General features: G+C 44.1%; 2 protein-coding genes across 4 annotated transcripts; one reads left to right on the top strand and one right to left on the bottom strand.

Annotated features, from left to right (window-relative positions):
• Window positions 1–3,020: 3,020 nt before the first annotated feature.
• Window positions 3,021–25,022, top strand: LOC101421787 (cytochrome P450 4F2-like). Of its 2 annotated transcripts, none has more exons than XM_071213601.1 (13): window positions 3,021–3,186; window positions 3,609–3,807; window positions 5,821–5,965; window positions 8,339–8,392; window positions 8,483–8,610; window positions 10,452–10,573; window positions 11,375–11,645; window positions 12,383–12,449; window positions 12,643–12,772; window positions 23,803–23,936; window positions 24,031–24,095; window positions 24,260–24,342; window positions 24,759–25,022. In XM_071213601.1, the coding sequence occupies exons 2-13, from the start codon at window positions 3,610–3,612 to the stop codon at window positions 24,955–24,957; spliced, it is 1,596 nt and encodes a 531-aa protein (XP_071069702.1). In that variant the 5' UTR covers window positions 3,021–3,186; window position 3,609; the 3' UTR covers window positions 24,958–25,022. The 2 variants fall into 2 exon arrangements, with proteins under 2 accessions (XP_071069702.1, XP_058148528.1); XM_058292545.1 differs by having other exon boundaries at window positions 3,021–3,166.
• Window positions 25,023–34,915: 9,893 nt separating this feature from the next.
• LOC101422231 (cytochrome P450 4F2-like) lies at window positions 34,916–53,593 on the bottom strand. Of its 2 annotated transcripts, none has more exons than XM_058292575.2 (13): window positions 53,400–53,593; window positions 52,805–53,003; window positions 50,744–50,888; window positions 49,561–49,614; window positions 49,343–49,470; window positions 47,418–47,539; window positions 46,380–46,650; window positions 45,817–45,883; window positions 45,494–45,623; window positions 35,974–36,107; window positions 35,823–35,887; window positions 35,574–35,656; window positions 34,916–35,158 (listed from the first exon to the last, which is right to left on the bottom strand). In XM_058292575.2, exons 1-13 carry the CDS (start codon window positions 53,576–53,578, stop codon window positions 34,969–34,971), a joined length of 1,767 nt encoding a protein of 588 aa, XP_058148558.2. In that variant the 5' UTR covers window positions 53,579–53,593; the 3' UTR covers window positions 34,916–34,968. The 2 variants fall into 2 exon arrangements, with proteins under 2 accessions (XP_058148558.2, XP_071069694.1); XM_071213593.1 differs by having other exon boundaries at window positions 52,805–53,033.
• Window positions 53,594–72,089: the final 18,496 nt, after the last annotated feature.

Genomic DNA, 72,089 nt, shown 5'->3' on the forward strand with positions numbered 1-72,089 from the left:
GGTGCAACGGCAAGAACCAGGAAGGAAGGAGGGCCCAAGAGTGGGCTCCTGATACTAATGGCTATGCTTTTGAGCCTATACACTTGCAATAAGAATAAGCCTAGAGTAGCACTGTGCCTGGGAGTTTCTCAAATGTTACTCAAATGTGGCCACTCTCACAGCCAAACTCAGCATGTAGATGCAGTGCATTCCCCCCAGCGTGGGACATGACACCCGGGGATGATCCTCCCTGGCACCGAGGGATCACTACCACATACCAGAAGATGCAACTAGAAAATGACTTTGAATTAAAGGTTCAATACGGATCAGCAGAATATCCCTGTCTACATATAATCACATGACTTCAAAATGCTGTTTAACCTAATGTAAGGGGGAAACGGAAAGGAGAAATGAGAATATAAGGCTATGAGTCTCTAAAAAAGAGTCTGGAGGTTGTCAGAAGGAATGCCCTTATGCACAACTGAGCAGAGTCTGAGAGACAGATAAAGTAGATACAACCCCAGGTATTGGTTCTTTTGAGGGATAAAGAGACCCACGGGTCCTATGCTCATGGCAGATGGGGTTCACTGCCATGGCAGATGGCCCTTCTTTGGAGCTGGTGTTTCTGCATGATGGAACTGGACTCAGAGGGGATCTCTCTTAACAAGACTTGCATGCTACTTTAATGGAATTGTAGTTGGTGCTGGGGTTTTAGATATATTTAGGGGTTCTGAATCTCTGGACTGATAATAAGACACCCAGGCCCAGAGCCTCAACAGACTTCAGCTCCTACACTTTGATTTATTGGACTTAACCCACTCAGCTAACATGGAGTTGAAGAAGGTCAACCACCACACCATGGAGCCTAGAGTGTCTACAACTGAAAGCAGGAGGAGTGCATCCAGTATCCATGTGGAATCTAAGCCCCCACTTGACATAGATGTGCAATGGACACAATCAATCCAATGTCCACAGAGAAAATGTGGAATGGGTGTGGGAAGGGTAGCCATGGTGGCTGCTGGGTTTGGGGAATGGGAGGAAGAGATGAGATGTGGAGGCGTTTTCGGGACGTGGAGTTGTCCTGGGTGGTGCTTCACGGACAATTACGGGACATTGTAGATCCCCCCAGGGCCCACTGGATGGAACGTGGGAGAGTGTGGGTTATGATGTGGACCATTGACTATGGGGTGCAGTGATGCTCAGAGATGTACTTTCCAGGTGCAATGGATGTGTCACGATGATGGGAGAGAGTGTTGCTGTGGGGTCAGTGGGGGGTGGGGGCCGTGGGGTTGAATGGGACCTCATATTTTCTGAATGTAAGTTTTAAAAATAAATAAATAATTAAAAATATATATATACTACAAAGTTACAGTAGTGAATATGGCATGGTATTGGCACAAGGATAGACACACAGACCAATGGAACCAAATTGAGTGTTCTGATATACACCCTCATATATACAGCCATATGGTATTTGACAAGGCCACGAAACCCTCCCAAATGGGAAAGGATGGCCTCTTCAACAAATGGTGCCAGGGGAACTGGATATCTATATGGAAAAGAATGAAAGAGGATTACCAACTCATACCTTATACAAAAATCAACTCAACATGGATCAAAGACCTAAATGTAAGAACAAAGAACATAAAGACCTTGGAAAGCAAATGTGGCCAGTCTTGAAGCCAAACTCAGTGTGTAAAAGTGTTGCCTTCCCCCCAGCATGGGGCATGACTCCCGGGGATGAGCCTCCCTGGTGCTGAGGGATTACTGCCAAATACCAGCTAATGATGTAACTAGAAAATGTCCTTGAATAAAAGGATCAACTCGGACCAGCAGAATATCTCAGTCTACATATAATACCAGGAGTTAAAAATGTTTTTTGACCTGAATAAAAGGGGGAAATGGAAAGGACAAATGAGTTTATATGGCTATGAGTCTCCAAAAAGAGCTGGGAGGTTATCAGAGGGTTGCCCTTATGCACACCTGAGCAGAGTCCCAGAGACAGATAAAAGTAGATACAACCCTGAGTATTGGTTCTTCTGAGGGCTACAGGGACCCACAGTTTCTATGGTCATGGCAGATGGAGTTCAGTGCCATGTCAGTTGGCCCTACTTTGGAATTTGTGTTTCTGTATGATGGAGCTGGCCTCAGATATGATCTTTGTCCACAGTCTCTCCTGTTACTTTTACTGGAACTGTAATTGATACTGGGGTTTGATGTACACCTAGGGGACCTGAATCTCTGGACTGTCCATGTGATAGCCAGGCCCTGAGCCTCAACAGACTTGCAACTCCTACACTCTGGTTTATTGGACTTACCCCACTCAGCTAACATGGAGGTGAAGAATGTCAACCACCACACCAGGGAGCCATGAGTGCCTACAGCTGAAAGCAGGATTGCATCCAACATCCATGTGGAATCTAAGCCCCCTCTTGATACAGATTTGGAATGAACACAGCCATTCCAAGGCCCACAGGATGGAGGAATAGAGTATGAATTAGAGTGGACTTACTGATATTCTATTCATGAACTGTGGTGATTAGTAATCGAAGAAAATGTGGCATTGGTGTGGAGAAAGTGGCCATGGTGGCTGCTGGGAGTAGGGAGTGGGAGGAAGAGATGTGATGTGGTGGCAGTTTTGGGACTTGGAGTTGTCCTACCTGTGTCTTTTACGCCCAGAATCTGATCCCTGGATTCTTTCTTTGTGGACTGGCTTGAGTTCATGTTGAACTCCTACCAGGCTGTCCCACCAGTTCCTGCTTGACTCTGGCCCACAGGCTGGGAGGCATTTCATGTAAAGGAGTTAGCCTAGCAATGCTCACCTAGCCCTTTAATGCCTGCTTTTCCCTGCCACACCCTGCCTTTGAAGCGCAAAGGGCAAGTTGTAAATTTGGGGCCCCAGGGACCTTTGTCCCTCTACACCCAGCTGTTCCCCACCCATGGTGGGAGGTGCTGCCCACACTGTGTGACTCTCAACTAGAGCCTCAGCCAGTCTTGAACCTCAGCCCCTTGCCCCTCCCCCTAATTTGGGCAGTAGGCCAGGCAGGGGAAGAGGCAGGCAGGCCAGTGGGAATTGGCCAGCTTAGCCCTGTCCCTCCCAGACCAACTTAGCTCAGGGACTAGGGGCAAAGTCATCTCATGAGGAGGCAGGAGACGGTTGTCCTGGACAAGCCTCTTCTGACAGGAGGTGCCAACCTGGGGTGACAGGTTTGGGATATCCCTGTTGGGAGGGTGAGGGTGCTGGTGCAGCACAATGGGATTATTGGGTAACTGCCCCTCCAATCTCTTCCCTCTGCCTGCTAGCCCAATTGGGCCTTTCTGGACTCCAGCCAGCTCTGTTCCTCCCTTACTTGTCAATCTCCCATCCCTACCCCCCCCCCAATTCCCATCCCAGTCCCTCTAAATTCCCCTTTCCTTGTCTCCCTCCCAGGCTCCATCTCTCTACCCATCCTTGCTTCCATTCCTCATCCCATCTCTCCCCCTTTCTATTCAACCCCATTCTTTGTCCTGCTGCTCCCCTCCTTGGCCCTCTGCCTCTACTTTGTGCACCCCTCTCTCCCTACAAGCACACCCTCACCACCCCTTTTCCTTGCCCTCAGAGCTCACCCTCTGTGCCTGCTTCCCTCCAGGATGCAGCTCCTGAGTCTGTCCTGGCTGGGACCTGGTCCCATGGCCCACTCCCTATGGCTGTTCCTGCTGCTGATCGGGGTCTCCTGGCTCCTGGCCCGTGCCCTGGCGTGGTCTTACACCTTCTATGACAAGTGCCGCCGCCTGCGACGTTTCCAGCAGCCCCCGAGGAGGAACTGGTTCTGGGGCCACCTGGGTCTGGTGAGTGTGAACCAGAAGCAGGGTTGGAACTCCCAAGGGGTCAGGAATGGGGCTTAGGGTGCTGAGAAATGGGGAACTGGATGTAGTCTAGGGTACAAACATGGAAAGGAGTCCAAGGGGAACCCCTCTTTCCTCACCTACCCTGCAGGTCCATCTCTCTCCTCCTCTGTGGACCCCATGTCCTGAGGCCATTCTCTCATTCTTACCCCCCAGCCTGCTTGGGATCACTTTCCTGCCTGTCTTCCCCACATTAATCCCCCCCTGTCTTCCCTGGGGGTTTCCAGGGCAGGCTGTGTGGAGCCCTTGTCCTTCCCTGCCCCCAGGCTCCACCCTGAACATGGAGCCTTCCCCATGGCACAGTCCAGGGTCTGCTCTCAGTGCACCTCAGGGCAGAGTCTAATGTTCTCTGAGCCGTGGGGGCACAGCTGGGCTAGAGAGGGTGTGTCTCCCCACCCATCCCTCCTGGGCACCTTCCTCTTCTCACCTTGCCCCCCCCACCCAAGAATTACCAATGAGTCCCATTTCCCAACCTGGATAAAATTTGACCATGTCCCCTTTCAGATGCCGTCCTTGCCTCCCCAGTCTTGATCTCTGACTTGGCCCTGCTCCCACTTGTACTTAAATGGTTAATTATATAATTTGTCATTAATCATCTATCTCTCCCATTAGACTGGGGGTTGGGCAAGTGCTCTCTCCACAGTGCTCAGCCTAAGAGCTCTCATACAGTAGGTGCTCAACAAATGTTGACATCCTAGAGGTTCAGCTGACCATCACCTCCATGAGTATTCCAAGGCAAAGGGAGGAGCACCAGGCTGCTCCCTTCCTCAGTCCAATTCTAGTGTGTGCACAGTGGATCACTTCCCCCAATGTCCAAAGGAGAACTACAGCTTGGGAATGGGCTTCCCAAGCCAACTTCAGGACAGGGGTGAGGAGCCCAAGCTCTTCCTGAAGATATCCTGAGATTCTGAATCTTGGAATTCCCTGAGGCCTCATAAATTTATTGCAATTCTTCCTCCCTCCTTGGCCTTGGAGGCCGATCTACATCCTCCCCTCCTCCCACCCCTCTTCCTGTGTGACCTTACCCTAGTCACTCCCTCTCATGGACCAGTTTCACCTAGCACATTGAATCTTCTCCCCAATATCCGTGGGGAGCAGGTAACAGAGTACAGAAAGGAGAGTGACTTGTGTCTACCTGTTAAGAGGATCTTGGGTATCAGGTACGATGGAATATTCCATGGGACCAGGAAAGATAGTTCGTCTGGAACCAGCCCCTGCCGCACACCTTCGGGGAACACAGCCTCAGATTGTTTATTTGTGAATGGCCCCTTGTTAGGCATGTCTGTAGGTTCAGGGAGAAAATACATGGAGATACAGTGCACCCAGCCTGGTGGGCTGGTGGTGCTCCAGGTGGGAGTACTATTCTGATAGAGTTCATGACCATCCTAGGTGAGGGAGACTTCTAAGGCTCAATGTGCCCCATCTGTAGACCCTCCTCCGGGGGAGGAACCCCATGGGGACCTCCATACAGGTTCTCCCTGGAGGGCCTCTTCAATGAGCTCACCCCGCATGCCCTCCCTCATGCCTTTCTCCCTACATTCCTTCCCACGGCCGGCCCCCAAGGCAAATCTCTACAGAACCCCCCCTAAGGGCTCTTCACCCAGGGATCCACCATCAGGGTCTCCACTATGGCCTTCTCTCACAAGCACCCCCCCCCCCGTGGGCTCTCCCCACAGTCCCTTTTCCCCTGCCTTCCTACACCAGGCTTTCCCCACCCACTGTGTCCCAAGCTTTTCCTCTCAGTGAGCAAAGAAGGTGTATTTTCCATCTCCCTGGGTCATGCCCCTGGGATCTGGAGACACCAGGGCCTTCTGGCCTCAAGGACACTTGAGACCCTCCATCACTACAGAATCCCTACAGTGATTGCACCACTGAAAGAGGCTGGGCCAGGGCATGGGGAGGTGGGGACCTGCAGGTGCCTTCTCTTAGGAGGTGACTGCACACAATTGCTTTCAGGTCAAACCCACAGAGCAGGGCTTGATCATACTGGAAGAGCTGGTGGCCACCTACCCCCAAGGTTTTGTGAGCTGGTTGGGGCCCCTCCTCCCCATTGTTATTATGTGGCATCCTGATATCGTCCGGTGTGTCACCAACATCTCAGGTACCCATGCAGAGCTTGTGGTGATGGATGCTGTGGGGCTTCAACAGTATTATGCTCCTTTATCTCAAGCTTTGAGGTCCTCTGCAGGGGTCCCTCTTCCCCTCTTTTCTCTCAGCCATCTTTCTATTTCACCAACCTTTATCTCACCATCAGCTCCACGGTGGACCCACTGGACCACTGTGGCCCCAAGAGACCTCTACCCAAAACCCTGTTCTGGAAGAACCCCCAGTGTTGGGGAGATGGATCTAGATAGGGAGACCCTCAACACTGCGTGTTCAGGAATGGGGATGGAGAGACAGAGAAATGGGCTGGGCCAGCCCAGAGGAGGAGCCAGGTTTCTGCTGGGCAAGATGGAAAGCTTCCTGGAGGAGAGGTTGCTGGAACAAGGTCTGGAACAATGAGTAGGAATTTTACACTGGGGACAGGGCAGTGCTGTGGGTGGTGGTAGTGGTTGACTCTTGGAAGGGCCCTATTCTCTCTCATTTCTGAGGAGTAACCCCAGTAACAATATACATTAACTGAAAAGTCCAGGAAGAGTTATCATCCAGTACAGTTGGATGCAGAATTCAAATGATGTTATTAGGAATTTGTCTCCATCTCTTAGTTCCACTTTTCTCTGACTCAGTCTTACTTTGAAGGCAGCTCTTTCCTCATAAAGAATAAATCCCAGAAGCTCAATTCTGATAGGAAAGCTCTGCCAAGTCCCCATTCCCACAAATGACCTGGATTTACTTTCAGTGTTCTGCCTGAGTCACAAGGCCATTTCCTGAGTCAATCTCACAATTCTGATTCCCCACTCTTGGACTTGGGCCTCTCAAGCACAAAATAACTTGAATATCAAGGGCACAAAGCAACTTGAATATTAAGAATGCAGGTCGTGAATTCAGACATAGCTTTGCTTGGGTCTAAGGCTCCCCACTTGTTATTTGAAAGATTCTGCACAAGTGACTTCATCACAACTTCCATTTCCTTATTGGGAAAATGGAGATGAGAGGAGAACCAAGGTAAAGATGATATTTGGGGACCAAAATGGAGAAAGGCTTTTTCTGCTCCTGTACTTGAGGGACCCTGAATTGCTGTGTGTCAGGCTCTGGGATCCATGAGGAGGTCTGGTGTGGAGAGTGAGCACTTGGCTGTTCCCCGGAGCTTAGGTCTTGGTCTCTGCCTTCAGGTGCTTCTCTCCAGCAGCCTGGAAAGGTGTGGAATTGGTCTTTGTTTCTCCCCAGATTCGAAGCTTGGAAATCTATAAACAGGGTCTGGTGAGCACCTATGGAGAGGTGTGCTGCTGGTGGGTGGGGCCATGTCACATGGTCATCTGCACCTTCTACCCCACCTTCATCAAATCTGTCCATTTCACCCTATGCAGACATCCCTCTGCCCTCAGCCTCCTACGGCTATGGTCTCTGTGCTCCCTTCAACTGGGTGGGTGATGCAGGGGTGCTGCTGCCCCCTGCCCGCCTGAACCATCAGGTGTCAGATCCCCAGGATTTTCTGTTCTTATCTGGGCATGTCTGTGTGACAACTGCTGTGTAACCACACCTGATCACTTCAAGTGTGTGCTTACACCTGGGAGCACACATGTATGGTCTGTCATGTCCAGGGATCAGCTGTGGCCACAGACATTTGGGCCATGTCCATGTCTGTCTGGATCTTGGCAAAGATGCTGTTTAGGATCATCTGTTTCTCTGCCTTGTCACATCTGAGTGACATTTATGTCTTGTTTGAGGTCAATGCTGAAATGTGTCTGGCTCCCAGGATCTCTGAGAAATGTCTGTGACCTTATTTGAATCATGTTTGAGGAAGGTATAAGGTATGCCTGGATCACATCTCATCCATTTTGGGACATGAACAAGGCCATATGCATATTATGACTGGGGCACAACTGTGGGGCAAGATGAGGTCATGTCAGATGGTCTCCAGGCCATGTAAAAGAATGTTTTGTTATGCTGTGTATATTTTAGTGTATCCCATGTATGTTGTGGCCCTGTGAGATGTCAAGGTCTATATCTGGAGATGTCAATTGATGCTGGGATGGCTGGGATGTCCTATGTCCACAAGAAACCTTTTGTAGAGTGTTCGCTGTGCTCAGGTGTTTCAGAACACATTGGACTGTGGAACAGACATGTCATGGTGTAATGTGGCATGTTGATCCATGTCAGTGTGTCTAAGCATGCAGAAGCTTGTCTGTGGGTTCTACCTTTCCTACACTCTGCAACTGCAGCCTGTTCTGTTTCCCCTCACCTCCCTCTGCTGTCTGCTTGCTCTCTGCATGGCCCCACTCCTGCAGTGCTGGACTTGATGTAAGGGCATACCCCCCACCTGTGACCCCTCTTATCCCTTGCATGGCTCCTGATGACCCATCTCATGTGCCAGCCACCATTGCACCCAAAGACATGGTCTTCTACCCATTCCTGAAGCCCTGGCTAGGTGAGTAATTGCAGCCAAAAGGAATTTGGTCAGTCATGGGGGTCAGGGCAAGGGGTACCCTCACCTGATGCCCATGGCTGCCTCTTCTAGGGGATGGGCTCCTGCTGAGTAATGGCAACAAGTGGAGCCGCCACCGTCGCATGCTGACCCCTGCCTTCCACTTCAACATCCTGAAGCCCTATACAAAGATTTTCAATGAGAGCACGAACATCATGCACGTGAGTCCCTTGAGCCTGGAGTCTCTGATGAACTAGCTTTAAGTGGGAACGACTTCAGATGCATCTGGTCTGGAGTCTTGGCTCTGTTGCATGACTTTGAGACTATGGTTATTTCTCTCTGTGCCTCAGTTTACTTATTCCAAAATGTGGATAATGATCTCCATCCTGAAGTGTGGTCAAGAAACTTAATGGAAACATGTCCCTCACACATAGTAGGTGATCAGAAGGTGTTGGTTTCTAGGCTCCCTACCAGAATCCTTGCAATCCCAAGACAGTGTTAATGATAATGATGAATACTACATAGTAGCTATTGCTGAGTAACTCCTTCAAAACTCTTTGGTTTAAAATGTAAGAGTTAATTATAGCGAGAAGTCTATGGGTGAGTTGGCTGGTTCTCCTGGACGTGGGTGGCTTCATTCATGCACCTGTGATCAGCTGTGGGTCAGGTAGGCAGGTCTGATTGTCCAACTTGCCTTTCACATATGCTTCGGTCTTGGTTCACTCAGGATGACCTAGAATGGTCTCTGCTGGGTGCACTGCACTTTTCTTCTTGTGATTATTCATGATTCAACAGGCAACTCAGGCTTGCACACATGGCAGAGGCCTGGCTAAAAGGTATTGAGATAAATTTGCAAAGCCTCTGGAAACCTAGGTTTAGAATTATTCATCACTTTCACTGCATTCGCTTAAACAAAGAAAGCCACAAGACCAGGATAGGATCACAAGGTGGGGAAGTTAGGACCACAAGGTGGGGAAGTTGCAGTCGAGTCACATTGCAAAGACAATGGATATACGGTAAGAAGAAGCATTGGTGAAAAAAATATGTGAACTGTCTGTGATTTTCCCTACTTATAATCTGATAAGTTAGTTTGTGACTCTTCCAAGAATTCTTCCAGAACACAAGACTCTTGGGTCAAAATCAAAGTTTACTATTCAAGGCACAATGTATGCTTCATGTTGGTTTTGACTCTTTCCCCAAGCCACCCAAGCCTCATAGGGATGACACAGATAGGTGTATTGGATGTCTGCACCTGCTGACCATTGCATCAGAGGGTAGGAACACTAATTTTAGGGTAATCTACAACTTTCGTAGGAAAGAGAAGCATGCCTGATTTTTGTCCAAGGGAAGGCATTACCTCATCCCTCAAGATTGCTCACTGCAAACACAACTCTGAGAAATGGTCCAGGTAAATAGTGACAGGTCCTTGAATTCTTACCATTTCTAGGAAGAATGTAAAGTGATTCATATGGCCCATGAAAGCCTGCATCTCCCAACATAGGGGATATTTTTGTAATCAGTCCACAACTATGGTGATGATGATGAAGATAATGGAAGATAATATTTATTAAGTACTTACTATATGTCAGAAAACCATTCTAAGATACATGCTGTCTAATTTAATTTTCTCAATTCTTTGTGCAAGAGATGATCTTTCTTCACCCTAATAAAATTATTAAACTAAGGCTCAGGGCAGTTAAGGAGCCTGCCCAGAGTCATTCACTAGTATATGATCTGCTTTATCTGACATGGAAAAAGTTCATCTCAACTGTTATGAAAGAGCTGTTACACAGGGGAAAATGACTTGATTTAGGACTTAAAAGCACAGAAGGCAGAGTTGGAACTTGAAACCACATCTCCTGACTCCCATACGTGAAAATTTCATGTCCTATCAGTGACAGCTTCCACTCTCACTTAAGCCAGATTGTTCCTGAAAGTGGGTGCCTGGGGTGAAGGACCAGGAGGCTGCGTTCTGAGTAGATTCCAACCTGAAAGGTGAAGCCAGGGAGTGGGCTCAGGGCACATAAGGACTAGCCTCATTTCTCCTCCTCTCTCTGGCCAGGACAAGTGGAAGCGGCTGGCCTTGGAGGGCAGTGCTCGTCTGGACATGTTTGAGCACATTAGCCTCATGACCCTGGACAGTCTTCAGAAATGCGTCTTCAGCTTCAACAGCCACTGCCAGGAGTGAGAACTTGGTGCATTCATGCAAGGGAGTAGGTGGGAGAGAGAGAGAAGTGAATATGGCAGTCAAAAGGGTTTTCCTGGAGGAGGAGGAGGAGGGGGAGGAGGGGGAGGAGGAGGAGGAGGGTCACAGGAGAGCACTGAAGGACAAGGGAGGGGAGAGAGAAACAGAGGGACTTCCAGGTAGTGAAAATATTAGAGTAAAGGCAAGGAGACCAGGATGAGCAGAGTAATAAGGTACCATGGAAATGGGGTTGGAGAGGTAGACAGGGGCTAAATCTTAAGGGCTTTCAAAATCCAGGCAGCAGTGTAGGAATTAATCCTCCAGTTTCTAAGAAGCTATGGAAGGAGATGAGCAGATGAGGAGTGCAACCCAAGCAGAGATTTGGAGATCCAACTCTTTGTAGGTCTAATGTTTGACTGTTGTGTTGACATTGAACATGAAGAGAAGAGAAAAAGGCCGAGCCTATGGACCCACAGAAGATGATGCCTGGGATGGACTGAGAGGTTGAAGAAGGAGAAGGGACAGGATGGATATTGGGCAGGAGGAGAGAGTCATGTACCTCAAACTCTGCCCTGACGACATGATTATTGAGAGATAGCTCACTGAGATGTGGATGCAGGGATAGAAGAAGTTTTGGAGAGGCACACATCTGGGTGATCCCCACCATGTACCTCTGAGGCAATCTTTTCCTGGATGCTCACAATCCTGGTAGGAGGTAGCTCCCAGATTCTGGGTAGGAGATGCTCCTTCCCCTTCATGGGTGTTAAATTGTTGCTTTTCTTTACGTCCTCCTCCTCTAGGAAGCCCAGCAAATATATCACCGCCATCTTGGAGCTCAGTGCCCTCGTGGCGAGACGGAACCAACAGATCTTCCTGTACTCGGACTTCCTGTACCACCTCACATCCGATGGGCGGCGCTTCCGCAAGGCCTGCCGCCTGGTGCACGACTTCACAAATGCTGTCATCCAGGAGCGGCGCCGAACCCTCCCTGATCAGGCTGCTGACGAGTTCCTCATGGCAAAGGCCAGAACCAAAACTTTGGACTTCATCGATGTACTCCTGCTGGCAAAGGTGGGCTCCCTTGCAATCTGAATTCAACAGGCAGACAGGTATCAAAATGGCCCACTGTGTGGCCTGTGGGAGAGTGTGGGCTATGATGTGGACCATTGACCATGAGGTGCAGCGGTGCTCAGAGATGTATTCGCCAAATGCAATGAATGTCTCATGATGATTGAGGAGGTTGTTGTTATGGGGGGAGGAGTAGGGTGAAGGGGGTGGAGGGTATATGGGACCTCATATTTTTTTAATGTAATATTAAAAAAATAAAGACCAAAAAGAGAGGCAGACAGGATCTTGATTTCAAATGTTAGATCAAAGAACCCAGATTCAAACCAGAGAGCACTGGAGAGCCATGTGAGGTGTTTGAGGACAAGAGAGATTCATTATCTTAAAATGTGAGCAAATGTCTCTTGAGCAAGGCACAATTTGTAAATTCTAAGGCATGCTGCCAATGAATCATCTCATAACCCAGATTGCCAGGATTTTGTTTCTTAGAGAGCTCTCATTATGCAGAAACATGAAAATACTCACGGAGCATTGATTCTTCCCATTAGTGCCAAAACAAGAGACAAAGACACAGTGAGGTGGAATTTGGGGTGGGGGCTGTGGGAATAATGAAGAAGGTAGGTTCTAGGAGTGCAGGGTACTTGAGTTTCTGAATGGATGAAGCATCTTCAGACAGTGTCTCGGTTAGGGTGGGAGGCTCTCAGAGCTGGAGTGATAATGGAATCTTCTTGCATTTTCTCCAGGATGAAGATGGGAAAGAACTGTCAGACGAGGACATCCGAGCGGAGGCTGACACCTTCATGTTTGAGGGTGAGGGTCTGAGCACGGGATCATGGTAGGAACAGGGGTCCCTCCAGCCCAACGGTTTGGTGGGTGGACCCTGGACCACTCTATCCTGCACTGTGCTTTCCTATCCTCCTTGAAGGCTCCATGTCAGGGAGTTGTCCGCCCTCTGGTTTTGAATCAACCCAGAGACTCAAGACTGCCTGACTGTACCCCTCAGGCCATGACACTACAGCTAGTGGCCTCTCCTGGGTCCTGTACAACCTTGCAAAATACCCAGAGTACCAGGAGCGCTGCCGGCAGGAGGTGCAAGAGCTCCTGAGGGACCGCGGGTCAGAGGAGATTGAATGGTGAGTGCATGATCTCATGGCCTCTCCCTCGTCCCTCTCGTTGGCTCTGCTCTCCAGATGGGGACAGATGAAGATGTTTTTATTGATTCTTCCATTATTGATTAGTGGAACTAGGAGGAGAACTTAGTGACAGGCCCCGGTACCCAACCTGTCCTGGAGAAGGTCCAGCTTTGGGGTGAGAAAGATCTGCTTTTGAATCATCACCCCTCTATTAATTTGCTGAGTTATCAAAAAGGGTCATATCTTCTCTCCACGACTGAATTTCTTCCTCTAACATGGGACCAGTCTTCAATCCCCAGGGATCTGGGAGATTTAGCAGCAATATGTAAGGGCAGAATTTGGTTAGGACATGGTCAGTAAATGAGCTTCTCCTTTCCTCCCTTGCTTTTCTCCCCTGAGACCACAGTTTTCTGAAGATCTTCACTTTACTGAATATTTGCTCATCTTCTGCTACATAATCCCTACCATATTGACTAGTCCAGGCATTCTTAGTAGTCCTCTAAGTAAGAGGTTTCCATCTCTTGCTGACAAACCCTTCCATCATCCATCTGTCTTGCATTCTGCTTATACTCACCTCTGCTCACAGCCTCAATCTGGTCCAGGAAGGATCAAGACTTGGTTTCAGCCTTCTAGGTGCTCCCAGCCCGGTGGGAGAGCATTCCCATATCAAGGGACTCCCAATTCACATAGGCGGTTCTAACACTGAAAGAAATTGATGAAACCCCGGGATGGTGGTGGAGGCAGAGAAGAGATAGCAGCTAAGACCTTGAATGATTATCAGTAGCCATTTAAGTACAATCAGGAACAGTGCTTTAGGCTGAAGAGACAAAGGCAAGGAGAGAGGGAGAGGGTGAGATAGAGGAAAAGAGGGAGGGAATGCAGCCAATTGCGTAAACCAGGAGTGACCAAAGCCTTTTTTTTTTAAGTTTTACAGTTTTTGTGTTTTCTTTATTTTTTTCTATTTTTTTTCTATTTCTTTTTTTAATTTTTTGTCTTATTAATTTTTTTAATGTTACATTAAAAAAATATGAGGTCCCCGTATACCCCCCACCCCCCTCACCCCATTCCTTCCACATCAACAACCTCTTTCATCATCATGGAACATTCATTGCATTTGGTGAATACATTTTTGAGCACTGCTGCACCACATGGATAATGGTTTACATTATAGTTGTGAACAAAGATCACATCTCAGTCCAGCTCAATCACACAGAAACACCAACTGCAAAGTAGGGCCAACTGACATGGCACTGAACTCCATCTGCCATGACCATAGAACCTGTGGGTCTCTGTACCCCTCATAAGAATCAACACCTGGAGTTGTATCTACTTTATCTGTCTCTGGGACTCTGCTCAGGTGTGCATAAGGGCAACCCCTCTGATAACCTCCTGGCTCTTTTTGGAGACTCGTAGCCATATAAACTCATTTCTCCTTTCCATTTCCCCCTTTTATTCAGGTCAAAAAGCATTTTTAACTCCTGGTATTATATGTAGACTAAGATATTCTGCTGGTCCGAGTTGACCCTTTTATTCAAGGTTATTTTCTAGTTACATCATCAGCTGGTACTTGGTAGTAATCCCTCGGCACCAGGGAGGCTCATCCCCAGGAGTCATGTCCCACGCTTGGGGGAAGGCAACGCATTTATGTGCTGAGTTTGGCTTTGAGACTGGCCACATTTGAGCAACATGGAGGCTCTCAGGAGGTAACTCTTAGGCATCCTGCAGTTCTAGGCCTTGTTCTTATTTCAGGTGCACAGGCTCACAGCATAGTCATTACTATCAAGGGCTCATTGTTGGACCTTCATTCTGTTTTGGTCTTTGTCATTAACTTGGGGGATTGTTCCTGTTCCTTTAGGGAATGTGATAGAGCTCCCCTGGCTAGGAACTCAGCACTGCCTCAGTTGTTGTTTTTAATTGTATTCACTATGAAAATATCCAAACATTTTTATGTACCCTGGATATATGCCCTGGAGAACTCCCTGCCAACCATGTGTCCCCTGTCAATAACACTCCACACCAGTATTCCTCCGCTGCCATTGTTGAACCTCTCTGTGACCCAAAACTTCTCCAAAAGTGAAGCCAAATATATTGCCAGGTTCCATTAAAGTAAAATGCAATACAATGATGAGTTTAAAGGTTAAATATAGAATACATATTAATTTAGAAAAATTAAGGTAAAAATTAATTGGGGTATCAAAAAATTTAAAAATGCAAAAGCTTTGTTTTGATGTTTTGCCTTCCATCACTGCAATAAGTGTTGCCCTGTATGCAAATTGGCCACGCAACTATTTACGTCTTTTCCTCAGTGTCTACGTCCTATCTTTTTCTTTTCTTTTTTCTAATTATTACGCTTATCTTCACAAGAGTTTTAGATTGTACTAGTTCATATATACAATATGCAGTACTCCCACATATCCAACATAAAGCCTTTTCCCTTCGACAGCAATAGTTTTTTTACATATTCATACTATGTTTACTGAAAGTGATGTACAGATATTGAGACAATAGCTTTCAAACAAGATAACATTTGTGTTTACATTGCAGTTTACATTTTAGACTATACGATTTTCTAAATTTTTAGTTATCTTATGTTTTACATTATGATTTACATTTTAGCCTATCGGCCCCTATATATTTCCGGTGTAATTTTACATGTTTTATATCCATCCTTGCGCACTCTTGTGGAACACTTCTATTGCCCTCACAGCTACGTCGGTTCCATCTATTCAATACTTCTTTCTCCCTCCCCTTAGGGCCCACAGTGACAGTCAATCTTCATTGCTTGAAGGGCCATGTTCAGACATACTTGCAACAGTGTTGAGGGCTTGACATGCTCAACTGCCCTAATTCACTGGGAGCCACCATGTCTCTGGAGAGATACAATTTCCTCTATCTGAGAACATCAGTCCTCCCCAGGATGTAGGTATATACCTTCACTCTCATTATATGGGTCTCTATCCAATGATATAACCCACTCTGGCAAAATGAGCATTCACATATTCCCTAGGAGCCTGTCCTGCATCAGATTATCCCCTTTAAGCATCTTAAACTGGTAACCTTCCTTATTATATTTTTGAAAAAGTTTTCTCAGCATTATACTCTCAACCAAATACCTGACAATCTATGTTCGTATGTTACCCCACCCTCCCCCCAATTTCATGGGCAATATTACCCATCCTCCCATCCCTAGCCCCCCTCAAGACCACAAAGCCCCACCCAAGGTAACCCTATGCCCCCATTTTATCCCTTCCTTGTACACATACTTACCTCCAGCTTATCATAGATTTCACCCATGTAGGTGTCAGCTTACATCCTTCCTCTAGCCCCCAAATTTCTGTAAGTCTATCATCCAGTCTCTAGCTCTATGAGGCAGCTTGGTTTACTTATTTCATATCATTGAGGTCATGTAGTATTTGTCCTTCAATGTCTGGGTTGCTTCACTCAACATAAGGTTCTCAAGATTCATTCATGTTATCACATGTGGTTGTAGTGCATTCATTATTAAAGCCGAGTAGTATTCCACTGTATGTATATACCACATGTTAATTATCCACTCATCTGTTGATGGGCATTTGGGTTGATTCCAACTTTTGGCAATAGTGAACAATGCTTCTGTGAACATTGGTGTGCGTATATCAGTTTGTGTCCTTGTTTTCAGTTCTACTGGGTATATACCCAGCAGTGGTATTGCTGGGTCATATGACAAATCTATGACTAGTTTTTTGAGAAACTGCTAAACTGTCCTCCAGAATGGCTGGCTCCTTCTGCATTCCCACCAGCAGTGGATGAGTGTTCCCGTTCCTCCACATTGTCTCCAGCATTTGTAGTCTTCTGTTTTTTCATAGCTGCCAATCTTATGGGAGTAAGATGGTATCTCATTGTAGTTTTGATTTGCATTTCCCTGATACCTAGAGATTTGGAGCATTTTTTCATGTGTTTTTTAACCATTTGTATTTCTTCTTTGGAGAAGTGTCTTTTGAATCTTTTTCCCATTTTTTAAATGGGTTGTTTATCTTTTTATTTTCAAGATATAGGAGTTCTTTATATATGCACGTCATAAGTCTCCTATAAGATATATGGTTACCAAATATTATCTCCCATTGTGTTGGCTCTCTTTTCAATTTCTTGACAAACTCCTTTGAGGTGCAGAAGGCTTTGATTTTGAGGAAGTCCCATTTATCTATTTGTTCTTTTGCTGCTCGTGCTTTTGGTGTGAAGTTCATGAATCCATTTCCTATTACAAGGACTTGTATATGCTTCCCTACATAGCTTTCCAAACTCTTTATGGTCTTGGCTCTTATATTTAGGTCTTTGATCCTTCTTGAGTTGATTTTTGTATAAGGTGTGAGATGGTAATCCTCTTTCATTCTTCTACATATGGCTATCCAGTTCTCCAGGCACCATTTGTTGAATAGGCCATTCTCTCCCAGTTGAGAGGGTTTGGTGGCTTTATCGAATATTATATGACTATATATATGAGGATCTATATCAGAACTCTCAATTCGGTTCCATTGGTCTGTGTGTCTCTCCTTATGCCAATACCATGCTGTTTTCATGACTGTAGCTTTGTAGTATGTTTTGAAGTCAGGTAGTGTGATTCCTCCAATTTCATTTTTCTTTTTCAATCTGTCTTTGGCTATTCGTGGCCTCTTTCCTTTCCAAATAAATTTCATAGCTAGTTTTTCTAGTTCCTTAAAGAAGGCTGTGTTGATTTTTATTGGGATTGCATTGAATGTGTAGATCAGTTTTGGAAGAATAGACATCTTAATAATATTTAGTCTTCCTATCCATGAACAAGGAATATTCTTCCATTTATTTAGGTCTTCTTTGATTTCCTTGAACAGTGTTGTGTTGTTCTCTGTGTATACGTTCTTTACATTTTAGGTAAATTTATTCCTAGGTATTTGATTTTTTTATTGACTATTGTAAATGGTATTTACGATACCATTATCAGTGTACAGAAATGCTACTGATTTCTGTGCATTGATCTTATTACCTGCGACTTTACTAAACTCATTTATGAGTTCTAGAAGATTCGTTGTAAACCTCTCAGGGTTTTCTATGTTTAGGATCATGTCATCTGCAAATAATGAAATTTCGACTTATTCCTTTCCAGTTTGAATGCCTTTTATATCTGGTTCTTGCCATTGTCTGCTCTGTGTGTCTATTCACTGTGCGTTCTTCTGTGTCTGCTTGTATTCTCATTAGGCGAGTCTGAGAACTGATCCTGGGAACTTCCGGGGTGGGAGAGAGGTGATCACTCTCTTATACTACCTCAACTCCCTGTTCTGCTATGTCTTCATATTTTCTCTCCTCTGTGTCTCTGGTTGTGTCATCTTACTGCGCTAGCTCTCAGCATCAACCAGCACTCTGTGTGGGATGGTAATCCTACATGGGAGGGCACTCCCATGTGGGCTGGCTTTCTGTGTCAGCCAGCTCACCATGAGGGCTAGCTTGCTTTCACCAAGAGGCCCTGGGCCTCGAACCCTGGACCTCCTATTTGGTAAACAGGGGCCCAACTGCTTGAGCCACATCCGATTCCACCCTCCCCCATTTTTTTATTGTTTTGTTTTCATTTAGTGCATGTGTGGAATAATTTTTCCAGACTTTCACTTTCAATCTGTTGGTATCCTTGGGTCTAAGGTGATACTCTTGCAGACAGCATATAGATGGCTCATATTTTCTTATCCATTCCACCTGTCTGTTTCTTTTCTTTGGGGAGTTTAATTCATTAACATTCAATATTATTACTCTAAATGCAGTTCTTTTTTCACGCATCATAACCTTTTGGTTTTATCTGTCATATTTTGCTTCACCACTCTTTTGAGAAGTTTAGTTACTTTTACTGATATAGTCTTCATTTCTAGACTCTCTTCTAAGCCTCTCTCTCTTGTCTTTTCTTTTCAGACTGTAGCACACACTTTAGTATTTACTGCAAGGCCAGTTTCTTTGTTATAAACTCTCTCAGTTTCTATTATCTGTGAATATTCTAAACTTGCTCCCATTTCTGAAATACAAACCTGCTGGATTTAAGATTATTGGCTGGAAGTTTTTCATTTGCAGTATCTTAAATATATCACACCACTGTCTTCATGCCTCCATGGTTTCTAGTGAGAAATCAGCACTTTAAACGTATTGATTATCTTTTATAGGTTATACATTGCTTTTCTCTTTCTGCTCTCAGTATTATCTCTTTGTCTCTGGCATTTGGCATTCTAGTTAGTATGTATGTATCTTGCAGCTGGTCTATTCAGATTTATTCAAATGGGAGTACCATGTGCTTCTTGGACACAGATATCTATGTCCTTCAATAGGGTTGGGAAATTTTCTACCATTATTCTTTCAAATATTCCTTCTGCTCCTTTTCTCTTCTTTTCTCCTTCTGGGACACCCAGGACACATATGCTTATGCCTCTCTTGATGTCATTTAGTTCCCTGTGACCTTGTTCAATTTTTTTCATTCTTTGTTTCATCTTTTCTTTTGTATGTCTGTTTTCAGAGACCATGTCTTCAAGCTCACCAATCTTTTCTTCTGCCTCCTCAAATCTTCTGTACTTCCTTAAATTTTTTAAAAAGATACTTAGATTCCATAAATATTACATAAATATATAGGGGATTCCCATATGCCCCATTGCCAACCCCTCCCATGTTTTTCTTCATTAACAACTTCCTTCATTAGTGTGGTATATTTGATAAACTTTATTAATATATCTGGAAACATTGCCACTAAGCATAGATTTTATAGTTTTTATTGTACTTTAAACTCTCTTCTGCACAATTTTATAAGTTATGTTATGGTATATATGACATAATTTTATGTTTCTTTTCTCTGATAATTACTAACTTTGAGCATAATTTCATATGCTTAAAAGTTTCTTTATTTGAGCTCCCATGAATTCTTAGTTCATATACTTTGCCTATTTTTTTCTTGGGTTTCCTGTTATTTCTCTTATTGATTTGAGAGATTTCCTTCAGTATGTAAGATATTCTGCAAATATCTTCTCCAAATGTCTCTTCTGACTGCTTATTAAATATTAATTAATATTTATTATTAACATAATGTTATTAACATAATCATTGCATTATCCATTATTTCCTTAATTTTGATGCATTTTTATCCATTTTATTTTGGTCTTGCAGTTTGAACTTTGTGGATATTAATATTTGTTTCCCACCTCTAGGCCACAAAGATGTCCCACATTATCTTCTTTTTCCTTCCTTCCCCCCCATGATGGTTCCCTGTCTGCTTGCTCTTTTTTTGTTGTTGTTCTTTGTCTGTTTTTTTTGTTCGTTTGTTTGGGAGGCTTGGGGAACCAAACCCAGACCTCCCATGTGGAGGTGAGCATCCAACTGCTTGAACCTCATGGTCCCCACATTATCTACTTTTTAAAAATCTTTTTAAATTTATTTTTAAAAGAGACTTAGATTACATTAAATGTTACATAAAAAAATAAGGGATTTGCATTTAACCCAATCACCACTCCTCCCACTTTTCCCCACAGTAATAACTTCTTCCATTAACATGGTACATTCATTGTAGTTGATGAACACATTTTGAAGCATTGCTACACAGCATAGATTACTCTTTACATTATAGTTTACTCTCTCTCCCACTCAATTCTGTAGATTATGGCAGGATATATAATGTCCTGTATCTGTCATTGCATTTTCATTCAGGACAATTCCAAGTCCTGAAAATGCCCCCATTTTATACCTTTTTTCCCTTTCCCTGACTTCTGCACCTCCAGTGGCCACTGTTCCACATCGATGATATAATTTCTTCCATTGCTAGAGCCACAATAAGTCTATAGTATAATACCAGTAAGTCTACTCTAGTAGATATTTTATTCCCCAATCCTGAGGATTCTGGGATGATGATGCTCACTCCACCTCTAATTGAGAAGGGAATTCTATCCCATATGGCTGATGGATGGGGCTCACTAGCTTACAGTTGTAGACTCTCTTGTTTTCTTGGTATGGCAGTTGCCCATCCTCACCTCCTTGTTAGTTGTCATGGCTGAGTCCAATGAACTGGAGAGTAAGTATTGCAACTGCACTGCATCTCAGGGCCCAGCTGGCACATGAACAGCCCAGAAATTCGAGAGTCCTGAACATATCCCTACCAACTCCAGCACCAACTGCAGATTCAAACAAAATAGAAGATGCCTGTGTAGAGAAGTCACATCTGAGTGCAACTCTCTCACACTTGGGGCACAAACAGCGAAGGATAACCCATTGCCAAGGCACCATACTCCAGAGCTACCTACCATGACTGTATGACCTGAGTGTCTCCAGAGCCTTCAGGAGCCCCTATATTTGGGATAGTATCTACTTCAGATGTCTACAAGATCCTGCTGAGATGTGCATAAGCATTACCTCTCTGATGACTTCCCCACTCACTTTTAAACCTCTTAGCCATATAATCTCATTTGTCTTTACGTTTTTCCACCTTTTATTCAAGGGCTTTTTCCAGTTGCATCACCAGCCACGGCTTGGTAGTAATCCCTTGGTGCCTGGGGGTCATTTCCCATGCTGGGGAAAGGTAATGCATTTATATGTTGTTTGTCTTAGAGAATGGCCACATTTGTAGAACATGGAGGCTCCCAGGAGGTAAGTTTTAGACACCCTACCACACTAGGCTATGTTGTACTTCAAGAGTAAAGGCTTATAAGCATAGTCATCAATATCAAGGGCCCATCAAAGTACTATCCTTCTTCACTAGTCATTGTCCCTGTACTTGTGGAATTAATGCTGTTAATTAGAGAATGTGGCAGAGCTCCCCAGGATGGGAATTGAATATTCTTTCTGTTGTTGTGTGCATCTCCACCCAATGTGGCAATTCCCCATGAACATTTGAACATATTTATATACCTTATATGTATGCCCAGGTGAACGTCCTCCCATGCCTCCCCCATCACTGATGCCCCATACCAGTGATCTTCCCCTACCATAGCTGTAACTCTTCTGTGATCCAAAACTTCTACAAAAATGAAGCTAAGAATATAGCCAAATACAAGTATAGGAAAATTAAATAATAATGATAGGTTTAAACATAAGAAATAAAATACATAATAATTCACAAAAACTAAAACATTATCTTTTTTTAACTTTAGTTTTACCTTTCCCTAATAGGTATCTACTCCACCTGTAGTATATGGAGTAGATGAGGGTCTATTTCTATTTGTTTCCACATCATCAGTTGTTTGAATACATTCTACCAAACAATTCATGCATAAGCAAAGACTTTTTGGCTCTTCCTTTACTTGATGTTAAGTTTCCACCTATTTATGTGCCTGTCTCTGAGCTTTATACTCTCACTCATGGATCCATTTTCCTGCTCTTGCACAGGAAAACAGTGTTTCTCCTCCTCCTCCTCCTCCTTCTCTTCCTTCTTTTCCTCCTCCTCATTCTTCTTATTATTTCTTCTTAATAACCTTTATAATAGGTCTTCATATCCGGTGGAGTGTGTTTCCTTCTTTGACTTTTTAGTTTTAAATTGACCTAGCTCCTTATGACCTTTTATTCTTCCAGAAAATTTAGAGGAAGTTTATCAAATTCCTAGAATAATTCAGCTAGCTTTTCACCAGGATTGAATTGAATAAGCAATTGACTTGTGGAAGAATGATTACCTCATGCTATTAGTATACCCTGTCCTAGAGTGTGCAACGGATCTCCATTTATTCAAATAACTTTAATGTATTTTAGTGAAGAAATTTCTACCTAGAGATCTTAAGTATGTATTTTAATTAACCCTTAGATACTCGTTATTACGGCAAATATCATATTCTAGTGATATTTTGCATAATGCCAATAGAGGATAATATTTATATGCTCATTTGGAATGAACAACCTTCATATTTCTTGTTATATTTAATCTGTTTTTTTTAATACTGTTATGATGAGCATCTTTTATTATGTTTTCTAACTGGTTGTTTTTGTATAGGCAAATGAATAATATATATACAGTGGTACATTAACTTAGAAAATAATAAAGTTGGCATTTTATATCAGTGGGAAATGTGGCTCATTTAATAAAAGCTTTTGAGACAACTAGAGATAAATCAGGAAAAAAAATAATCTGCTTCTCAGATTTTCTAACAAGATAATATCGATATGAAGCAATGACTTATATTTATTTTTTTTAATGGTAACCAAACTAGGAGACTGTATTTTTTTAAAAAAGAATTATTAAAAGCTCTAGAAGAAACCATGGGGAAATAGTGGAGTTTCTATTTTGACACAAGTCTCAGGAGATGTACAAGCAGAGATTAGTATGCTTAGATGAAAGAGAAACAGAGTAGTGTGTATATAGTATGCTACTATATATATTTTTTTAATGCAGAAGAGTAATGCTGGAGCAATATATAAAGAATTAGTATTTTCAACAATGTATGGGGAGGGAAAGGGGTTTTGGTGGGTCATAGGAGTGTTATTTTAGAGTTTTCAATATGTGAGCCATTCAACTTTATCAACTACTAAAATGTTAAAGAGCCACACAAAAAGAAGAGGGTGAAAATTCATCCCTTTACTGAATTCTCAGTATTTATGAAAATTTTCCAGTGGATTCTTTTGTGTATTACAATAATGAAGAAACTGTCAGCCAACCATGTTACATTTCTTCCCACATTTCAAATTACTATACTCCTCATTTTTCCTTGTCTAATTGCAGTAGCTAGTATCTCTAATAAATGTGAAATAAAAGTAAAACATTTAGTGTACTTACTCTTTTACTCATTCATCTTATTTTCTTATTCATGGAGAATATATTATTTTCATGCAAATTTTTGACATTTTCATAATGGTTCCTGGGTATTGGTTTTGCTCAGATGATTTCTAAAATTAGCTGGCTGAATTTTCTCTGGTGTGTTTCTGACATTACTTTTCTGATGCTCAAATCTTTGCTCTTTCAGGGATTTGTTTTGTTGTAGAGAGTGAGAGTCAGAGAGAGGCAAGGGAAGGGCCTGATGGGGCAGATGGAGCTGGGGGAGTCTGTCTTGGCTCCCTGGTCAATTGTGGGGGGATCTCAACAGGGACGATCTGGCCCATTTGCCCTTCCTGACCATGTGCATCAAGGAGAGTCTGCGGCTGCATCCTCCAGTCACCACCATCTCCCGCTGCTGTACCCAGGACATCGCGCTCCCGGATGGCCGGGTCATCCCCAAAGGTGTCCACAACGGCAGGACGCAGACTCCTGGGCAGGGAGGTGGTTCTCTTAGGCATTGGGGGCCCTTGTCCTGACTATTCCCTCCCTCTCACAGGTGTAATCTGCGTCATCAGCATTTTCGGGACACATCACAACCCGACGGTCTGGCCAAACCCTGAGGTGCTGCCCCTTCCCCAGTGATTTAACATCCAGGGACCTGGGGGATGATCCAGGGTCCTGCCTTGGGAAACCAGACCCACCTCTTCCACCACACACACTTCTGCTTCTCAAAAGCATCCTGTTCTGGGAGAATAACCTTAGCTGTCCTGCCTCATCCACCACAGGTCTATGACCCCTCCCGCTTCAACCCAGAAAACACCCAGAAGAGGTCACCTCTGGCTTTTATGCCCTTCTCTTCGGGGCCCAGGTGAGACCACCGGGCATCTGAGGTGGGGAAGGGGTGAAGGGTGACCTGGGCCTAGGACTGCTTCTAGACCTGATTGTGGGGGAAGAGGAGGTTCAGGGGGCCAGAGTTCCAGCACCCCTCTTCCCATCCCTTGGAGGATGGACAAGGACCTAGAGAAGCTGGGTGAGGTTCAAGGAGGCCTCCCAGGAGTGCTCAGAGGCCCCTCCTGCACATCTGTTGGTCTGAATTGGGGGTTGGAGTCCGGGTCAAGCTCAGGGGACATGGAAGTCCACATGAGGGTCCTATGCATGGTTATCACCTCCTCTCTAACCCTCAGGCTGATGAGGGAGAAGGTTGGAGTAGTAGACAAGGTCCAGGAGGGATGGGGGCCCAAATGGGAGTCCTGTGCACTGTCCAAATCCCAATCCGGCCCACAGGAACTGCATTGGGCAGACATTCGCCATGTCCGAGATGAAGGTGGTCCTGGCGCTTACGCTGCTGCGATTCCGCATCCTGCTGGACAAGACAGAGCCCCGGAGGAAGCCAGAGCTGATCCTGCGCGCGGAGGGTGGACTTTGGCTGCGGGTGGAGCCGCTGAACACAGCCTCACCTGGATTCACGGCCACAGGGCCTTAGACCCATCCCTGACCCCACCCATCTACCTTGGCAGATTTAAGGGAATAAAACTTTGCTGTCTCCTCTGTTCAGACCTCCCTGTGAGTCAGTAGGGGGCGCTTGGAGACTGACTGTATCCAGAGGAGATGGTGGCAGGTTGGAATTGGAGCTGCTGCCTCCAAGCCTAAGACCCTCCTTGCCTTGCAGGTTGACCTCAGAGGCCCCACCATGATGGTGAGTTCTGCAAGAACCCAATCACTGACATTCTCCAGTGGGCCATAGGGAGGCATAGTAGGTGCTTGATCAGGAAAGGGACCAGGGTTAAGGATGGATTTAAGAGGCTGCCTTGGGATTTTGAGTCCAGGAAGAGGAATCCCATAGTGGCAGATCCCTTTCTCTTGGCCACGTGTGCTCTGAAACAAAGTCCCTTGGCCTGTCCAGAACATAGGGGGAGAAAAGATGTAGCCACACCCTTCCAGGACTCAGAGTCCCCTCAGTGCTGTTGCCAACAGCTCCATTCATGTGCCTGCCCCCTCCTAGTTATTCCATCTGTGGTTCCCTTTTCTGACATTCAGGGAGTCCACTCCCTTTTCTGCCTTGGTCCCTCTGATGCTGTCCAACAGACACTGTAATAGCTGAGACGCCACTGTGTGCCAGGCACCCTTGAAAAGCCCCAGGAGCAGAGTTCATCCCCAAACTTTCCCTTCCAGGTTCCTCAATACCATCGCGGGCCAACCTTTCTCATCTTGCTGTGAGATACAGGTCAAGGCCATCTTGACTGACCACTGGTAGTCACAGCCAAACCACTGAAAGCAAAATAAGTCCCAAGAACATGTGCTGTGGAGTCAGATTGCTTGGCTTCAAGTCTCAGCTCTGCTGTGTGACTCGAGCCAGTCAATCCCCCTCACTGTGCCTGTTTCCTCAATTAAAAATGGGGTCAGCAACAACCCTTGTGTTGTCTCAAGGACTAAATGTGAAACACTTAAAGCTTTCTTGGGGCAGGTGAAAAATAGAAGAATGTGAGGTTCTCAGAAGATGGTGTCATTGTAGGTGGGCACTCCCCAAGGCTTTCACTAGAAACGGCTGAGAAGAGGCAAAATCTTGCTGGAGTGAATTGTTTTGGGAACCCACAGAGAAGGAGGCTTCAGGGCATTCATTGATCTGGAGAGAACTGGACAAAGAAAGAGCCCAAGGGAAAGCTGAGAGTTGCTCACCATTGTGACTGGAAACCGTGGTGGGGGCTAAGCCCCACCCTCAAGGCAAAAACCTCCATGGACTCCCTAACTCCCACCAGCCAGTTGGAGGGAGCATTCTCCTGGGGCAATTGGGTTCTGGTGAAAGGTGGAGAGTGGTTTCCTTTCCATGGGTTTGGATACCTAGGCCCTCTTTGAATTTCGGGGAGCAGACCAGCTAGCACCGAGGTGTCCCCAGGGAGAAAGGAGAGAGGAAACTGCTCAGGGAGCCTGTTGAACCCAACCACCCTGGGAGAGAAGAACTTGGGTGGGGAGGGTGCAGAGACAGACAAGTGAGTAGTCCAGCACTGAAAACTATCAAAATTCCAACACCCGTAGAGAAAGGTGGAAGGTAAGAAGAGCTAAAAGCTTTTTCTTTGTTTCTTAATCTTTTTTAAAATTTTACTTTTAACACTTTTTTAAAATTAAAGTTAGTAGTTCACAAAGAACATTACATTGAAAGACATAAGAGGTTCCCATATAACCCTGACCTTCCCAACCCACTCCTCCCACACCAACAACCTCCTCCATAATTGAGGCACATTCATTGCACCCAGTGAACCTATTTCAGAGCACTGCTGCACCACATGGATAATAGTTTACCCTGTAGAACACACTCTTCCCAGTACATTCAGTGAGTTTTGGCAGGATATATAAAGTCCAGCATCTGACCCTGCAATATCATTTAAGAAAACTCAAAGTCCCAAAAATGCTCCCACATCACATCTCTTCTTCTCTCTCCCTGCCCTCAGCAACTACTGTGGCCAATTTCTCCACCTCAATGCTATAATTTCTTCCATTACTAGTCACAATATTTTTATAGTAGAATATCAGTTAGTCCACTCTATTTTTTAATATATTTTTATTTATTTTTAGAAGATACATAGATCCCACAAAATCTAAGCCCCTCTTCCCCTCTTGATGTAGAGGGGTACTGGACGTAACCATCCCAAGGATCCACAGGATGGAGGAATAGAGTATGGATTAGAGTGGACTTACTGGTGTTCTGCTGGGGAACTATTGTGATTAGTAAGGGAATAAATTCTAATCCATATTTTATTCCTCCATTCTGTGGACCTTGGGATGGTGATGTACACTCCACTTCTAGATCAAGAGGGGACTTAGATTACACATGGATGATGCATGCAATTCTTCTGCTTGCAGTTGTAGGCACTCCGTATCCTTGGTATGGTGGTTGACAATCTTCACCTCACTGTTAGCTGACCTAGGTGATTCCAACAAACCAGAAAGGAGGAGTTGCAATTCCACTGAGGCTCAGGGCCCAGCTGGCACCTGGGCAGTTCAGAGATTCAAGTCCCCTGAGTATACACTATCCCTAGCTTCAAGTTCAGTAAAAGTGAGAGAAGAGGCATGTGTAGAAAGGTCACATCTGAGTCTAACTCTATTACACTCAGAAGCACAAATTCCAAAGTAGGAACCTCTGACATGGCACAGAATTCCAAATCCATCTGCCATGACCATATACCCTGAGGGTCTCTGTAGCCTTCAGGAGAACCAGTACCTAGGGTTATATCTACTTTGACTTTTTCTGGGGTCCTGCTGAGGCATGCATAAGTGTGACCCATTGGGTGACTTCCTGCCTCTTTTTTGAAGTCTGTTAGCCATATAAACTGATTTGTCTTTGCCATTTCCCCCTTTTATTCAAGGTGAAAAAGCAGTTTTTAGCACATGATCCTACATGTAGGTTGAGATATTCTGCTTGTCTGAGTTGACCCTTTTATTCAAGGTCTCTTTATAGTTTCATGACCAGCTAGTAATTGATAGTAATCATAATCCCTCAGCACCAGGGAGGCTCATTCCCGGGAGTCATGTCCCACAATAGGGGGAAGGTAATGCATTTACATGCTGAGATTGGCTTAAGAGTGGCCACATTTGAGCAACATGGAAATTTTCAAGAGATAATTCTTAGCACCTTACAACACTAGGTAAAGTTGCAATTTCAAGAGCAAAAGGCTCATAAACATAGTCATCAATATCAAGGTCCCATCAATTCAGCAGCTATTTTTTTCCAACACATGGCAATGGACTTTGGTGAGGGAAATAACTTACGCTTTATGATCTGGTAACTGTAAGCTTCTACCCCAAATAAATACCCTTTACTTAAAAAAAAAAAGGTCCCATCAATGAACCATCCTTCTTCATTGGTCATTGCCCCCCTGTACTTGGGAGATTGTTGCTGTTCCATTAGAGATTGTGGCAGAGTTCCCTAGATGGGAATTCAGTGTTCTTTCAGTTGTTGTGTGAACCTCTACCCACTGTGGCAATGCCCCATGAACATTTGAACATATTTATATACTTATGTGTATGCCCAGGTGAACTTCCTCTCATGTGTCTCCCATCACTGTCACTCTACACCAATGCTCTTACCTTGCCATAGCTGAACCCCTTTGTGATCCAAAACTTCTTCAGAAACAAAGCCAAATATATAGCCAAATTCAATTAAAGGAAAATGAGATAGTAATGATAGGTTTAAACATAAGAAATAAAATACATAATAATTTTTTTAAAAAGATAAAAGTCAAAAAAATTGGGGTATTAAAAAATGAAAAGTATTTTAATTTTTTTTTGATGTTTCACCTTTCATCGCTGTAATAACTGTTGTCCTGTATGTACAGTGGCAATTTCTTCCATTTCTTCTTCAGTGTCTCCCTTTCTGTTCATTATGTCTTCAAAGAAGTTTTAGGTCACAGTAACATCACATACAGAATATAGGGGACTCGCATATACCCAACATCGTCCCCCTTTCCCCTCTTCCATATTAATGATTTTTTACATGTGAATGGTACAGTTGTTACAACTGATGTACAAATATTGAAACATAGCTACAAACCATGGTCAGTGGTCTACGTTATGGCTTACATTTTAGACCATACACTCTTTTTTTTTTTTTTTGGTACATTTTTTATTAGTACAGTTGTAGGATTACAGAAAAAATGTGCAGAAAGTACAGAGGTCCCATATCCACTCCCCTGATCCAGTTTTCCCTATTATTAATCCTTTGCATTAGTGTGATACCTTTGTTACAATTGATGAAACAATATTATCATAATATCAGTGTTAACTATATATAGTCCATAATTTACACACAGTCCTATGTTGGTTTTTAAAGTTTTTATTCTGGTAACATATATACAACCTAATAGTTCTCATTTTAGCCACTTTCAAAACTACAGTTCAGTGGTGTTAGTTACAGTCATAAGGTTATGCTACCATCACCACCACCCTTCCCAAAACTTTTCCATCATTCCAAACAGGAACTCTGTGGCAATTAAGCATTAACTCCCCATCCACTATCCCTACCCTGGCCCTGGTAATCTATGTTCTAGTTTCTGACTCTATGAATGTGCATATTCTAATTGATTCATATCAGTGAGATCATACAATATTTGTCCTTCTGTGTCTGTGACTTAATCCACTAGACATGATGTCATCAAGGTTTATCCATTTGTTGCATGTTTTGGAACTTCATTTCATTTTCCTGCTGAATAATATTCCATTGTATGTATATACCAGGTTTTATTTATCCATTCATTTGTTGATGGACACTTGGGTTACTTCCATCTTTTGGCAATTGTGAATAATGCCACTATAAACATCAATGTACAAATGTTTGTGTCCCTGCTTTCAATTCTTTTGGTCTATACCTAGAAGTGGGATTACCTGGTCATATTGTAGTTCTATATTTAACTTTTTGAGAAACCATCAAATTGTTTTCCACATTGGCTGCACCATTTTACATTCTTTCGTGTGTTTGTAATGTTTTTCATTGGTAAAAAATGGTGTGGAAAAGTAACACATCACACAGAAATTGAAAAGGCAAGTAAAATACTACTCCATAAAGCAACATACCAGATGGGCTTATGTTAACTACCTAGCTCCTGGTTTGTAAAGTCCACCAGCTATTCTGGCATTTGCTTTTTTTTTTTTTTAATTTTATTCATTTTGTAAAAATATTACATTCAAAAAATATGAGGTCCCATTCAACCCCACCACCACCACCCCACCACTCCCCCCCCCCAGCAACACTCACTCCCATCATCATGACACATCCATTGCATTTGGTAAGTACATCTCTGGGCATCTCTGCACCTCATGGTCAATGGTCCACATCATAGCCCATACTCTCCCACGTTCCATCCAGTGGGCTCTGGGAGGATTTACAATGTCCAGTGATTGCCCCTGAAGCACCATCCAGGGCAACTCCAAGTCCCAAAAACGCCTCCACATCTCATTTCTTCCTGCCATTCCCCATACCCATCAGCCCCCATGGCCACTTTTCCCACTCCAATGCCACCTTTTCTATGTGGACCTTGGATTGGTTGTGTCCGTTTTACCTCCATGTCAAGAGAAGGCTCAGATTCCACATGGATACTGGATGCAATCCTCCTGCTTTCAGTTGTAGGCACTCTAGGCTCCATGGTGTGGTGGTTGTCCTTCTTCAACTCCAACTTAGCTGAGTGGGGTGAGTCCAATAAATCAGAGTGTAGGAGCTGATGTCTGTTGAGGATCAGGGCCTAGCTATCATATTGTCAGTCCAGAGATTCAAATCCCCTAAATATATCTTAAACCCCAACACCAACTACAATTCCAGTAAAGTAGCATGAAAGTCTTGTGAAAAGAGATCCCATCCGAGTCCAGTTTCATCATGCAGAAACACCAGTTTCAAAGAAGGGCCATCTGACATGGCAGTGAACCCCATCTGCCATGACCATAGAACCCGTGGGTCTCTTTAGTCTTCAAAGGAATCAATACCTGGGGTTGTATCTACTTTGTCTGTCTTTTAGACTCTGCTCAGTTGTGCATAAGGGCAATCCTTCTGACAACATCCAGACTCTTTTTTAGAGACTCGTAGCCATATAAACTAATTTGTCCTTTCCATTTCCCCCTTACATTAGGTCAAACAGCATTTTAAAGTCATGTTATTATATCTAGACAGGGATATTCTGCTGATCCGCATTGAACCTTTAATTTAAGGTCATTTTAGACCATACACTCTTATAAATTTTTGTGAAATTTGACATGGCCTGTATCCATCATTGCAAGATCATGAACAACACTTCCATTGCCCCCCCCCCTTACCCACTCTTCCATCTATTCTATTCCTCCCTTCAGGGTCCACAGTGACCAACAGGCTTCACTCCTTGAAGGACAAGATTCATAGACACTTGCAACAATGCTGAGGGCTTGACACACTAGTTTATCCTTCCTTATTAGTAGCCACTCATGCTTTCGAGAGACACCCTCCTCTCTGAGAACATATCTGGCCTCCCCAGGACGGGAGTACAACACTTCCCCGCTCATTATATGAGTCTCTGCCCACTGATAAAACACACTATGACAAGATGAACACTCACACACTCTCTAGAAGCCTTCCCCAGGTGTGCCCTGTGCTGAATGCCCCCATCCAACAACCTAAACCAAGAACCTTTCCTTGTCATATTGCCAAAATGCTATTTTTCTATATATGCTTTCAGATTCTTCTTTGTGCTCAACCAATGTCATCTTAATATCCTTAATCTCTTTAGCCATCTCATTGAATTTAAGGAGATTTTTTTGAACATCTATCATCTGGAGGCTTATCTTGTTCCTTTAATTGTATTGTATCTTCCTGTTTATTGATATAGACTGTAGTGTTTTTGTTTTTTGTGGGTTTTTTGTTTTGTTTTGTTTTGTTTTTTTGGTATCTTGGCATCTGGCTTACTAGGTGTATTTACTCTGGGTGCAGTTCTTTCTTTAGTTTAGGGCTTTCTTGCCCTTTCTCCCTTTCTTGTTTTGTAGTAGGAGCTGAAGATGTAATGTGCTGTAAGCTGTGGAAGCTCAATCTGCCCTCATTGCCCCAGGGACCGATGAAGCTTTTCCCACCTTTCTCCTTTACCAGGGTGGGGTGGATCCACAGCCTTGTGTAATAACCCAAGTCGTGCAGTCCTAGACTGTAGGTGCCGGGATAGACTGATGAAGCTTCATGCCCCTTCCTCCCCTTCTTGGGGTGGGGAGGGAGCTACAGGTGTGGGCAGTTATTTATTTCTTGTGGGCCCAAAATGGCAGAGTTGCCCCAGTCAATTTCTGACTATTCATTTTGTGCAAAATTTGAATGCACCTACAGTTATGCAGAGAGGCTGGTACAGGTCCTGCCAGCTTCCTCCCTGCAAGAGGTGGGATAAAGCCTAGTTTAGGACTTCAATCTCATCTGGGTGGAAAGAAGACAATCTCCACCAGAACTATGATTCTCAGTCCACCCAGCATCTCCTCATGCAGGGGGCAGAGGTATAGTGGAGGCTACCAGGCTCTTTCTGACTTAAACAGCTTCAAATTTTAGCTCTTATTAGGATTATACTTTAACCCACTGTATTTACTACTCAGTAGCTTAAATTGGTGCCCAACCGTCTCTTCCTTCACCATATTGAGAAATAGAGCTTCCAATTCCAGCCACAGAACAGCGCCTGAGGTGGCTTCTGCCCCTATGGAGGATGGACACTTGACTCCCCAGCGTGGAGTGCTCTACTTATAAATCTTCTCTGTGGATGGGCCGTCTTCTTTTATGCTTTCAAGATGGTTCAGGTTGCTCTTCTTGTCTCCTGGAGTCCCCAAACAGGTGCTTTTTTTTTTTTGTCTTTATTTATTTTTTTAATATTACATTCAAAAAATATGAGGTCCCCACACACACCCCCACTCCCCACACCCCACTCCTCCCCCAACACAACAATCTCTTCCATCGTCATGAGACATTTTTTGCATTTGGTGAACAAATCTCAGAGCACCGCTGCACCTCATGGTCAATTGTCCACACCATAGCCCACACTCTACCATGTTCCACCCAGTGGGCCATGGGAGGACATACAATGTCCAGTAACTGTCCCTACAGCATCACCCAGGACAACTCCAAGTCCCAAAAACTCCCCCACATCTCATCTCTTCATCCCACTCCCTACACTCAGCAGCTACCATGGCCACTTTCTCCATGCCAAAGCTACATTTTCTTTGATTACTAATCACAATAGTTCCAGAATAGAATATCAGTAAGTCCACTTTAATCCATACTCTATTCCTCCATCCTGTGGTCCCTGGAATGTTTATGCCCACTCCACATCTATATCGAGAGGGGGCTTAGATTCCACATGGATGCTGGATGCAATTCTCCTGCTTTCATTTGTAGACACTCTTGGCTCCCTGGTGTGGTGGTTGACCTTCTTCACCTCCATGTTAGCTGGCTGAGGTAAGTCCAATAAACCAGAGCGTAGGAGTTTCAAGTCTATTGAGGCTCAGGGCCTGGCTATCACATGGACAGTCCAGAGATTCAGATCCCCTGAGTATACACTAAACCCCAGAGCCAACTACAGGTCTGGTAAAAGTAACAGAAGAGGCTTCTGAACAAAGAGCACATCTGAGTCCAACTCCTTCACCCTCGGGAACACAAACTCCAAAGTAGGGCCAACTGACATGGCTCTGAACTCCATCTGCCATGATAGAGGTAACTTTTAAGAGGTGGAATTTTTTTGTTTGCCTGCTTTGCATTTATCATTATTATTAGTGTAGTAATTTAAAATGCTATAGTAATGATTGAAGTGATGAATGCACAATTCTGTCATTATACCAAACAGCACTTGATGTACATTTTGGATGGACTGGTGATGTATGACTGTGTACCAATAAAATCATTTTTTTAAAAGACACTTGTAGTTTTTCAGATATAACTACCTATATTTTTTAAAGCTTATGTTTTTTGTAGTATATGTAGTATACGGGGACCTCATTTTTTTAATGTAACATTTAAAAGAAAATAAGAAGAAAAAATAAAAATAAAACAGCTTTAGAAGTTGGATACTTTTCCAATCCACTTAAATGAATAAATGACCTGAAAAGACAAAACGGAATGAGGAAGAAACTACTCAAATGAAAGCTGAAACCTAGACAATTGAGGAAACTGAGGAACAGAGAGGGGGATTAACTTGCACAGGAGAGCTGAGACATGAAGACAATCATTTCACAAAACATGCTCTTGGGGTTTACTTTTGTTTTCAGGGATTGACTATGACTATCTGGGGCCAAAAAAGAGGGCCCTGCCACGCACCACACAAGATGAGAGAGACTGGCCCACGATGGAATGGAGGAACAGAGTTGAATGGTGGGGATGCACCCTGCCTCTGGGGTTTAGGGGAGTGCCTGGCACACAATGGGAACTCAGCGGGCATCTGTTGTAAGGCTTCGTGAGTAGCATTAGAGGACCGGGGGAGAAAAGGGAGGAGACTCGCTGAGGGCAAGAGAAGGGGACCACCTATGGGATGGTTAGAAAGGGACAGGAGCAAGTATCCTTGCATGGGCCATTGGCAAAAGCAAGGAGGGAACTGTGAGTCGTGGACTGGGTGTGACTGCAGCTCTTCTCCCCGTGTTCTGGTCAGGCCAAGGACTGTTGTGGCCTAGAAAAAAAGCATCTGCCACTAAGAATCCTCTTATTCCTGGACACACTCAAGTTTGCCCCATAAAGTCGTCCTTAAGCCTGGTTCCTTTCCTGCTCAAACACCACCATGGCTCCCTATAGCCCACAGGAGAATATCAGTGATTGGGTTCTTGCAGAACTCGCCATCATGGTGGGGCCTCTGAGGTCAACCTGCAAGGCAATGAGGGTCTTAGGCTTGGAGGCAGCAGCCCCACTTCCAACCTGCCACATCATCCCCTGGATACACTCAGTCTCCAAGCACCCGCTGCTGAACCACGGTGAGGGCTGAACAGAGGTGACAACAACGTTATATTTCCAGGAATCTGCCAGGGTACAAAGGTGGGGTCAGACAAAGGTGGATCCAGGCAAAGCGCTCAGTGGTTCCACCCGCAGCCAAACACCATTCTCCGAGCGCAGGATCAGCTCCGACTTCCTCCGGGGCTCAGGGTCATCAGGCAGGACACGGAAGCGCAGCAGCGTGAGCGCCAGGGCCACCTTCATCTCAGCCATGGCGAAGGTCTGCCCAATGCAGTTCCTGGGGGAGGGATCGAGAATCGGACAGCGCCCAGGTCTCCCATCTGGGCCCCCATCGCCCCTGGACCTTGTCTACGACTCCAACCTTCTCTCTCATCAGCCTGAGGGACAGAGAGGTAGGCGCTAACCATGCATAGGACCTTCATGTGGGCTTCCGTGTCCCTGAGCCTGGCCCGGACTCCAATCCCCAACCCAGATGAGCAGACATGCACAAGGGGGCCCTGAGCACTGCTGGGACCCCTCCTTGGACCTCACCCAGCTATTCCAGGTCCTTGTCCATCCTCCCAGGGAAGGGAGAGAGGGGCCTTGGAAAGCCAGCCAACTGGAACCTCCTCTTCCCCCAAAATCAGGCGTAGACCCAGTCCCAGACCCGGTCACCCTCCACCTCTCCCTACCCAGATGCCTGCTGGCCTCACCTGGGCCCCGCCGAAAAGGGAATAAAAGCCAGAGGTGACCTCTCCTGTGTGTTTTCTGGGCTGAAGCGGAAGGGATCATAGACCTGCGGTGGATGGCGTAGGACAGCTAAGGTTATTCTCCCAAGACAGGATGCTTTCCAGGGGGTAGATGTGTGTAGGGTGGGGGAGGTGGGTCTGGTTTTCCGAGGCAGGACCCTGCACCATTCCCTCAGGTCCCTGGACGAGAAATCCCTGGGGAAGGGGCAGCACCTCAGGGTTTGGCCAGACTGTCGGGTTGTGATGTGTCCCAAAAATGCTGATGACGCAGATCACACCTGTGTGAGAAGAGGGGACAGTCAGAACAAGGGCCCCCAATGCCTAAGAGAGACACCGCCCTGCCCGGGACCTCCGTCACTTCCACCTTTGGGGATGACCCGGCCTTCCGGGAGCACGATGTCCTCGGTACAGCTGCGGGAGATGGTGGTGACTGGGGGATGCAGCCGCAGACTCTCCTTGATGCACATGGTCAGGAAGGGCAAATTGGCCAGGTCGTCCCTGTTGAGATCCCCCCACAATTGACCAGGGAGCCAAGACAGACTCCCCCACTCCATCTGGCTCCATGAGACCCTTTCATCGCCTCTCTCTGACTCTCACTCTCTTTAACAAAACAAACCCCTGAAAGATCAAAGATTTGAGCATCACAAAAATAATATCAGAAAAATACCAGAGAAAATTTAGCCACCTAGTTTTAGAAATCATCTGAGCAAAACCAGTACCCAGGAACCATTAAGAAAATATTTAAAACTTGCATGAAAATAATATATTCTCCATGGATGGGTAAGAACATAAGATGAACGAGTAAAAAAATAAATACACCCAATGTTTTACATTTATTTCACATTATTTAGAGATACTGGCTACTGCAATTAGACGAGGAAAAATGAAGAGTATAGTAATTTGAAATGTAGGAGGAAATGCATTATGGTTGGCTGATAATGCCTTCATTTTTTGAATACACAAAAGAAACCACAGGAAAACTTCCATAAACACTAAGAATGCAGTAAAGGGATGAATTTTCACCCCTTTTTTTGTGTGTGACTCTTTAACATTTCAGTAGCTGATAAAGTTGAGTGGTTCAAGTTTTGATAACTATAAAAGAGCACTCCTATGACCCAGCAATAACCACTTCCCTCGCCACACATTGTACGAGATACTGATTCTTTATGTATTGCTCCAGCATTACTTTGCTGCATTTTAAAAATTTATATATTAGCATCACATAAATATACTGCTCTGTATCTCTTTTACCTAAACGTGTACCAGTCTCCTCCTGTACAACTCCTTTACTGAGGTTTGTTTGTGTGATGCCTGTGAACGTGGGACCAAGAAGGGGAACATGTCCCATCGGATGTCATCACTGCTCTATAATGAAAAGGTCAAAGTTTTGGAAGGAGAACTGTACCCCAAAGTCCTTACTCTCTGGTGCTTTCAGTTGGAAGCATCTTTGGTCACTCTCCATTGCTGACATTCACTCCTGTTCCTTTCAGAAACCGCGTCATGTTTAGAAGGGTCCAAGAAATGTCAGCTTTGGAAGGTGGTGGAAATGATTCTTGTTGATTTTAATCAAGATGTTGCTGGGTGCCCAGAATCAGTTTGGAAATATCTCAGAATGACCCCCTCATCTCCTAACCTGTTGTTGCCAACTTAACTTCCTTCTTTCAAGGAGTATTGCAGGTTTACATAAGAATCATGCTGAGAGTAGGAAGTTCCCAGATACTCACACACACAATTTTCCTGAAAAGTAATATTTTGCATTCGTGTGCTACATTTGTTACAAATGATTAACTGGATTACTAAAATTATGCTATGAAGTAAAAGAAAATAGGACTTCCACTATTTCCCCTTGTTTTCTTCTAGAGCTTTTCTTTAAGCAAATTTTTATTGTCTTTTTTATTAAAGATAATAGATCACACAAAATGTTACATTAAACCATAAGAGGTTCCAATATACCCCCACTCCCCACCCCATCGCTCCCCACTCCCTCCCAAATCAACACCCCCTTTCATCAGTAAAGCACATTCATTGCTTTTCATAAATACAGCTTGGAGCACTGCCACACGCATGGACCATAGTTTACATTATAGTTCCCACTCCCCCTCCCCCAGTCCATCCAGTTAGTTATGGTAGGATACACAATGCCCTGCATCTGTCCCTCCAATATCATTCAGGACAACTCCAAGTCCCAAAAATGCACAATATCCCAGCTCATCCCCACTCCCCCTGCCCTCAGCAACTCCTATGACCACCGTCTCCACAGCAATGACACAATCGCTTGCATTGCGAGAGTCACAGCAGTTCTATAGTAGAATACCAACAAGTCCACTCCAATCCATATTCTATTTCTTCATCCTGTGGACCCTGGGATAGCAATGCCCACTCTACCTTTAAATCAAGAGGGGGCTTAGATCTCACATGGCTGAGGGATGTGATTCTCCTGCTTGCAGTTGTAGACACTCACAGATCCCTGGTGTGGTGGTTGACAATTCTCGTCTCCCTGTCAATTGATCTGGGTAAGCTGGGTAAGTCCAATGAACCAGGTAAGTCCATTGTGTAAATCCAATGAACTGGAGAAGTGGTGTTGCAACTGTGCTGAGGCTCAGTGCCCAGTTGGCATGTGGATAGTCTTCTTCTAGAGCTTTTAAGACTTCTTTTCTTTTAATACAATCCCCTAGTTTGGTTATCTTTATTTTTTTACAAACATATGTCATTGTTTCATGTGGGCATTATCTTATTAAAAGAGCTGATAAGCAGATAATTTTTGTTCCTGATTTCTATCCAGTTGTCCCAAAAGCTTTTATTAAAGGATCCACATTTCTCCACTGATATGAAATACCAATGTTAGCATTTTCTAAGTTAATGGAAATCTGTATCTATATCATTCATTTGTCTATATAAAAATAACAACCAGTTAGAAAACATAATAAAAGATGCTAATCATAATAATATAAAATAACTAGATTAAATACCACAAGAAATATGAAAGCTTTTCTTTCCAAATGAATGTATGAATATTATCCTCTATTGCTACTATGCAAAATATCAATAGAATATAATATTTTCCATAACAGCAAGTATCTAAGGGTTCATTTAAAAATACATACTTTAAATCTCTAGGCAGAAATTTCTTACTTCACTAAAAGATGTTGTGATTATTTAAATAAATGGAGATACATTACAGAAACTAGGACAGTGTGTGCAGTGATCATAAGGTAATCATTCTTCCACAAGTCAATCATTTATTCAATTCAATCCTAGTGAAAAGTTAGCTGAATTATTTTAGGAACTTGATAAAATTCCTCTAAATTTTCTGGAAGAATAAAAGATCATAAAGAGCTAGGTCAATTTAAAACTAAAAAATCAAAGACGGAAACACACTCCACTGGATACGAAGTCCTATTACAATGCTCAGTAACAAGGAAGAAGAAGAAAAAGGAGAAGGAGTAGGAGAAGGAGGACAAGGAAGAGGAGAAGGAGGAGGAGGAGGAGGAGAAAAAAGAAGAAGAAGGAGAAGGAGAAGGAGAAGGAGAAGAAGAAGAAGAGTTTTCTAGTGCAAGAACAAGAAACTGGATCCATGAATGAGAGCAGAAAGCTCAGAAAGAGTCACATAAATAGGTGAAAATGTAACATCAGGTAAAGGAAGAGTCCTTGTGTATGGATTGGTTGTTTAGTAGAAGGCATCCAAACAACTGATGATGTGGAAACAAATAAAAATAGATCCTCATCTACTCCATATACTACAGGTGGAACAGATACCTATCAGGGAAAGGTAAAACTAAAACTGAGAAGAAGATAATGTTTTAGTTTTTCTGAATTATTATATATTCTATTTCTTATGTTTAAAGCTATCATTATTATTTCATTTTCCTATTAATTGTATTTAGCAATATTTTTTGCTTCATTTTGAAGGAGTTTTGGAACACAGAAGAGTTACAGCTAAGGCAGGGGAGGACCACTGATGTAGGGTGTCAAAGATGGGGGAGGCATGGGAGGAAGTTCATCTGGGCATACATATAAGGTAAATAAATATGTTCAAATGTTCATGGGGCATTGCCACATTGGGTTGAGATGCACAAAACAATGGAAAGACTATTCATTTACCATCCTGGGGAGCTCTCCCACATTCTTTAATGTTCAGCACAATCCACACAAGTCCATGGGCAATGACTAATGAAGAAGGATCGTCCATTGATGGGCCCTTGATTTTGAAGAGTACGCTTATGAGCTTTTGCTCTTGAAATTGCAACATAGCCTAGTGTCACAGCGTGCCTAAGAGTTACCTCCTGAGAGCCTTCATGTTGCTCAAATGTGGCCACTCTCTAAGCCAAACTCAGCATATAAACGCATTACCTTCACTCAAACATGGTACATGACCCCCAGGGATGAGATTCCCAGGCACCAAGGGATTACTACCAAGCACCAGCTGGTGATGCAACTAGGAAAAGACCTTGAATAAAATGGGAAATGGTAAAAACAAATGAGTTTATATGGCTAAGAGACTTCAAAATGAGTGGGGAGGTCATCAGAAAGGCAACGCTTATGCACATCTCAGCAGGATCCCAGAGACAGCCGAAGTACATACAAACCCAGGTAATGGTATTCCTGAGGGCTATGAAGACAACCAGGTCCTACAGTCATGGCAGATGACTCTATAGAGTTCAGTGCCTTGCCAGTGGGCCCTGCTTTGGAACTTGTGCTCCTGAGTGCGATGGAGTTGGACTCAGATATGAAATATCTACACATGCCTTCCTTCACTTTTACAGAAACTGTAGTTGGCATTTGAGTTGATCTATGCTCAGGAGACTTGAATCTCTGAACTGTCCATTTGCCAGCTGAGCCCTGAGCCTCAGCAGAGTTGCAACACCTACTCTCCAGTTCGTTGAACTTACCCAGGTCAGTTAACAAGGAGGTGAGGATGGTCAACCCCACACCTGGGAACCCAGAGAGTCTACAACTGCAAGAAGGAGAATCCCATCCATCAGCCATGTGGGATCTAAGCCTCCTCTGGATTCAGAGATGGAGTGGACATTGCCATCCCAGGGTTCTCTGTGTGGAGAAACAAAATGTGGATTAGACTGGACTAACTAGTATTCTACTATACAATTATTGTGACTCTAGCGATGGAAGAAATTGTATCATTGATGTGGAGACAGTGGCCATGGGAGTTACTGAAGGAAGGGCAAGGGAAGAAGAGAGGTGATATGGGGGCGTTTTCAGGACTTGGAGTAGTCCTGAATGATATTGTAGGGACAGATGCAGGACATTCTATATCCTGCCATAACCCACTGAATGGACCGGGAGAGTGTAAACTACAATGTAACCTATATTCCATGCTCTATAGCAGTGCTCCAAAATGTACTCATCAAATGCAGTGAATGTGCCACACTGATGAAAGACGTTGTTGATGTGGGACAGATGGGGGTGGTGATGAGTGGGGTATATGGGAACCTCTTACATTTTAATGTAACATTTTGTGTGATCTATGTATTTTTTTAAAAGATAATAACCTTTTGTTCAGAATTTAGTAGACTGTTCAATGCAGAACATCATCTACATAATGAAAGATGCTTGAAATGCTTTGGTTATTTCAATCAAGTCAAATTAAATCAAACTATCAAGCTACAAGAGCATCTTAGCCCTTTTTGGTTTTGTCTAACATGTTAGTTCAGTGATGTCTTGGTGAACTGTGTTGCTTTTTCTAATAAATCCTTAGAAACCTTCATATAGCAGGAGGGCTATTGGCATTTTAAAAAAGGTTAATAAGTAGAAGCATGCATGTTTTTCTTTTATTTTGAAACTTGTTTGTAAACATAAATAAATACTCCCTTTTATTCAATAAAATACACAGCAATGTTTTTAAAATAATAATAATAATAACAAAAAAGACACTTATAATGCACTTCTGAGAAGGAAGTAGGGAAAAAATTCCATTACAATAGTGATCAAAAGAAATAATATTTAGGAATAAACTTAACCAGGTTGTAAAGCAGTTGTATTCAGGGAACTACCATGCATTGTTAAAAGAGGGGGGGGAAACCCTGAATAATGGGAAGAATATTCCATTCTCATGGATTGGAAGACTAAATATCATTAAGATGTCAAGTCTACCCAAATTGATATACAGATTCAATGCAATCCCAACAAAAATTCCATCAACAGTTTTAAATAAATGGAAAATACTATTCTCAAATTTGTTTGGAAGGGCAAGGTGGCTCCAATAGCTGGAAACATCTTTTGAAAAGTAAAGCAAAGTTGGAGGACTCTCACATCCGGACTTGAAATCACATTACCCAGCTACAGTTGTAAAAACACCATGGTATTGACCTAAAGACAGACACATAGGCCAATGGAACCAAACTGATGGTTCAGAAACAAACTCTCACATCTATGGACAAGTGCCTTTTGACAAGCCTGTCAAACCCACCCAGTTCAGACAGAAAGTCCATTCACAAATGGTGCTAGGTGGACTGGATATCCAAACCCAAAAGACAGAAAGGGTACTTATCTCACACCTTATACAAAAATTAGCTCAAAATGGATGAAATACCTAAATATAAAAGCAAGAATCATAAAGCTTCTAGAAGAAAATGTAGGAAAACATCTTCAAGACCTGGTGGTAGGTGGTGTATTCTTAAAGAGATAAGAGGATGACTGATGCTTAATGTATGGAGAAGTTTTCATTAACTTGACTATAAAAGTGTGGAAATGTGGAGAGTTGATGGTAATACATTGTAGTGAATAACAGCTTGTTTATAAAAGGGAAAGTGACTATAAAGGGTAGTCCAGGGATGCAAATGTCATTTGAAAGAAATCCTCCCACATATCCAACATCTGCCGGGAGTGCCTACAACTGCAAGCAGGAGAATTGCACCCATATCATCCATGTGAAATCTAAGCCCCCTCTCGATATAGAGGTATAGTGGACATAAACATTCCAGGGTCCACAGGATGGAAGAATGGAGCATGGATTAGAAGATTAGAGTGGACTTACTGGTGTTCTGCTGTGGAACTATTGTGATTAGTAATGGAAGAAAATGAAGCATTGATGTGGAGAAAGTGGCCACAGTAGCTGCTGAGGGTAGGGAATGGGAAGAAGAGATATGATGTCGGGGCATTTTCAGGACTTGGAGTTTTCCTGGGTGGTACTGCAGGGACAATTGCTGTCATTGTATGTCTTACCAAGGCCCACTGGATGGACCGGGGGAAAGTGTAAACTATAATGTAAACCATTATCCATGCAGTGCAGCAGTGCTCAAAAATGTATTCACTAAATGCAATGAATGTCCCATGATGATGAAAGAGGCTATTGATATGGGAGGAGTGGGGTGAGAGGAGTGGGTGGTATAATGGGGACCTCATATTTTTTGAAGGTAACTTTGAAAAATAAAGACAAATAAATAAAAATTATGTGAAGACAAACTACAGAATTAGAAGAAAAAAAAAAGAAAGAGTGTAGACATTGAGGAAGAAATAGAAGAAATTGCCTTGTCAAAGTACATACAGGGAAACACCAATAGCAGTGATGAAAGGCAAAAGGTCAAAATCAAAATTTTTTCATTTTTTTCTATTTTTTGACACCCAAATTAATTTTTCCGTTATTTAATTTTTCTAAATTACTATGTATTCTATATCTAAACTTTAAACCCACGACTCTATTCCACTTTACTATTAAAGGAACCTGGAAATATATTAGGTTTACTTTTTAAAGAAATTTTGGATGACAGAGAGATTGAACAATAGCAAGGGAGGAACACTGGTGTGGGGGGTTATTGATAGGGGGCACAAGGTTGGGAGGGAGTTCTCCAGGGCATGTATACAGGGTACATAAAAATGTTTGGATATTTTCATAGTGGTTTCAGTTAAAAACAACAACTGAGAGACTGCTGAGTTCCTAGCCAGGGGAGCTGTATCACATTCCCCAATGGAACAACAACAATCTCCCAAGTGCAAAGGCTAAGACCAATAAAGATGGATGGTCCAATGATGAGCCCTTGATACTAATGACTATGCTTGAGAGCCTGTGCATCTCAAATAGGAACTAGGCCTAGAGCTGCAGGGTGCCTAAGAGTTACCTAATAAAAGCCTCCTTTTTGCTCAAGTGTGGCGACTCTCTAAACCAAACTCAGTATGTAAATGCATTTCCTTCTCTCCAGCATGGGACATGACTCCCAGGGATGAGTCTACCTGGTACTGAGGGATTACTATCAAGCAACAGCTGATGGCGTAACTAGAAAAAGACCTTGAATAAAGACGTCAACTCAGATAGGCAGAATATATCAGCCTACATGTAATAACAAGTGTTAAAAACTGCTTTTTGACTTTAGATAAAAGGGGGAATTTGAAAGGATGAATGAGTTTATGTGGCTATGAGTCTTCAAAAAAGAGTTGGAAGGTCATCAGAGGGATAATGCTTACACACACCTCAGCAGGGTATGAGAGACAGTCAAAGTAGATAGAAACCCAGGTACTGGTTCTCCTGAGGGATACAGAGACCCACAGGTTCTATGGTCATGGCAGATGGCTCTGGAGTTCAGGGCTATGTCAGTTGGCCCTACTCCAGGGATTGAGCCCTGAGTGTGAAGGAGTTGGACTCAGATATGACATTTCTACACATGCCTCTTCTGTTACTTTAACTGGACCTATGGTTGGTGTTAGGGTTGATGTATACTCAGTAGACCTGAATCTCCAAACTGCCTATGTGACAGCCAGGCCCTGAGCCTCAGCAGACTTGCAAATACTACCCTCTCATTTATTGGATTTACCCTGGTCAGGTAACAGGGAAGTGAAGAAGGTCAACCACCACACTGGCAGTTGAGTGTGCCTACAACTGCAAGCAGGAGAATTGCCTCCATCACCCATGTGTAATCTAAGCTCCCTCTTGATGTAGACAGGGACTGGACATAAACATTCCAGGGTCCATAGGATGGAAGAAGAGAGAATGGACTACAGTTGACTTACTGGTGTTCTGCTGGGGAACTATTGTGACTAGTAAGGGAAGAAACTGTAGTATTGATGTGGAGAAAGTGGCCATGGTAGCAAGGATGGTAGGGAGAAGGAAGAAGAGATATGATGTTGGGGCATTTTGACAATTTGAAGTTTTCCTGGGAGGTGCTGCAGAGACAGATGCTGCACATTGTGTGTCCTGCCATGGCCCACTGGGTGGACTACGGGAGAGTGTAGACTACAGTGTAGACCACTGTCCATGTGGCGCAGCAGTGCTCCAACATGTATTCACCCGATGGAAGAGGTTGTTGATACGGGAGGAGTTGGGTGGGTCAGGTGGGGGTTATATAGGAACCTCATATTTTTTTTAATGTAACACTTAAAAGAAAATAAAGAAGGAAAAAAAAGTCATCAAACTGTACCTTTAAAAAAAAAAAGAATGCCTGGACTAGTCAATATGGTAGGAATTGTTTGGCAGAAGAAGGGCAATATTCAGGAGGGTGAAGATCCTCAAGAAAATTGTGGTCTCAGGGGAGAAAAGCAAGGGAGGAAAGGAAAAGCATCTTTACTGACCATGTACTAGCCAGATTCTGCCCTTACATATTGCTGTTAATTCTCCCATATCCCTGGGGACTGAAGACCAGTTCCATTTTAGAAAAAGAAGTTCAGGCATGGAGAGCAGACATGATGCATTTTGATACCTCAGCAAAGTATTAGGGGGTTGAGGATTCAAAACCAGACCTTAATAAGGGGTTGAGGATTTAAAAGAAATGCTGGACCATTTCTAGGACACGTTGAGTACCGGGACCTGTACTGGGATCTCCTCCTAGTCTCACTAATCAATAATGGAAGAATCAACAAAACCATCTACTTCTGTTCCTACCTGGAGAGCAGGGCCAAAGGGAGCGACTCAGGGACAAGCCTTGAGAATGTGCACTCACCATTCAATCTCTTCTGACAGACGGTCCCTCAGGAGTTCTTGCACCTCCTGCCGACAGCGCTCCTGGTACTCTGGGTGTTTTGCAAGGTTGTACAGGGTCCAGGAGAGGCCACTAGCTGTGGTGTCATGGCCTGAGGGGCACAATTAGGCAGTCTTGAGTCTCGGGGTTGATTCAAAACCAGAGAGTAGAAAGCTCACTGACATGGAGCCCTCAAGGAGGATGGAAAAGCACAGTGCAGGATAGAGTGGTCCAGGGTCCACCCACCAAGGCTTTGGACTGGAAAGACACCTGTTCCTACCATGATCCCATTCCCAGACCCTCACCCTCGAACATGAAGGTGTCAGCTTCCGCTTGGATATCCTCGTCTGACAGTCCTTTCCCATCTTCGTCCTGGAGAGAATGCAAGAAGACTGAATTATCACTCCAGCTCTGGGAGCCTCCCACCCTAACCGAGACACTGTCTGAAGATCCATCATCCCTTCAGAAACTTAAGCCCACCCTGCACTCCTAGAACCTACCTTCTTCACCATTCCCACAGCCCCCTCCCCAAATTCCACTTCACTGTGTCCTTGTCTCTTGTTTTGACACTAATGGGAAGAATCAATGCTTCGTGAATATTTTTGTGTTTCTGAAAATGAGAGCTTTCTAAGAAAAAACCCTGGCAATCTCGGTTAAGAGATGATTCGCTGGCAACATGCCTTAGAATTTACAAATTGTGCCTTGCTCAAGAGACATTTGCTCACATTTTAAGATAATGAATCCCTCTCTTCCTCAAACACCTCACATGGCTCTCCAGGGCTCTCTGGTTTGAATCTGGGTTCTTTGATCTAACATTTGAAATCAAGGTCCTGTCTGCCTCTTGAATTCAGATCCCAAGGGAGCCCACCTTGGCCAGCAGGAGTACATCGATGAAGTCCAAAGTTTTGGTTCTGGCCTTTGCCATGAGGAACTCGTCAGCAGCCTGATCAGGGAGGGTTCGGCGCCGCTCCTGGATGACAGCATTTGTGAAGTCGTGCACCAGGCGGCAGGCCTTGCGGAAGCGCCGCCCATCGGATGTGAGGTGGTACAGGAAGTCCGAGTACAGGAAGATCTGTTGGTTCCGTCTCGCCACGAGGGCACTGAGCTCCAAGATGGCAGTGATATATTTGCTGGGCTTCCTAGAGGAGGAGGACGTAAAGAAAAGCAACAATTTAACACCCATGAAGGGGAAGGAGCATCTCCTACCCAGAATCTGGGAGCTACCTCCTGCCAGGATTGTGAGTATCCAGGAAAAGATTGCCCCAGAGGTACATGGTGGAGATCACAGAGGAGGTGTGCCTCTCCAAACCTTCTCTCCCTGCATCCACAGCTCAGTGAGCTATCTCTCAGTCCTCATATCCTCAGAGCAGAGCTTGGACTACATGGCGCTCTCCCCTCCTGCCCATTATCAGTCCTGTCCCTTCTCCTCCTTCAACTTCTCCATCCATCTTAGATGTCATCTTCTGAGGTTTCATAGACCCAGCCTTCTCTCTGGTGTCTTCATGTCCAGTGTCAACATAACAGTCAAAAGTCAGACCTACAAAGAGATGATCTGCAAAGTTCTGCTTGGGACATACCCCTCAGCTGCTCATCCCCTTCCATAGCTTCTTAGAAGCATGAGAATTAATTCCTACACTGCTGCCTAGATTTTGAAAGCCCTTAAGACCCAGCCCCTGTCCACCTCCCCAAATCCACTTCCATGGTGCCTCATTACTCTTCTTCTCCAGGCCTCCTTGCCTTTCCTCTAATATTTTCACTGCTTGGAAGTTCCTCTGTTTCTCTCTCACCTCCCTTGTCCTTCAATGCCCAGCTCTCACCCTTCTCCTCCAGGAAAGCCCTTTTGATTACCATGGTCACTCCTCTCTCTCTCCCACCTACTCCCTGCGTGAATGGACCAAGTTCTCACTCCTGGCAGTGGCTGCTGAAGCTGAAGATGCATTTCTGAAGACTGTCCAGGGTCATGAGGCTGATGTGCTGAAACATTTCCAGATGGGCACTGCCCTCTGAAGCCAGACGCTTCCACTTGTCCTGGCCAGAGAGAGGAGAAGAAATGAAGATAGTTCCTACATGCCCTGCAGCCACTTCCTGGCTCCACTTATCAGGTTGGAATCTATTCAGAACCCAGCTTCCTGGTCCTTACTCCATGTACCCACATTCAGGGACGACCAGGTTTAAGTGAGAGTGGAAGTTGTCACTGATAGGACAAGAAGAGTCCATGTCTGGGAGTCAGGACAAGTGGATTCAAGTCCCAACTGTGCCTGCTTTGCTTGTATATTCACAAAGAAGTCATCTTTCTCTGAGTACCAGCTGTCATCTCCTTCATAACAGTTAAGATGAACTTTTTCCATGTCAGATAAAGCAGCTCATGTACTAGCTGAAGGACTCTGGGCAAGCTCCTTAACCACCTTGAACCTCAGTTTAATAACTTGTATTAGGGCAAAAAATAATCATCTCTGCCTTAAAGAGTTGAGAAAATAAAATTAGACAACATGTATTTTAGAATGGCTGTTTCTGGCATATACTAAGTACTTAATAAATATTTTTTTATCTTCATCATCACCATCTTAGAAGTGGACTGATTACAAAAATATTCCCTATACTGGGAGATGCAAGCCTTCATGGGCCATATGATTCACTTTACCTCCTTCCTGTAAATGCCAAGAATTCAAGGACTTGACACACTTTACCTGGACCATTTCTCAGAGTTGTACTTGCAGTGAGCAACCTTGAGGGATGAGGTAATGCCTTCCCTTGGACAAAAATCAGGCATGCTTGTCCTTCCTATGAAAGTTGCAGATTCCCTAAAATTAGTGTTCCTAACCGCTAATGCCAATGTCTGCATATACACCTGTCATCCCTGTGAGACTTGGGTGGCTTGGAGAAAGAGTTGAAACCAACAGGAAGCAAACACTGTGCCATGAATAGCAAACTCTTTTCATTCTGACCCAAGAGTCCGTTCTTTTCTTGAAGAATCCTTGAAATAGTTACAAGCTAACTTATGAGATTGTAAGTAGGGAAAATCACCGACCGTTCGCAGATATTTTTCCCAATGCCTCATCTCACCCTATATCCGTGCTCTTTGCAATGTGATTCTACCACAGCTTCCCCCTCTTGTGATCTTAGACTGGACTTGTGGCCTTCTTTGTTTAATAGAATGCAGTGAAAGTGATGAATAATGCTAAAACTAAGCTTCCAGAGGCTTTGCAAATTTCTCTCAATGCCTTGTAACCAGGCCTCAGCCATGTGTGCAAGCCTGGGCTTAAAGCATGGGTAATCACAAGGAAGACAGTGCAGTTCACCAGCAGAAGTCATTCTAGGTCAGCCTGAGTGAACCAAGACCCAAGCATGTGTGAGAGGCAAGCCTGGACAATCAAATCTACCTGTATGACCCACAGCTGATCACAGCTGCATAAAGGAACCCATCCACATGCAGGGAAGCCAGCCAAACTCACCCATAGACTTCTAGCAATAATTACCTCTTGAGTTTTAAACCAAAGAGTTTTGAAGGAGTTTCTCAGCAATAGCTACTATGTAGTATTCATCATTATCATCAACACTGTCTTAGGATTGCAAGGATTCTGGTAGGGAGCCTAGAAACCAACAACTTCTGATCACCTACTATGTGTGAGGGACATGTTTCCATTAAGTTTCTTGACCACACTTCAGGATGGAGATCATTATCCACATTTTGAAATAAGTAAACAGAGGCACAGAGAGAAAAGCCATGGTCTCAAAGCCATGCAATAGTGCCAGGACTCCAGACCAGATGCATATGAAGTCCATTCCACCTAAGACTAGCTCCGTCAGGGACTTCAGGATCAAGGGACTCACATGCATGATGTTCGTGCTGTCATTAAAAATCTTCATATAAGGCCTCAGGATGTTGAAGTGGAAGGCAGGGGTCAGCATGCGACGGTGGCGGCTCCACTTGTCACCACTACTCAGCAGGAGCCCATCCCCTAGTAGAGGCAGCCAAGGGCAGCAGGTGAGGCACCCCTTCCCCTGAACCCCGTGACTGACCACAACTCCCTTTGCCTGCAGATACTTACCTAGCCAGGGCTTCAGGAACGGGTAGAAGACAATGTTTTTGGGTGCGATGGTTGCTGACGTGAGATGGGTCATCAGGAGCCATGCAAGGGATAAGAGAGGGGTCTAGATGGAGGGTATGCCTTTACTCACATCAAGGCCAGCACTGCAGGAGTGGGGGAATGCAGAAAGCAAGCAGAGAGCAGGGGAAGGTGAGGGGAACCAGACCAGGCTGAAGCCCCAGAGTACAGGAAAAGAAGAGCTCACAGACAAGCTCCAGCATGCTTAGACACACTGACCTGGATCAACATGCCACATCACACCACGACTTGTCTCCTCCACAGTTTAATGTGTTCTGAAACACCTGAGCACAGCCAACACTCTACAAAAACTTTCCTGTGGACATAGGATATCCCAACCACCCCAGCATCAATTAACATCTCCAGATATGGACCTTGATATCTCACATGGCCACAACATATATGGGACACTAAAATATCCATTAAATAACATGACTTGCTCTGCATGGCCTGGAGTCCATCTTGCAGAACCTCTGCCGGCCCCACAAATGTGCCCCAGACATAATATGCATATGGTCTTGTTCGTGTCCCAAAATGGACCAGATGTGATTTAGGCATACCTTATATCTCCCTCAAACATGATTCAAATAAGGTCACAGACATTTCTCAGAGGGATCCTGGGTGCCAGACACATTCCAGAATTAACCTCAAACAAGATATAAGTATCACTCAGACGTGGCCAGGATGGGAAACAGACTATCCTAAAACAGCATCTCTGCCAAGAACCAAATGGATCTGGACATGGCACAAATGTCCATGGTCACAGCTGATCCCAACATGACTGAGACCATACATGTGTGATCCCAGGTATAAGCACACACCAGAAGTGACCAGGTGGGGTTACACAGCAGAAGTCACACAGACATGTCCAGTCGAGATCAGAAATGCCTAGAGATCTGACAGCTGAGGGCCCAGGTGGGCAGGGGACAGCAGCACCACCTGTCCCTCACCCCTGCATCACCCACCCAGCTGCAGGGAGCACAGAGACATCAGTAGAAGGCTGTGGACAGCAGAGTGTCTGCATAGAGCAAAGTGGATTAGCAGAGGCCCTTGAATCTTGGGATAAACAGGTTTAATACCCTTGAAACCACCACAGCACCCATCACCACAAGTTCTGCATGAGTACCTGGGGCGTTGGTGACACATCGGACGGTGTCAGGGTGCCACAGAGTGACAAGGGGCATGAGGGGCCCCAACCAGCTCACAATCCCCTGGGGGTAGTCGGCCACCAGTTGCTCCAGGACTTTCATGCCCTGCTCTGAGGGGTTCATCTGCAAGCAGTAGTGTGCAGTCACCTCCTAGGTGCAGCCACTTGCAGGTCTCCATCTCCCCATGCCCTGGCCCACCTCCTGCAGTGCTGCAACCACAGTAGGGATTCTGCCTTGATGCAGGGTCTCAACTGTCCCTGAGGCCAGAAGGCCCAGGGGTCTCCAGGTCCCAGGGTCGTGACCCAGGGCAGACCAAAAATATTCCTTCTTTGCCCACTGAGAGGAAGTGCTTGGGATGCAGTGGGTAGGGAGAGCCTGGTGTGGGAGGGCAGCAGAAAGGGAACTGTGAGGAAAGCCCATGGGGGAGGGGGAGGCTTGAGAGCAAAGGGAATAGTGGAGACCCTGGTGGTAGATTCCTGGGTGTGAAACCCTAGGGGGGGCATTGTGGAGATTCGCTGGGGGCAGATCATGGGGACGATGTGGGAGAGAAGCATGAGGGAGAGAATGTGGGGTGAACTCGTCGAAGGGGTCCTCCAGGGAGAGCCTGTATGGTGGCCCCCGCGAGGTTCCTCACCCAGAGGAAGGTCTACAGATGGGGCACTATTGAGCCTTAGAAGTCCTCCTCACCCAGGATGGACATGAACTCTATCAGAACAGCGCTCGCTCCTGGAGCATCACCTGCCACCAGGCTGGGTGCAGAGTATCTCCATGCATCTTCTCCCAACAAGGGGCCATTCACAAATAAAAAATCTGAGGCCTGGTTCTCCAAAGGGATGGCACAGGGGCTGGTTCTATGTGAACTATCTATCTTCCCTGGTCCCAGGGGGTGCTCTATCTACCTGATGCCCAGGCTACTATGAACAGGTGGGCATAAGTCGCTCTCCCTTGTGTACCCTGTTACCTGCTTCTCAAGGACATTGGATAGAAGATTCAATGTGCAACGTGAAACTGGTCCAGAGAGAGTGACTAGTTTATGGTCACACAACAAGAGATGGGAGAAGGGAAAGACTGCCGACCAGATTCCATGGCCAAGAGGGGAAAGAGAATTGCAATAAATTTATGACAATCCTGAGGCATTAGGGAATTCCAAGATACAGAATCTCAGGACAGCTTCAAGAAGAGCTTGGGCTTCTCACCCCAGTCCTGAACAAGGCTTAGAAACCCTTTCCAAAGCTGTAGGTTTCCTTTGGGCATTGGGGGAGCTGGTCAACTGTGCACACTATAGAATTGGTCTGAGGAAGGGGAGCAGCCCAGTGCTCCTCCATTCAGCCTTGGATGACCCACAGAAGTGATGATCAGCTGAACCTCTAGGACATAAATATTTGTTGAGCACATACTGGACGCCAGGTCCTTGGCTGAGCACTGTGGATAGAGTACCTTCCCCCAGTCTAAAGGGAGAAATAAATGGTTAACTATCAATTAGATAACTAACCATTTAAGTACAAGAGGGAGCAGGGCCAAATCAGAGGAGGTCACGGTTGTGGGGTAAAGGACAGCCTCTGAAGGTGGGAGGCAAGATGAGGACAGGAAGGTGCCCAGGAGGGGTGGGTGGGAAGACTCCCCATCTAGCTCAGCTGTGCCCCCACGACCCAGAGAACTTTAGACTCTGCCCTGAGGTGCACTGAGAGCAGACCCTGGGCTGTGCCCTGGGGAAGGCTCCATGTTCAGGGTGGAGCCTGGGGACAGGGCAGGTCACCCTGAGAACACCCAGGGGAGTCAGGTGCACTGATGTGGGGAAGACAGGCTGGAAAGTGGCCCCAAGCAGGCTGGTGGGTAAGAATGAGAGAAAGGCCTTGGGTCACGGGGTGCATAGAGGACGAGAGAGATGATCCTGCAGAATGGGTGAGGAAAAAGGGGCTCCCATCACCCTCCCTTGCATCACTGCACCCTAGATCACATCCATCCCCCCATCTCTCAGCTCCATGAGTCCCATTCCTGACCCTTCGGGAAATCCAGTCCTGGTTTTGGTTCCCACTCACCAGACCCAGGTGGGCCCAGAACCAGTTCAGCTTTGGGGGCTGTTGGAAACATCGCAGGTGGCGGCACTTGTCAAAGAAGGCGTAGGACCAGGCCAGGGCATGGGCCAGGAGCCAGGAGGTCCCGATCAGCAGCAGGAGCAGCCACGGGGAGGGGGCTGTGGGGCCAGGTCCCAGCCAGGACAGGCTCAGGAGCTGCATCCTGCCGGGAAGCAGGCACAGAGGGTGAGCTCTGAGGGCAAGGAAAAGGGGTGGTGAGAGTGGGCTTGGAGGGGAGAGAGGGGTTCACAAAGTAGAGGCAGAGGGCCACGGAGGGGAGCAGCAGGACAAGGGATGAGTGTGGATGGAAAGGGGGAGAGATGGAGTGAGGGGTGGAAGCAAGGATGGGTAGAGAGATGGAGCTTGGGAGGGGACAAGGAAAAGGCGATTGAGAGGGACTGGGATGGGGGTTGGGGGCACAGGGATGGGAGATGGACAGGTAAGGGAGGAGCAGAGCTGGCTGGAGTCCGGAAAGGCCAGCTAAGCCAACAGCCAGAGGGAGGAGATTGATGGGGGGCATTTAATCAATAATTCCAGTGTGCTGCCCCAACACCCTCACCTTCTCAACCGGGATCCAGGCAAACCTCCCCCTGCAGACCTGTCACCCCAGGCTGGCACCTCAGACAGGAGAGGCTTGTCCAGTGCAATCATCTCCTGCCTCTTCCTGAGAGGACTTTGCCCTTGGTCCTTGAGCCAAGTCAGGGTGGGAGGGGCGGGGCTAAACCAGCCAATCCCCATTGACCTACCTGCCTCCTCCCTTCATGGCAGCTGCCCAAAATAGGGGAAAGGGGAGAGTTCAGGTTTCACGGCTGGCCAAGGCCCTGGCTCAAGTCACACAGTGTGGGCAGCACCTCTCACCAAGAGTGGGGAATGAACTGGGTATAGAGGGACAAATGTCCCTGGGGCCCCCAAGGTTCCAGTACGCCCTGTGCTCTCCGAAAGGACAGGGAAAAGCAGGTGTCCAGGGGCCAGGTTAGCATCACCAGCCCAATGCCTCTACATGAATTGCCTCCCAGCATGTGCGCCTGAGTGAAGCAGGAATTGGAGGGTCCATTGCCAGGCTACACATTCTGGTAGAAATGCAACTCCGATTCTAGCCAGCCCGTGAAGAAAGAACCCAGGGATTAAATTCCGGGGATAAAAGACACAGGTCAGGCTGGCAAAGCACGCCTGGAGGGCTGGCTCAGGCTTGGGGACCTCAGAGGAGGACGGAGGGAAAATGAGGGTCAGCCTGGGAGGGGCCGGGAGCACATGTGGTCCAGGCAGCAGAGCACAGACCAGGGGCCCTGAGTGGAGATCCCATTCTGCCCCCTCCTTGCTCTGAAGGTGGGCAACACAGGCCCTCTTTGCGGTCTCCATTTTCCCATCTGTAAATGGGGCATGGGGGGGAGATTTAGGTGGGGCAGTGGAGGCAGCCTCAGGAAGGTGGGAAGGACCAGAACCTAAGATAGAGGCAGAGAAGGGAAGTGATTGGCAGCTAGGACTGGAGTTGCACATGTATCAGGTGCTGTACTAAAGTAGCCTACTCTGTGCAAACTGCTGTACATAGTGTGCCTACTGTGTGCCAGGAACTCTTCATAGAGCACTACTGTGTGCCAGGCACTCTTCGTAGAGCACCTACTGTGTGCTCGGCAGTCTGCACATTATGCCTACTGTGTGTCAAATTTCTACACATAGTGAACCTACGGAGTGCTGCACACTCTACATAGAACACTGTGTGCTGAGAACTCTTCACAGAGCACACCTACCATGTGCCAGGCACCTACATAAAGTGTGTCTACTGTGTGCCAGGCAGTCAACACAGTGTGCCTACTGTGAGCTTGTGACACAGCAGAGGTTGTGTCTACATTATACTGTGCACAATACAAAGAGTGTGCCTACTGCGTGTCTGGTGTTTTGCCAAAGCATGCTTACAGTGTGATTAGTAAGCTAGAAGCACATCTACCCTGCCCCAGGCACTCTGCATGAAGTGAACCCACTGTGTGTCAGAAACCATGTCCTTTCCTCCCTGCCACTCTCCTCTCAACTTTCTAGACCTGTGCCAAGAGTTACACGGGGAGACCCAGGTGGTGACGTGCAGAGAAGGCAGAGATGCCCATTTAACAGAAGAGGAAACTGAGGCTCAGAGAAGCAAAGCCTCCAGCCCAAGGCCACACAGCTGGAGTGAACACTGGTCTGTCAAACTCCCAATTCCAAACCCTTTGTCTCTGCCACTCTCCCCACTGCCATTATGCAGGGACAATATTTAAGGTGGAGTTTCAGACATAGAGGTGGCCCATGGGAATAAACCTTGAATCCTTCAGGTCCCTACCAGGCTCCTGCTCCTACAACCAGGATGGAGCACCCATTGGGACTAGTGCAACTCTCCAGACTGCCCCACCCTTGTTCCTGGTCAGAATTATCCTTTGCGGTGGTCTCAGGTGAGGGAGAGCTTGAAGGATGGGGTTCCCAGCAGAGCTGCTGAGCAAGAAGGTTGGGGAAAGACTTTCCTCCTTGGAGAGATATGATGTTTGGGTGACCCCAAACCTCCTTCTCCCAACCACACTATCCTTTCCCGCCCAGACTGGCTCCAGATGTCAGGCAGAAAGAAAGTTTCCCTCCTCTCCAAACTCACACAGTTGGAAATTGGCAGATCAAGATGTGTCTGGGAAAGCTAACTTCCCATAGCATGTCCTTAAGCCTTAAGCTGTACCACTGTTCACCTGTAAAGGGGCATTCAGTAGCATGAACATCACAAGATCGTGGTACGGTAGGCCTGTTGGGTTGATACTATTTGGGGTGCATTGCACTTCCTAGACATGTACCTCCATCTCTCTCAATAGATTTGAGAAGTTTTCAGCCATTATTTTCTCCAACACACCTTCTGTCCCCTTTCCCTTTTCTTCTCCTTCTGGGATGCCTATAAAGCATATGTTTGTGTATTTTGGGTTGTTGTTCAAATCCCTAAGTCCCTGCTGAATTTTTCCTATCTTTTCATCTATCAATTCCACTATCTGTTTGATTTCAGATGTACTGTCCTCCACTAATACTTTCCTCTGCCTGATCAAATCTGCTGTTATTTGCTGAGAATGTATTGTTGATTCCTTGGATTGTGCCATTCATCACCATCATACCCACTATCTATTCGTGTATGTTTACAATTTTTTCTGTATGTTCTCCTTTACTTCATTAAATTGGTCCATGATATTTATTTGGACAGTTTTGATTAGTTCTTTAATTTTCTCCTTCTCTTCCTGGTTTTCAGTTTGTTCATGGAATTGGGCCATGTCTCCCTGATTATTGGTATGGTTTGCAATTTTTTGTTGCTGTGTGGTCATCATTTTATCTTGATGGGTTTGTTCAACTGATTAGCCTCTCACTCTACTCTCGGGTTTTATTTAGTAGCTGTTTCTGTGTGCATGTGAAGTTTTCTCTTTGACACTTCATTCTTATTCTATTTCCTTGCTGTTGTGTAAATTCCCTTGAAGGAAAAACAGTAGGGCCAGGGAAAGCAAAAGAGATAAGAAAAGAAAAAGTATAATAGTAATATTGATAGTAAAAGTTAGCCAAAGAACCATATAAGACCTAGGAGAATGGATGTTAAAATCACGTAAGCAGTGTAGAGTTATAGGAATAAAAAAGTGGAGTACCTTATAGTGAAATGGGAAACTGATTATAGAGAAGAATGTAGTATGAATTAAAAGGGCAGCATGATGAGGAGAGAGAAATAGAAAAGAAAGGACAAAAACAGAGTTTATAAAAGATAGAAAAGAGAATAGAAGTGTTAGAAATAAAAAGCCAGAAAAACTAAGGTCTGAACAAAGAGAGGAGGAATATAAGAGCAATAACAGAAGGCAGAAGATAGAAAGATACAGGAGGGAAAAGAGATAGTGTTGGTAGCCAAAATCAGTACACAAAAAAGAGGAACTTGAGAGGAGGCAGGGCAAGAGGGCATCTGAGTGAGTGCACCTTATAATCTCTCCTGCAAAGAAGCAGCTGAGTAGGGTCAGAGTCCTGCTGGAGAGGGCTGTTTCAGGGGTTTGCAGGGCAGGAGGTGTCTAGATGTCAATTCGGTGAGACAGTGATAGAAGAGGCTCTTGCAATAGGTAGAATTTTGGGTTTCTGACACAGAGGTCAGAAGTTGTGGGCAGGACCCTTTCCCCTAGGGCTGGCAGCCATGGCAATTCCTGAAAACTGTTGGTTGCATAGTGACATTCCTAAACCCTGTGTTTCCCGGATGCGTGGTTCCCAGGCCTGTGTCCCCTAAACCCCATAGCCCACGCTCCACAGACTCACATACCTGGAGTCTGCAATATCCCGGACTTCCCATTCCCAAATCTAGCACACCCTGAGGTCTGTCTAAGGTCCGTGATTACCCGAGTTGTCTGCTTTTTTTTCTCTTGAGCTTGGAGGAGCATACCAGCTGTCTTGGGGAGTCTGGGAAGAAGGAAAGGCAAATTAGCTGAGAAAGTCCAATTTACCTAAATGCCCTGGAATAGGAAACTTGGTCTAGGAGAAAGTGGAGTCAGAAAATCAATTAGCCCTCCCCTAGCACACCTAAGGGGGAGGGACTGTAGAAGGAGCTATCCAAGCTTCCAATAGCATGTTTGGGGTTTCTGGTGAGGTGTAGGTGCTCTGTGGGCTATAACGTGGACCATTGACCACGAGGTGCAGCGGTGCTCAGAGATGTGTTCACCAAGTGCAATGAATGTCTCATGATGATGGAGGAGATTGTTGCTATGGGGGGAGGAGGGAGGTGAGGGGGGTGGGGAGTATATGGGGACTTCATATTTTTTTAATGTAATATTAAAAAAATAAATAAAGACAAAAAATTTTTTTAAAAAGAGTCATTGTCTTCTGTGTTGAGTTGGTTCACCAAGGACCCACTTGAATCTCTTATTGGACCCCTCATGCAGCTTTCCTGATACCCTGGGAGAGAGGGAACTAAGGAAGGGAGAAAGGGGGAACATCAGATCCCTAAGCATTTTATTTAACTGCAAAGAGGATTCCTAGCTTGAAACTTTGGTTTTGTTGTTGTTGTTGTTGTTATTGCTGCATTGTCTTCTGGTTTTTTCTTCCTCTTTATCCCCCCAAGGCTCTTTTTCTTTTCTTTTCTTTTCTTTTCTTTTCTTTTCTTTTCTTTTCTTTTCTTTTCTTTTCTTTTCTTTTCTTTTCTTCTCTTCTCTTTTTCTTTTTCTTGCTTGTCCCCCCCTTTTTTGTGCCCCCTTTATTTTCTTTTTCTTCCTTTCTCTCATTTTTTAATTTTATTATATATATATATAATAAAGCTGCAGGGAGCGCTTCAGGTTTGCTGTGTTTCCACATCTTCCATTTCTTCTTTTCTCTCTGTATTGATTTTAGCCACCAACACTATTCCTTTCCTCTACATCATTCTAGCCTCCATCACTGATTGTTTCTCTTACATTACACCTCTCTTTGTTTTCCCCCTATTTTTCTGACTTTATTTCTAATACCTTTGTTCAGTTTTCTCTTTTGTTCACTCTTTATATTATTGTCTTTCTTTTTCTCTTTCTCTTTTTCCTGAAAACACTGGCCTTTTAATTCATACTATATTCCTTCCCATATAAATTTGACTGTCTCATTATAGATACTCTACTTACTGTTATAACTCTACACAGCTTTCATGAGTCTAATATCCTTTCTCCTAGATGTCACATGGTTCCTCTGCTAACATTGATTATCAATATTACTATTACGCATTTTCTTTTCTTACTCATTTTGCTTTCCCTGGTCCTAATATTTTCCTTCAAAGTGAACTTAGCCAGCAACAAGAAAATAGAATAAGAAGAACAAAATGACAAAGAGAAGACATGACACTTATGCAGAAACGACTAATTAAACCCCAAGACTAGACAAAGAAGCTAAGCAACTAATTAAATGTGGCAAGATAAAGTGATGACTAGACAGCAGCAAAAAACTAAAACCAAACCAATAAGCAGGAAAACATGGCCCAATTCAATGAACAAACTAAACACCAAGAAGAGGAGCAGAACATCGAACAAGTAATTAAAGCTCTCAAAACATATATTTGGGGGAAGCAGACTTGGCCCAGTGGTTAGGGCATCCATCTACCACATTGGAGGTCCATGGTTCAAACCCCGGGCCTCCTTAACCCCCGTGGAGCTGGCCCATGTGCAGTGCTGATGCACACAAAGAGTGCTGTGCCATGCAGGGGTGTCCCCCACATAGAGGAGCCCCACACCCAAGGAGTGTGCCCTCAAGGAAAGCCCCCTGAGCAAAGAAAGCCCAGCCTGCTCAGGAGTGAGGCCACACACATTGAGAGCTGATGCAGAAAAGAAACACAGATTCCCATGCCACCGACAAAAACAGAAGCAGATGAAAAGAAGAACACACAGCAAATGGACACAGAGAACTGACAACTGGAGTGGGGGGAGGGGATAGAAATAAAAAAAAGAAATCTTTGGGAAAAAAACATATATTTGGGACCAATTCGATGAAATGAAGGAAGAGATTAAGAATATGAAGAAAACACTTGGAGAGAATACAGAAGAAATTGCAATCATACGCAAAAAGATAATGAATATGATGGTGATGAACAGCACAGTTCAAGAAATCAAACATATGGGAAACGGACTTTGGCCCAGTGGTTAGGGCATCCGTCTACCATATGGGAGGTCCGCAGTTCAAACCCCGGGCCTCCTTGACCCGTGTGGAGCTGGCCATGCGCAGTGCTGATGCGCGCAAGGAGTGCCGTGCCACGCAAGGGTGTCCCCGCGTGGGGGAGCCCCACGCACAAGGAGTGTGCCCGTGAGGAAAAGCCGCCCAGCGAGAAAAGAAAGAGCAGCCTGCCCAGGAATGGCACCGCCCACACTTTCCGTGCCGCTGACGACAACAGAAGTGGACAAAGAAACAAGACGCAGCAAATAGACACCAAGAACAGACAACCAGGGAAGGGGGGGGAAATTAAATAAATAAATAAATCTTTAAAAAAACAAGAAATCAAACATAAACCCTCAGCAAATAACAGCAGACTCGAAGAGGCAGAGGAAAGAATTAGTGATGTGGAAGACAGTACATCTGAAATCAAACAGATAGTAGAACTGACCGATAAAAAGATAGAAAAAATCCAGCTGGGACTGAGGGACCTGAATGACCATGCAAAATGCACAAATATATGCATTGTAGGCATCCCAGAAGGAGAAGAGAAGGGAAAGGGGACAGACGGGATTTTGGAGGAAATAATAGCTGAAAACTTCCTAAAACTACTGAGGGACATGTCCAGGAAGCACAACACACCCCAAACACCATAAATTCCAACAGGCCTACCCCAAGATATACTTGTCAAATTATCCAATGCTCAAGAAAAAGAGATAATTCTAAAAGCAGCAAGAGAAAAGACAACCGTCACATACAAAGGAGACACCATAAGATTAAGTGCTGATTTCTCATCTGAAACCATGGAGGAATGAAGGCAGTGTTATGATATAGTAAAGGTGCTAAAAGAAAAAATTTCCAAACAAGAATACTCTATCCAGCTAAGCCAGCATACAAAAATGATGGAGAGTTCAGAATATTCACAGATAAAAGAAAGGAAGAGAGTATGCCAACAAGAACCCCACCCTTCAAGAAATACTAAAGGGAGTTCTGCAGGAAGAAAGAAAAAAACAGGACAGGCAGAGTTGGAGGAGGGTGTAAGAGCAACTAAAAAAATAAAAAGAATAAAACAAACAAAAAAAATATGACAAACACAAGTCCAAAGAAAATGTGGCTAACATAAGTAATTCCTTGAAAGCAATAACACTGAAATTCAATGGATTAAACTCACTTGTCAAAAGATTCCGATTGGAAAATTGGATAGGGAAATAGGACCCATCTATATGCTGTCCACAGGAAACACATCTTAGACCCAGGGATTCAAGAAGGTTGAAAGTGAAGGGCTGGAAAACAATCTTACAAGCAAACAATAACAAAAAAGGGAGTAGCTATATTAATATCAGAAAAAAATAGACATTAAATGCAAAACAACTGTGAGAGACAAAGACGGACGGATAATCTTTCAAGAAGTATGAACAATCATAAACATTTATGCTCCTAACAAGGGTACCTCCAAATACGTGAGGCAAACACTGGAAAAACTAAGTGAAAGAAGAGATGCCTCTACAACTATAGTGGGGGACTTTAATATACCACTATCAACTTTGGACAGAACATCTCAAAAGAGAACCAATAAAGAAACAAAAGCTTTGAACACTATATTACAGGAGCTGGACCTAGCAGACATGTACAGAACATTACAAACAAATACATCAAGATATACATTTTTCTCAAGTGCACATGGATCCAAGACAGACCATATGCTAGGCCACAAAGAAAGTCTCAATGAATTCAGAAAGGTAGAAATCATACAAAATAATTTCTCTGAATACAATGGAATGAAGCTGGAAATCTGCAAGAGCCCGAGACCCAGATTTCACACCAAGAAATGGACATTAAACAACACACTCTTAGAAAAACAGTGGGTCAAGGAGGAAATCTCAAAAGAAATTGATAACTACATTGAAAGTAATGAAAATGATAAAATAAAAAAATACCAAACCTTATGAGATGCAGCAAAAGCCGTACTGAGGGGGAAATTTATGCAATAAATTCATACATCAAAAAAGAAGAAAGAGCTAAAATTGAAGAACTAACTGCACACTTGGAGGAATTAGTAAATAAACAACAAACTAACCCCAAAGGAAATAGAAAGAAAGGAATAACAAAATAAGATCCAGAACTAAATGAAATAGAAAAGAAAAAAAGCACTTGACAAGATAAAGAAAACCAAGAGCTGGTTCTTTGAGAAAATCAATAAAATTGACAAACCTTCAGCTAGATTAACACACAAAAAAAAGAGAGAAGATGCAAATACACAAAATAAGAAATGAGAAAGGAAATATCACCATTGACCCCAGAGAAATAAAGACTATCAAAAGAGGATACTTTGAAAAACTGTACTCCAGGCAGCAGACTTGTCCCAGTGGATAGGACATCCATCTGCCACATAGGAGGTCCACAGTTCAAACCCCGGGCCTCCCTGACCTGTGTGGAGCTGCCCCATGCACAGTGCTGATGCGGGCAAGGAGTGCCCTGTCATGCAGGGGTGTCCCCCACATAGGGGAGTCCCGCACGCAAGGAGTGTGCCCCGTAAGGAGAGCTGCCCAGCGCGAAAGAAACTGCAGCCTGCTTAGGAATGGTGGCTCACACACGGAGAGCTGACACAACAAGATTACACAACAAAAAGAAACACAGGATGTGGAGTTGTCCTGGGTGGTGCTTCACGGACAACTACGGGACATTGTAGATTGCCCCAGGGCCCATTGGATGGAACGTGGGAGAGTGTGGGCTATGATGTGGACCGTTGACTATGGGGTGCAGCGATGCTCAGAGATGTACTTACCAGGTGCAATGGATGTGTCATCATGATGGCAGAGAGTGTTGCTGTGGAGGGAGTGGGGGGTGAGGGCGGTGGGGTTGAATGGGACCTCATTTTTTTTAATGTAATATTTTTTAAAAAAGAAAAAAAAGAAAAAAAAAGAAACACAGATTCCCATGCCACTGACAACAACAGAAACGGACATAGAAGATGCAGCAAACAGACACAGAGAACAGACAACTGGGGTGGGAGGGTGGGAATGGGAGAGAAATAAATAAATCTTTAATACAGAAAAAATAAAGAAAAACTGTACTCCCACAAGAAGGACAATTCAGAGGAAATGGACAAATTCCTAGAAACACATAAGCAGCCTACATTGACAAAAGAAGAAATTGACGATCTCAACAAACCAATCACCAGTAAAGAGATAGAATCAGTCATTAAAAACTTCCCAACTAAGAAGAGCCCAGGGCCAAACGGCTTCACAGGTGAATTCTACAAAACATCCAGAAAGAACTAACGCCAAACTTGCTGAAATTCTTTCAAAAAATCAAAACGGAAAGAACATTGCCTAACTCATTCTATGATGCCAATATTACCCTACTACCCAAAGCCAAACAAAAACACCACAAGACAGGAAAATTACAGACCAATCTCTCTAATGAAACTAGACACAAAAATACTCAAAAAAATACTTGCTAATCGTTTTCAACAACACGTTAAACAAATTATACGCCATGACCAAGTGGGATTCATTCCTGGTATGCAAGGATGGTTCAACATAAGAAAACAATCAATGTAATACACCATATAAACTGATTGAAGGAAAAAAATCACATGCTCATATATATAGATGCAGAAAAAGCATTTGACAGAATACAGCACACTTTCTTGATAAAAACACTGCAAAAGATTGGAATACAAGGAAATTTTCTGAACATGATAATGGGTATATATGAAAAACCCTCAGCCAAATCATTTACAATGGTGAAATCCTACAATCTTTCCCTCTAAGATCAGGAACAAGGCAAGGATGTCCATTATCACCCCTTCTATTTATCATTTGCGTAGAAGTACTTGCGCGAACACTGGCAAGAACCAGAAATAAAAGACATCCAAATTGGAAAGAAAGCCAAAATTTCATTATTTGCAGATGACATGATTCTATACATAAAAAACCCTGAGACGTCTACAAGAAACCTTCTAGAATTCATAAATGAGTTCAGTACAGTAGCAAGTTATAAGATCAATGTGCAAAAATCAGAAACATTTCTGTACACCGATAATAAACAATTTCAGGAGGAAATCAAGAAACAAATACCATTTACAATAGTAAATTTAAAAATCAAATAACTAGGAATAAATTTAAATAAAGATGTAAAAAAAACTTATACACAGAAAATCACAGAACACTGTTGAAGGAAATCAAAGAAGACCTAAATAAATGAAAGAATATTCCCTAGTCATGCATAGGAAGACTAAATATTATTAAGATGTCTATCCCACCAAAACTGATCTACAGATTCAATGCAATCCCAATAAAAATCAACACAGCATTCTTTAATGGACTAGAGAAACCAACTATGGAATTTATTTGGAAAGGAAAGAGGCCCCGAATAGCCAAAGACATATTGAAAATGAAAAATGAAATTGGAGGAATGACACTACCTGACTTCAAAACATACTTCAATGCTACAGTAGTGAAAACAGCATGATATTGGCACAAGGATAGACACATTGACCAATGAAACCAAATTGAGAGTTCTGATATAGATCCGCATATATACAATCATATTATATTCGATAAGGCCACAAAACACTCTCAACTGGGAGACAATGGCCTCTTCAACAAATGGTGCCTGAAGAACTGGATATCCATATGTAAATGAATGAAAGGGGATTACCAACTCACATCTTATACAAAAATCAACTCAAGATACATCGAAGACTTAAATATGGGAGCCAAGACCATAAAGACTTTGGAAAGCAATGTAGGAAAGCATCTACAGGACCTTGCAATAGGAAATGGCTTCATGAACTTCACACCAAAAGCACAAGCAGCAAAAGAACAAATAGATAAATGGGACTTCCTCAAAATTAAAGTCTACTGGACCCAAAAGGTTTTTGTCAAGAAAGTGTAAAGAGAGCCTACACAATGGGAGAAGTTATTTGGTAACCATATATCTGATAGGAGACTTAATCCTGCATATATAAAGAACTCCTATATCTTGAAAATAAAAAGACAAACAACCCAATTATAAATGGGAAAATGATTTAAACAGACACTTCTCCAAAGAAGAAATAGAAATGGCTAAAAAGCACATGAAAAAATGCTCCAAATCTCTAGCTATTAGGGAAATGCAAATCAAAACTACAATGAGATACCATCTTACTCTCATAAGATTGGCAGCTATGAAAAAAACAGAAGAATACAAATGCTGGAGAGGATGTGAAGAAAGGGGAACACTCATCCACTGCTGGTGGGAATGCAGAAGGATCCAACCATTCTGGAGGACAGTTTGGCGGTTTCTCAAAAAACTAACCATAGATTTGCCATATGACCCAGCAATACCACTGCTGGGTATATACCCAGCAGAACTGAAAACAAGGACACAAATCGATATATGTACACCAATGTTCATAGCAGCATTGTTCACTATCGCCAAAAGTTGGAATCAATCCAAATGCCCATCAACTTACTTAATCTTGAAGACTCGAGTCATTCTGCTTTGGATGTCACACACGACCCTCGATGAGGTCTTTTCCGTGGTTCCAGACACTGATGTAGAAGCCTCACTAACTTCTTCCGGCCCCGCCCCGGGCGCCAAACGTCTGAGTCACGGACCGGAAGAGTATCGGGAATGAAAGACAAAGAGAGATTGGGTTCTGGGGATCTGATAGCATTGATTTCTCAAACTCATCAGACAACTTTATTAGTCTCAGGGTCTTGCTTATATACCCCAATAGGTCATGAGAAGCAGGAAATATTCTAGATAACTATTACCATTACCTCATTCGTACTAACACAGTGAATTAGATAGTCACTAAAGCTCATAATGTTCTATTATATTATTGAAACAAATATACTCATTAATCTTGTTGCTCAGGTCGTTCTGTTCTAGCAAGTCCTTGTTCCACCAGAATGTTACATCTGCCTGATAGATTTATGACTTGCACCTATATCTCCAAGGACAGCACGACTCAATGGTTAAGGAGGTAACTTGCTACTATGGAAACAACATGCCTTTGTTTCCCACAGGACCTAATAGACATATAGAGAACATAACACCCAAATACAGCAGGATATACATTCTTCTCAAGTGCACATGGATCATTATCCAAGATAGACAAATGCTAGGCCACAGAAAAAGTATCAATGAATTCCCTGGTCATGGATAGGAAGACTAAATATTAATAAGATGTCTATCCTACAAAAATTGATCTACAGACTCAATGCAATCCCAGTAAAAATCAACACAGCATTCTTTAATGAACTAGAAAAACTAGCTATGAAATTTATTTGAAAAGGAAAGAGGTATTGAATAGCCAAAGACATACTGAAAAAGAAAAATGAGATTGAAGGAATCACACTACCTGACTTTAAAACATACTACAAAGCTACAGTAGTGAAAATGGCATGGTATTGGCACAAGGATAGACACACTGACCAATGGAACCGAATTGAGAGTTCTGATATAGACCCTCATATATACAGTCATACAATATTTGACAAGGCCACCAAACTCTCTCAACTGGGAGAGAATCACCTCTTCAACAAATGGTGCCTGGAGAACTGGATATCCATATGTAGAAGAATGAAAGAGGATTACCAACACACATCTTATACAAAAATTAACTCAAGATGGATGAAAGACCTAAATATAAGAGCCAAGACCAAAAAAACTTTGGAAAGCAAAGTAGGGAAGCATCTACAGGACCTTGCAATAGGAAATGGCTTCATGAACTTCACGCCAAAAGCACAAACAGCAAAAGAACAAATAGATAAATGGGACTTCCTCAAAATTAAAGCCTTCTGCACCTCAAAGGAGTTTGTCAAGAAAGTGAAAAGAGAGCCTACACAATGGGAGAAAATATTTGGTAACCATATATCTGATAGGAGATTTACAACCTGCATATATAAAGAAATCCTGTATCTTGAAAATGAAAAGACAAAGAGCCATTTTAAAAATGGGGAAAAGATTTGAACAGAAACTTCTCCAAAGATAATATACAAATGGCTAAAAAAACACATGAAAAAATGTCCAAATCTCTAGCTATTAGGGAAATGCAAATCAAAACAACAATGAGATACCTTCTTACTCCCATAAGACTGGCAGCTGTCAAAAAATCAGAAGACTACAATTGTTGGAGAGGATGTGGAGGACGGCGAACACTCATCCACTGCTAGTGGGAATGCAGAAGGATCCAGCCATTCTGGAGGACAGTTTGGCATTTTCTCAAAAAACTAGCCGTAGATTTGCCATATGACCCAGCAATTCCACTGCTGGGTATAAACCCAGAAGATCTGAAAACAAGGACACAAACTGATATATGCACACCAATGTTCATAGCAGCACTTTTCACTATTGCCAAAAGTTGGAATAAACCCAAATGCCCATCAACAGATGAATGGACAAATAAAGGTGGTATATAAATACAATGGACTACTACTCAGCTATAAGAACAAATACAGTCCTCCCATGGCCCACTGGATGGAACGTGGGATAGTGTGGGCTATGGTGTGGAACACGGGACATGGGGTGCAGCGATGCCTGGAGATGTACTCACCAGATGCAATGGATGTGACATGATGATGGGGGAGAGTGTTATTGCAGGGGGGAGTGGTGAGGTGGGGGTGGTGGGGGCAAATGGGGACCTCATATTTTTTTAATGCAATATCTTTTTTAAAAAATGAATAAATTGAGTAGAATTTGGAAAAAAAAAAGAACAAATACAGTACAAACACATGTGATAACGTGGATGAATCTTGAGAACCTTATTTTGAGTGAAGCAACCGAGGCATTGAAGGACAAATACTACATGGCTTCTTTGATATGAAATAAGTAAACCAAGCTGTCTAAGAGAGATAGAGACTGGAAGATATACTTAAAGGTAGTTGGGGGAAGAGGAAGGTTGTGAGCTGACAGCTACTTGGGTGAAATCTATGATAAGCTGGAGGTAAGTATTTGTACAGGGAAGGGAAAAAATGTAGGCATAGGAATAACTTTGGGTGGGGCTGCCTGGGCTTTAGCGGTGCTAGGGGTCAGGTTGCCCAAGAAATTGGGGAGAGGGTTGGGGGGAGCTTTTGATCGTGAGAGATTGTCAGGTATGTGGTTGAAATTGTGGTGCAGAGAAAATTCTTTAGAGAATGTGATATGGAAGGTTACCTGTTTGGGATGCTTAAGGGGGGCGCATCTGACACAGGGCAAGCTTCTGGGGAGTGTGTGAGTGCTCATTTTGTCATACTGAATTATATCATTGGGTGGAGACTCATACAATGAGAGTGAAGTTATACCCACACCCGGGGAGGACTGGTGTTCTCAAACAAAGGAAATTGTATCTCTTGAGAGAATCGGTGGCTCCCCATGGGTTAGGGCAGTCAAGTATGTCAAGCCCTCAACATTTTTGCAAGTATCTTTCAATATAGTCCCTCTAGTAATGATGATCGATTGTCATGATGGGCCCTGAGAGGAGGGGAATAGGTGTTGAATACATGGACTCAAGGTAACTGTGGGTCAAAGGAAGTGTTCCATGAGATCATTCCATGATGGATATTGGTCATGTTAAATTACACCAAAAATGTATAAAATTCTATTAGGCTAAAATGCAATCCATAATGTAAAAAATAAGAAAACTAAAAATTTAGAAAATTGTTTAGTCTAAAATATAAACCATAATGTAAACCCAAATGGAACCATGTTTGAAAGCTATCTTTTCAATATCTGTACATTAGCTGCAGCAAATATAATAGGAAATGTAAAAAGGTCACTGTTGGGGAAGGGACAAAAAGTTTGATGTTGGATATGTAAGAGTACTATATCTTGTATATGTGAATTACTGTGACCAAAAATTTATGTCAAGAGAAACTTAATAATTTGGAGGGAAAAAAAAAGAATGTTGTCGATAATGAGGAACAAATGGAAGAAATTGCCTTGCCACTGTACATACAGGGCAACACCTGAAGCAGTGATGAAAGGCAAAATTTCAAAAACAAAGCTTTTTCATTTTCTCATCTCTTTGATACACCAATTTATTTTTCCTTTATTTAATTTTTCTAAATTTCTATATATTCTGTATCTAACCTTTAAACCCATCACTATTTTCCATTTTTCTATTAATGGAACCTGGCAATACATTGCACTTCCTTTCTAAAGATGTTTTGGACTACAGAGAGGTTCAACTATGGCACGGAAGGATCATTTGTGTAGAGTGTCATTGGTGGGGCACACACGGTTGAGAGGGAGTTCTCCAGGACATGTATACAGGATACATAGAAAGGTGTGGATATTTTCATAGTGGTTTCAGTTGGAAACGACAGATGAGAGAGTGCTGAGTTCCTGACTAGGGGAGCTCTATCACATTCCCCAATAGAACAACAACAATCCCCCAAGTGCAAAGGCAAAGGCCAGTAAAGATGGATGGTCCAATGATGAGCTCTTGACACTGATAACTCTGATTATGAGCCTCTGTGCCTGAAATATGAACTAGGCCTAGAGCTGTGGGGTGCCTAAGAGTTACCTCCTGAGAGCCCCCATGTTGCTCAAATATGGCCACTCTCTAAGCCAAACTCAGCATGTAGATGCATTGCCTTCCTCCCCAGTATAGGACATGAATCCCAGGGATGAGCCTCCCTGGCACAGAGGGATCACTATCAAGCACCAGCTGATGATGTAACTACAAAAAGACCTTGAACAAAGAGGTCAACCCAGACCGGCAGAATATCTCAGCCTAATATCAGGTGTTAAAAACTGCTTTTTGACTTTGGATAAAAAGGGGGAAATGGAAGGGCATTGGGGCAGTTGAGTAAGTTAGGACCTGAACACTATTCCATCTATCTCTGGAAGTGGCTCCTCAGGAAACGGAGGTTGGCTATCACTGAGGACACCAAGGTGGAAGGGAAAATGGACGTTAAATGTGTGGAACCAAAGTAAATGGGGGGTAAGAGAGGAGTTTCTTGAGAGTACACAAGGATGGATATAAAACATGTAATATTACACTATAACATATAGGAGATGACAGACTGATAATGTAAAACATAATGTAAAACATAGGATAACTAAAAATGTAAAGAACTGTGTATCCTAAAGTATGCACCACAATGTAAGCAAAGATGTCACCTTGTTAGAAAGCTAATGTCTCAGACTCTGTACATCACTTTAAGTAAATATGATATGAATAGGGCGTAAGAGTATCACTGTGGAAGGGAAAAGGTTTTCTGGTGGATGTGTGGGAGTGCTGTATATTATATATATACATTGCTGTGGTCTAGGACTCCTGTGAAGAAAAGCTGAACAATTTTGGGGGGGGGGGAAGAAAAAGATAGGATGTGGAATTTTTTCAAGTCACCATTCTTTATCTAAGTTCTTTATCTAACTTTATCCAAGTTCTTTATCTATCCTTTAAGCTCATTGCTATATGCCATTCCCTAGTAAGGGACCATGAAATTACATTGGGCTTCAAATTTCGGGGAGTTCTGGATCACAGAGTGTTTCAACAATGGCAATGGAGGGATACTGGTATGGGGTACCAATGACAGGTGATATATGGCTGACAGGGAGCTGTACAGAACATATGTCCAGGGTGCATGGTAATGTTTGGATATACTCATAGTGGCAACAATTAAAAACCACAGTAGGGGGGGTACTGGGTTCCTGGCCAGTGGTGCTCTGTCGTGGTCCCTAGGGGAGCAGCGACAGTCTCCCAGGTACAGTGGCGGGGACCGGGAGGGAGTGAGGGTTCAACAGTGAGCCCCGGATGCTAATGACTATGCTTGTGAGCTGATAAACCCAAAATAAGAACAAGGCCTAGAACAACTTTGTGCCTGGGAATTTCCTCCTGTCAGCCTTCATGTTACTCAAATGTGGCCAGTCTCGAAGCCAAACTCAGCATGTAAATGCAATGCCTTCCCCCCAGCGTGGGACATGACACCCGGGGATGAGCCTCCCTGGCAACGAGGGACCACTATCAACTACCAACTGATGATGCAACTGGAAAATGACCTTATACGGAAGGTTCAATGCGGATCAGCAGAATATCCATGTCTACATAAAATACCATGACTTTAAAATGCTGTTTGACCTAAAGTAAGGGGGAAATGGAAAGGAGAAATGAGTTTATATGGCTACGAGTTTCTAAAAAAGAGTCTGGAGGCTGGCAGAAGGTTTGCCCTCATGCACAACTGAGCTGAGTCAGAGAGACAGATAAAGCAGATACAACCCCCAGATATTGGTTCCTTTGAGGGCTAAAGAGACCCACGGGAGTTATGGTCATGGCCGATGGGGTTAACTACCAGGGCAGATGGCCCCTCTTTGGAAATGGTGTTTATGTGTGATGAATCTGGACTTAGATGGGATCTCCCTTCATAAGACTTTCATGCCAATGTGCTGGAGGTGCAGTTAATGTTGGGGTTTAAGATATATTTAGGGGATTTGAATCTCTGGACTGACAATGTGATAGCCAGATCCTGAGCCTCAACAGACTCCAGCACCTACAATCTGATTTATTGGACTTACCACACTCAGCTAAGATGGAGTTGAAGAAGGACAACCACCACACCATTGGAGCCTAGAGTGATTACAACTGAAAATGGGAGGATTGCATCCAGCATCCAGGTGGAATCTGACCCTCCTCTTGACATAGAGGTGCAATGGACACAACCAATCCAATGTCCACATAGAAGAGGTGGCATTGGAATGGGAAAAGTGGACATAGTGGACGAAGGGTATGGGGAAAGGCAGGAAGAGATGAGAGGTGGAGGCGTCTTTGGGACATGGAGCTGCCCTGGATGGTACTTCAGAGGCAATCACCAGACATTGTAAATCCTCACAGGGCCCACTGGATGGAATGGAGGAGAGTATGGGCTATGATGTGAACCAATGTATATGAGGTGCAGAGGTGCCCAAAGATGTACTTACAAAATCCAATGGATGTGTCATGATGATGGGAACGAGTGTTGTTGGGGGGGGAGAGGGGGGGTGGGGGGATGGGGTTGAATGGGACCTCACATATATATTTTTAATGTAATATTATTACAAAGTCAATAAAAAATAAATTTAAAAAAAAAGGGGGAAATGGAAAAGACTACTGAGTTTATATGGTTAAGAGTCTCCAAAAGAGAGTTGGAGGCCATCAGGGGGGTGATGCTTATGCATACCTCATCAGGGTACCAGAGACAGCCAAGGTAGATGGAAACCCAGGTGCTGGTTCTCCTGAGGGCTGCAGTGACCCACAGGATCTATGGTCAAGGCAGATGGCTGTGGAGTTCAGGACCATGTCAGTTGGCCCTACTTTGAAGTTTGTGTTCCTGAGTGTGATGGAGTTGGACTCAGATATAACCTTTCTACACGTGCCTCTTCTGTCACTTTTACCAGACCTGTGGTTGGCATTTGGGTTGATGTATACTCAGGAGACCTGAATCTCTGTGTTGTCCATGGGATTGCCAGGCCCTGGGCTTAAGCAGACTTGCAGTTCCTACCCTCTGGTTTCTTGGACTTACCCTGGACAGCTGACAAGGAGGTGAAGAGAGTCAACCACCACACCAGGGAACCAAGAGTACCTACAGCTGCAAGCAGAAATGCATCCATCATCCATGTGGAATCTAAGGCCCCTCTTGATGTAGAGGGGGAAGGGACATAGCCATCCCTGGTCCACAAG

The sequence above is a fragment of the Dasypus novemcinctus genome, unplaced genomic scaffold (assembly GCF_030445035.2).
Source record: "Dasypus novemcinctus isolate mDasNov1 unplaced genomic scaffold, mDasNov1.1.hap2 scaffold_124, whole genome shotgun sequence".
Lineage (NCBI taxonomy): Eukaryota > Metazoa > Chordata > Mammalia > Cingulata > Dasypodidae > Dasypus > Dasypus novemcinctus.

Coding starts and splice junctions, on each gene's coding strand:
- LOC101421787 (XM_071213601.1), top strand. CDS start 3,610: ATGCAGCTCCTGAGTCTGTCCTGGCTGGGACCTGGTCCCATGGCCCAC. Junction 23,937..24,030: donor TGGCCGGGTCATCCCCAAAG/GTGTCCACAACG, acceptor TCCCTCTCACAG/GTGTAATCTGCGTCATCAGC. Junction 24,096..24,259: donor CGGTCTGGCCAAACCCTGAG/GTGCTGCCCCTT, acceptor CATCCACCACAG/GTCTATGACCCCTCCCGCTT.
- LOC101422231 (XM_071213593.1), bottom strand. CDS start 53,578: ATGGGGATTGGCTGGTTTAGCCCCGCCCCTCCCACCCTGACTTGGCTC. Junction 49,471..49,560: donor GTTCCTGAAGCCCTGGCTAG/GTAAGTATCTGC, acceptor TGCCTCTACTAG/GGGATGGGCTCCTGCTGAGT. Junction 45,624..45,816: donor TGACACCTTCATGTTCGAGG/GTGAGGGTCTGG, acceptor TGTGCCCCTCAG/GCCATGACACCACAGCTAGT.